Below are 72089 nucleotides of genomic sequence, written 5' to 3'. Positions count from 1 at the left end.
ACCTGCAGCAGCCCAAATTCCTAAGTCTGTACTGCAATGATGCAGCATATGGGGAAACATCAGATTGTAGGGTGTATGCATACTTTATAGTGCTCTACTGTAGGTGCTGACTGTGTAATTGGCTACCTATGATGCATTGCACCTGCCTAGTATATCATTAACATCATTTAATGGCCCTAATTTAAGTTAAACAGGGATCAAAACTAATTAATATGTCACTGGCGTTTAGATACACTCAGCACAGTAGTGCACCATTCAAACGCATGCCCTGTAGGTAAACAAAGATTAGCACTTACTGGTCACCCCCCTCCCAGACTTCCACGCTCAGCATAGTGGTGCACCAAGCAAACACATGGAAACATGCTTCCCTTAGCTAACTAAAGCTTAGAAGTTAGTGCACCCCCCCAAAAGGACATGCTCAGCATGGCAGCACACCATACAAACAGGTGCAGCTAAGCTTAATAACATAAAGAGGTAATCGTGTCTGCATATCCCCTTCATGTAGGCAGAAAACCATGTAGGTGTTTACAGAGGAGGTAGCTGACATCAGGGAGGACATACATGCTTCCTAGCGATACCACATTAGTAGCAGCACCAGTGCATCATTGTAGATACTCCATGCAGGGTCCTGTAATACATTTCTGTCACATCATATTCATTTTGTTTTTTCCAATTTTTTCTTTTTCTTTTTTGTTTTAGAAAGCATGTTTGCACACTGCTGCAAACTGTGCAAACATGCCCAGACACACCCTCCCTGATGTCAGCTACCTCCTCTGTAAACACCTACATGGTTTTCTGCCTACATGAAGGGGATATGCAGACACGATTACCTCTTTATGTTATTAAGTAACTCCACCTCATTTTCACAGGTCCATGCTCACAGCCTGGAAACTACATGCTTCCTAGCGATACCACATTAGTAGCAGCACCAGTGCATCATTGTAGATACTCCATGCAGGGTCCTGTAATACATTTCTGTCACATCATATTCATGTTGTTTTTTCCAATTTTTTCTTTTTTGTTTTAGAAAGCATGTTTGCACACTGCTGCACACTGTGCAAACATGCCCAGACACACCCTCCCTGATGTCAGCTACCTCCTCTGTAAACACCTACATGGTTTTCTGCCTACATGAAGGGGATATGCAGACACGATTACCTCTTTATGTTATTAAGTAACTCCACCTCATTTTCACAGGTCCATGCTCACAGCCTGGAAACTACATGCTTCCTAGCGATACCACATTAGTAGCAGCACCAGTGCATCATTGTAGATACTCCATGCAGGGTCCTGTAATACATTTCTGTCACATCATATTCATGTTGTTTTTCCAATTTTTTCTTTTTGTTTTAGAAAGCATGTTTGCACACTGCTGCACACTGTGCAAACATGCCCAGACACACCCTCCCTGATGTCAGCTACCTCCTCTGTAAACACCTACATGGTTTTCTGCCTACATGAAGGGGATATGCAGACACGATTACCTCTTTATGTTATTAAGTAACTCCACCTCATTTTCACAGGTCCATGCTCACAGCCTGGAAACTACATGCTTCCTAGCGATACCACATTAGTAGCAGCACCAGTGCATCATTGTAGATACTCCATGCAGGGTCCTGTAATACATTTCTGTCGCATCATATTCATGTTGTTTTTTCCAATTTTTTCTTTTTTGTTTTAGAAAGCATGTTTGCACACTGCTGCACACTGTGCAAACATGCCCAGATTATTAAAAAAAATAATAATTAATTTAACTTATTTCCTTTAATTTTACAGACACACAGGAGGATAGTTTCACTCATATCTGTATGTGGTATGCCATTTCTGTCCATATATCCACATTTTTACAGTCCCTTTTGACTGTCTATACCCCTGTACATGGAATTTTTCCATGTACACTACAGACACTGACATGAGGTCTGCAGAGCTGCCTATCTGCTTGCTGGATTGCTCTATCTGCCTCATTTGCATGGGATTCACCTGCTTATGAAGGGATTTCCCTGCCACGAAACTTCCCATGTTGCTGCGTGCATGCATGCATGCTGGTCAGTAGTGTTTACTGAATCTAAAAACCTGCTTACTTTCATGTAAGCAGCATGGCATTATAAACTAAAAAATAATAACCACTGGTGCACGAAGAACTATAACAGATATAAAATAAACGTTAAGCTCTTTAATTAAATGCACTTTTCATTCAGCTGCTATAGCCAAACTTCATCAGACATAAAAGAAGAAAACTGACACAGCTTAAATAGTGTAAATTAACCATGTGATAGAAATTAATTAAAACATCAAACACTCCATATATAGATATTCTAAAAGAATAAATTAAACTAATATGTTTACAATGACTAGAATTAACTTATAAATGAAAACTACATAGTTAAAAACAAAACCAAAGGGTGTCCTGCCACAAGCAGACACCCAATAAATACTAAACTAACAAAGATAAATTCATTGATCTAATGGGTCAGACTCCTCAATTTCAAAACACATGAAGGAGATACCTTATCATTTAAACCCAGAGTTTTATAAGATTGCAGTTTTAACTGCCATATTAACTCCTGACGCTCAAGTAGTAACTGATAAGGACCACCTTTAATATCAGAGATCACCTGACCTAAAACCCTGAAAACAAAAGAGTGTGTGGGAAACTCATTACAATGCCCTGCCAATGCATTCTCAGTTCTGTTTCTCCTAATGTTGTACACATGCTCATATATCCTGTCTTTAAACTTCCTGTCAGTCTTGCCCACATAAAATGCAGGACAAGAGTGGCAGATAGCCAAAATACACACCGGATTTAGACAGGCAATTGTACCTCCCCTTCACCCTAGGTGACCTAATGGTTAAGGTGTTTGCCTTACAAACATAAGGTGCAGGGATTGAATCTCACAAGGGATAATTGGCTAGGCTTAAAATGGCTCGCAAGGTCAGTTAGCCTAGTACTAACCTATGAACCTATGAATAATAGAAAAAGTAGTCCCAGAGGCTATATATTTACAATATTTGCAAGCCTCACATTTAAAAGTCCCTTCCGTTCGATGTGTTACTATCTTATTCGTCTCTAAAATACTCTTTAAGTTGATTCCTCTTTTATAAACAACCTTGGGTCTATCTCCTAACTTATCCGTTAGGTCAATCTCAAACGAAAACAAATTCCAGTTCCTTAGTAAAATAGATTTATTTAAATCAGATTCTAAACTAAAAGGGGTAATAAAACTCATATTAAATTTAGATGTCTCGTTTACAGAATGAGTAAACAGGTCCAAATCAGTACATGTGTGAACCCCTACGTTACTAACAACATCCCCTTCACTAAATGCACTAACTATACTAGACAAGATAGGCTTATATATTCCTGCACTCCTCTTGTACTGAACCTCCTCAATAATGTCACTTAACAAACTTTCAGGGTATCCTCTTCTAAGAAACATACCGCTTAATACCTCACATTCCTCAAAGAACACATCGTCCTTCATAACCATATGGGTGGCTTGAACCAATTGGCCCATAACAACACTTTTTTTCTGTTGCTGAGGGTGGGCACTCGAGTAATGTAACATCGTATTGGAGTACATTTCTTTACGGTGAATCCCAGCTACGTACTGTCTATTAATACAATCATTAGACAATTCCACATCCAAATAAGCTATTTTATCCACAGCCACATTGTGTGTAAATGTTAAAAACTTTGTACTAGTGTTAATCTGTTCTAAAAAATAATCCACCTCCAATATGTCACCATCGAACAAAATGAAGATATCGTCCAGGAATCGAGTGTAAAATTTCACCTTAGTTGAAATTTCAGGGACATTAAAGACATAAAGGTGTTCCCACTGGGCCATTACTAAGTTCAAAAAGCTTGCCCCACATGGGGACCCTATCATCATCTTCTTTCGACTGGTCCCGTTAGGGGTCGCCACAGTGGATCATCTCTTTCCATTTCTTCCTGTCCTCCGCATCATGCTCTTTCACACCAACCGCCTGCATGTCCTCTCTCACCACATCCATAAACCTTATCTTAGGCCTTCCTCTTTTCCTCTTACCTGGCAGCTCCATCCTTAGCATCCTTTTCCCAATATACCCAACATCCCTCTTCAGCACATGTCCAAACCAATGCAATCTCGCCTCTCTTGCTTTGTCTCCAAACTGTCCAACCTGAGCTTACCGTCTAATATACTGATTCCTAATCTTGTCCATCCTAGTCACACCCAGTGCAAATCTTAACATCTTTAACTCTGCCACATCCAGCTCTGACTCCTGCCTTTTTGTCAATGCCAACGTTTCCAATCCGTATAACATAGCTGGTCTCACTACCCTCTTGTAGACCTTCCCTTTCACTCTTACTGGTACCCGTCTGTCACAAATCACTCCTGACACTCTTCTCCACCCATTCCACCCTGCCTGTACTCTCTTCTTCGCCTCTCTTCCACACTCACCGCTACTCTGAACTGTTGACCCCAAGTACTTAAACTCATCCACCTTTACCAACTCTACTCCCTGCATCCTCACCATTCCTCTACCCTCCCTCTCATTTACACACACATATTCTGTTTTAGCCCTGCTGACCTTCATTCCTCTCCTCTCTAAAGCATATCTCCACCTCTCCAGGGTCTCCTCAACCTGGTCCCTACTCTCACTACATATCACAATGTCATCTGCAAGCATCATAGTCCACGGGGCCTCCTGTCTGATCTCATCTGTCAACCTGTCCATCACCACTGCAAATAAGAACGGGCTCAGAGCTGATCCTTGATGTAATCCCACCTCCACCTTAAACGTATCTGTCACTCCCACCGCAGTCCTCACCAAGGTCACACTACCTCGTACATATCCTGTACCACTCTTACATACTTCTCTGCCACTCCCGACTTCCTCATACAATACCACAACTCCTCTCTAGGCACCCTCTCATATGCTTTCTCTAAGTCCACAAAGACACAATGCAACTCCTTCTGACCTTCTCTGTATTTCTCCAACAATACTCTCAGAGCAAACATTGCATGTGTAGTGCTCTTTCCTGGCATGAAACCATACTGCTGATCACTAATCATCACCTCCCTTCTTAACCTAGCTTCCACTACTCTTTCCCATACCTTCAAGCTGTGACTGATCAATTTTATCCCTCAGTAGTTACTGCAGTTCTGCACATCACCCTTATTCTTAAAGATAGGTACCAAAACACTTTTTCTTCACTCCTCAGGCATCCTCTGACTTTTCAAAATTTCATTAAACAATCTGGTTAAAAATTCCACTGCCATTTCTCCTAAGCACCTCCATGCTTCCACTGGTATGTCATCTGTGCCAACAGCCTTTCCATTCTTCATCCTCTTCATAGCTATCCTTACTTCCTCCTTGCTAATCTGTTTCACTTCCTAATTCACTATCCCCACATCATCCAACCTTCTCTCTCTCATTCTCTTCATTCATCAGCCCTTCAAAGTACTCTTTCCATCTACTCAACATACTCTCCTCACTTGTGAGTACATTTCCCTCACTGTCCTTTATCACCCTTACCTGCTGGACATCTTCCCCAGCTCTGTCCCTCTGTCTAGCCAATCGGTACAGGTTATTTTCTCCCTCTTTAGTATCCAATCTCTCATATAACTCTCCATATGCCTTATCCTTAGCCTCCGCCACCTCTCTCTTTGCCATGCACCTCATCTCCTTATACTCATGTCTACTTTCTTCATCTCTTTGGCAATCCCACTTCTTCTTTGCCAGCCTCTTCCTCTGTATACTCTACTGTACTTCCTCATTCCACCACCAGGTCTCCTTGTCCTCCTTCCTCAGTTACCCAGCTATTCGGTAACTATTCACTGCCTCCCAGTGCCTGTCTTAACTCTTCCCTGGACTCCACCTCACAATCACTCTTTTTTAACCCAGCCACTGGGGATGCACAAGCCAGTGCATTTCTTTGTGCTGGTCCCAAGCCCGGATAAATGGGGAGGGTTGCGTCAGGAAGGGCATCTGGCGTAAAACCTCTGCCAAACTACTTATGCGGAGAACATTTCATATTTCCCATTGCCATACCTACCTTTTGTAAAAAGATCTCCTTATCAAACATCACAAAATTATTAGTCAATATGATGTCTAAAAGTTCCTGGACCAGTCTCACTTCGTTACTCTCAGCTCCATGATATAATATTCTTTCAGCCACCCATTGGATACCAATATTGTGAGATATTGAGAAGTATAAGTCAGTGACATCAACAGTTAAAAACTTAATAGTTTTCTGATAAGGAAACTGATTAATGGCAGACAAGAATGTCCACAAGTCCTTATAGATTTGATCTTCCTTATTCACATATTTTTTTAAAATATTGTCAATAAACTTAGTGCTAGTGTAGGTTATAGAGGCTCTCGCGTTGACTAAAGCTCTCATTGGTGGGTTCTCAATACCTTTATGAAGCTTAGGCAAACCAAACAAAGAGGGATTTTTTGGTGACAATACCAGTAAATAGTTCAATGTGCTTAAGTCTATCATTCCTTCCAAAAACAAATCATTCAAAAAACCATTAATATGTCTATAAGCACTATTTAACTCATTAATACTGGATAACACATACGTGTCACCTCCCAACACACTCTTCTTCTTTTCGATATACAGTTTTGAATCCATCAGCACCAAACCACCTCCATGATGCCTGCATGGTAAAAAAACACCATGTAGGTTTATTAAGTTCCCGCCATGATCAGTATTTTATGAATGGTTGTATACTGAATTATCAATGCCACTTGCATTCAGAGTCTTTATAGTAAAAATGCTGTTGGAACATAACCCAGTGCAGCTACAACATTGAACTATATTTATGTATGTATGTATTTATTTATTTTATATTTATTCACCAGGAAGTGTACTGAACTCAATGGATTATTTGCATATAATAGCTATCCTTGCAGGGGAGCAGATGACATAAAAATTGAACTGTTACTGCATCTTCATATGTTGTGGGACTTCTAAATATTTATGTTGACTGGAATAATTCCTTTGTTAAGGCAATGGATTTAAATTTTACCGTTAAAAATGTCAAGTGGTTGTTAGTCTTGAAATTCTACAAGTATTGAATAATGGGGTCTATATCATAATATCGAAGTATTAAAAGTTTGAATCACTAAAGTTCGAAATTTAATGATCACACTTTTAATACTTCGAATGTAAAAAAAAAAAACATTTTAAGCCCAAAACAAAAAAATGCTCTATGCAGGGGGAATGCCCCCCTGCACCCCCACACCCCCGCTACTTAAATATATCAACTCTGCGATCGCACTCCAGTGCAGTATAGGGAAATCTTCCCTTCCCCCACTCTATGGCGATCTCCGTTATATGATTCGAGGTTTTAAAACTTCAGTCATTAAAGGTCGACCTTTAGTGATTCAAAGTTTTAAGCCTTCAAACATATGATCGGAACCTGAATAATGAGGCCATTAAACATAATAGCATCATTAAGGATATAAGTGTTTTTTTTTTTTTTAATAAACTGTAAACTGTCCTTTAAAGATTATATAAATTAAGTTTGCAATAGTGCCTTGATAAACTTTGTCTAATGTTTAAGACCTTGACTTGCAGGATACATTCAATAGTGTTTTTGTGGTTACAGTCCTTCTGAAGTAACCTCTTAGGCAGTTCAAGAAAGGATTGCTAAAATGTTACATTCATGTAAAAATATAGGTCAGATGACCTGGCTCAAGATGCTGGACCTTTACATATTAGCTACTGACTGGTACGAGGAAAGTTAATTTAGGAATATAAGGTTATCCATAATGAATGATTATGAATGCTATTTGATTTCAAAATTTTTACAAACAACTGGTATTATCACATACAAATCTGAAATGTGTTGTTTCTCTTAGTTAAGATGAAAATGGGAAGTAAAGCCATCGCCAACATTCCATCAAGGCTATGGAACAAAGTATACTGGACGGTAAAGCCATCGCCAACATTCCATCAAGGCTATAGAACAAAAGTATCCTGGACGGTAAAGCTTTCACCAACATTCCATCAAGGCTATGGAACAAAGTATCCTGGACGGTAAAGCCATCGCCAACGTTCCATCAATGCTATGGAACAAAGTATCCTGGATGGTAAAGCCATCACCAACATTCCATCAAGGCTATGGAACAAAGCATCCTGGACGGTAAAGCCATCGCCAACATTCCATCAAGGCTATGGAACAAAAGTATCCTGGATGGTAAAGCCATCACCAACATTCCATCAAGGCTATGGAACAAAGTATCCTGGACGGTAAAGCCATCGCCAACATTCCATCAATGCTATGAACAAAGTATACTGGATGGTAAAGCCATCGCCAACATTCCATCAAGGCTATGGAACAAAAGTATCCTGGACGGTAAAGCTTTCACCAACATTCCATCAAGGCTATGGAACAAAGTATCCTGGACGGTAAAGCCATCACCAACATTCCATCAATGCTATGGAACAAAGTATCCTGGACAGTAAAGCCATCACCAACATTCCATCAAGGCTATGGAACAAAGCATCCTGGACGGTAAAGCCATTGCCAACATTCCATCAAGGCTATGGAACAAAAGTATCCTGGACGGTAAAGCCATCACCAACATTCCATCAAGGCTATGGAACAAAGTATCCTGGATGGTAAAGCCATCGCCAACATTCCATCAAGGCTATGGAACAAGGTATCCTGGACGGTAAAGCCATCGCCAACATTTCATCAAGGCTATGGAACAAAGTATCCTGGACGGTAAAGCCATCACCAACATTCCATCAAGGCTATGGAACAAAGTATCCTGGATGGTAAAGCCATCACCAACATTCCATCAAGGCTATGGAACAAAAGTATCCTGGATGGTAAAGCCATTGCCAACATTCCATCAAGGCTATGGAACAAAGTATCCCGGATGGTAAAGCCATCACCAACATTCCATCAAGGCTATGGAACAAAGTATCCTGGACTGTAAAGCCTTTTCCAACATTCCATCAAGGCTATAGAAAAAAGTATCCTGGATGGTAAAGCCATCGCCAACATTCCATCAAGGCTATGGAACAAAGTATCCTGGACGGTAAAGCCATCGCCAACATTCCATCATGGCTATGGAACAAAGTATCCCGGATGTTAAAGCCATCGCCAACATTCCATCAAGGCTATGGAACAAAGTATCCTGGACGGTAAAGTCATCGCCAATATTCCATCAAGGCTATGGAACAAAAGTATCCTGGACAGTAAAGCCATCGCCAACATTCCATCAAGGCTATGGAACAAAGTATCCCGGACGGTAAGGATGTCATTAAATCCCAAATGTAATAAGAAGAAACTTGATTTATGGCTAAATGAACATTGCATTCTGGTGTTTGACATCTTAGTCTCTTTTTGGTCTGAATATGAGAATATTATATCTATACCTTTGCATATAATAGTGTAACCCTCAAATAAAATGTTGTTAAAATCACGTAAACAAATGGAAGTGCCATCTGACCTGTAGAAAAAAGGAAGACATCTGAAGTTGTCTGTCATCAAATAATAATGAAAGACACTGATTTTGAAAGACTCTGAGCCCCCCAAGCCTTTCTGTGTTGGAGGGAAGCCTTCTAGCTTATCAGTGGGAGTGGTAAGCATTAGGTAACCTGTCTACCACATAAGGAGTTGTTCTGGCCCAGAATTTGTAGTTATTGGCCGTTTGGGCAATCTTCCATCTCTCTCAACTTTCTGATTTTAAAGAATGCATTTGCACTTGTTTCTGTCCTGTAACTCATCTAGTGCAGATACAGATTCTTAGTTTTAGCACTTAAATTTGCTTACTCATGCTCAGCACTTGTTCAGAACTTGTAAGCACTAAATAAGCTACTAATTGCTATAGCACTCAATCTTCCTCATTACCTAGAGGAAAACAGTTTTTGTACTTACTTTTCTCACTGGCATTGAGAAAAACAGCTCTTGTACTCACTTTCCTCACTTATCTAGAGGAAAATAATTTTTATTCAGGCATGTTCAAGTGTCAGTTCCCAGTGTTCTCCCGTCTATCTGATAAATCTGGGCATCTTGAGGTAATGTAGAAATTGCCTCATGTACACAGACAACACTCTCCTCCTACCACCCAGCACTACAAGCTGTGAGAGATGCACTTATCTAGCCAAACTGGAGGTAAAACTCTCTCCAACCAAGACTGAACCTGACAGTCATGAGGAGAAGGTAAACATTTGCACCACACCACACTCATCACATAGTCTCACTACGTCTACACCACCAAAATCCACATATAGAAACTCAAAAACATTCACAGAGGCTCTCAGTAATAATCTGCCTAAGCAACAGAGACCTCCAAAGCAGAAACACAAGCAACCTCCATCCCCCAACACAACCCAAATGACACATAGCCCACAGACTCAGTGTGCCACTCAAACACAGCCAATAAGGCAAAACAACATACCCAACACACTAGTCATAGGTGACTCTATAGTCAGGCACACTGATATCCCACTCACCAGGTTAAACAAGGAGAAGGTTACTGTCAGCTGCCTGTCGGGTGCCAGGATCCGCCACATAACCCACGCACTCAGGTCACTCCACAACAAGTACAAATATGACTCTGTCATTGTCCATGTTGGTGTGAATGACCTGAGATGTACCTCCCTGGACTACATGAAAAGAGACATGGAAGAGCTCTCTGATCTTGTAGCCCAGGCAGGTATGACCCTGACCCTGAGTAGCATCCTGCCATTGCCCAGAATGATACCGCAGTACAAGGACAAAATGATTGACTTCAACAATTGGCTAAGCTTCTGGTGTCATTCTAAGGGGATCCAGTATCTGTCTGCTTGGGATGACATGGTCAACAGACCACGATGCTTTGCCACAGATGGCCTGCACCTGTCACCCCTGGGATTCCGGATACTGGTTAAGCTCTTGCTGCCCCTATAGTGCCTTTTTTAGGCAGGGTTCAAGTAACAAATTCACCACCATAAACGAACAAGCAAGCAAAAACTGAGGGTAATGCTACTCAATGCTAGAAGTCTAAATTTCAAAATGCACTCACTCGAGGCACTCCTTAAAATGGAGAGCATCGATATCTGTGCAGTGACTGAGACCTGGTTCAAGGCTCCAGAGAGCACCCCTGCACTACCAGGCTATAACTCATACCACACTTTTCGGCCATGTAACCTGGACCGAAACACCAAAGGTGGGGGTGTGTCCATATTCATTAAGGATATCCACACTTCCAGGCTAGTTGCTCAGCATAATGCATCTGAGGTTATCCAAGTGCAACTAATTCTTGGCAAAACTGCAATTCAAATTGTAGTTTGCTACAGATCCCCACCATGCCCACGGATTCCCACTCCTCTTTTCTTGATGCACTGGAAAATATTAGGGTTCAACCAAACACTCTAATAATGGGCGACTTCAACTACCCCACCATTAACTGGGAAAACTACTCATGTACCAACTCCTTAGGGCAACGCTTTCTGGAATTCATAAAGTCCAATGCTCTAGATCAACTTATCCACACCCCCACCAGGGGCAACAATATCCTAGACCTAGTGTACCAACATGAGTGACTGGTGTTCCACACCTGAAGTCAACTCCTCGTTGGTCCGATCCGACCATAAGCTAATCACCCTTGATATCCACATCCCACCCCCACCCCCCCCTTAAGGAAACCATAGTAAAAAATTTCTCCAAAGCCAACTTCATGCTTCTTAAGACAGAAGTAGTGAACTTCATGACACCCATGCAGATGGACAATACAGTTACAACTGCTGAATCCTACACAAATGCACTCTATAAGCACTTACATGAGTGCATGGATCGTGCTATCCCAAACAGAACCAAGATGCTATCCTCCAAAAAAAGGAAGCCAATCTGGTGGTCCCCTGCCATAAACAAACTGTACAACAGAAGGAAGAAACTGTTGCAAAAGAGAGTAAAATCCCATGAGTGGAGGAGCTCCTTGGTCAGCCTCAGTAAGAAGCTGAGATCCCTTATAAGATCCTCCAAAGCTAGCTACGAAAATAAAATCGCCACTAATTCCAAGGACAACCACAAAGCATTCTATAGCTATGTCAGGAATCTCAGTGGCAACACCCAGATCTGCTCTGAGTTACAGCACAAAGGCACAAAAACTACAGAACCAACTGATATTGCCAACATCCTGGCAGATAGGTTCAGTGCTACCTTTACCCCCCCCCCCTCACCCCCTAAAGGGCCCATATCTATACAGGAAGAATGCAGAGTCCCTGTAATCACAACATCATTGCTAAAAATGTTACTTAAAGGTAACAATAGATTTTGTTTTAATTACTTGATGAATTCTAACACATCTCTCTGCTTTGCTCATATCAAGTGTCAAGAAAATATTCTGAATTACCACTCAGGGGACAAACTATAATATCAGTTCCACTTCCATTCAAACTGCTTTAGTGATTAGATTTGCCACTTTATCCTCCATTTTTTGTAAAGAGTGGTAATAGTTTTATTTATTTTATTTTTTAACATTTTCGATTTTACGACTTGCATCACTATTCATATATCGATAAATATATTAATTCTTAGTATCCCTGTCTTCATTTATTATTTTTAATATATAGCTAGAAAAATTGTATCCCTTTCAAACAACTTGACAGGTTTCATTTTCACAACAGTTAATTTAGTTCTGTTCCATAATGTTTCTGCTTTACGTCACAAAGATAAGAGATCTTCAGCCGTCCATCCATCTACAGAAGTCACTGATGCTTCTTATTAAATGGTTAGTCTGTGTAACCTTTTTGCCCTCTGTTTGGATGCTGTTTGGTTATTTTGCAGGCATCTTAATGTTTATGGGCATAAGGCTTAGTTTTAAAACGTACAGCCAAATAATCCACTTACACTGTACTGATGAGATCACGAAAAGTACAAAACATGGCAGGTCTATACCTAGTGGAGTTTGACTTTATTTGTCTGAATGTACCCATAAAGACTAAAAAAGTAATAATGGGCATTCAGAAGCCATGAAGGTGAAACCTGGTATGTCCTTAAGTTTTATTTGCATATATCCCATGAGCCTCCACCACAGGAAGTTTAAGGTATTACACAATGAAGATTCTGGTTTGACTGAGTCTTTCTTCAGAGAGAAAGAGAGAGAGAGAGAGAGTGTGTGTGTGTGTGTGTGTGTGTGTGTGTGTGTGTGTGTGTGTGTGTGTGTGTATATGCTTGTGTGTGTATACAGATATAGATATAGATATGGAATTACTTAAATTGATTGAATACCATTTAAGCCGACATGCATAATGTTGAAACAAATGAATTGACGTTGTGCATGTCGACATCATACTATGCATGTGCCAGAATTAATCTTGGTGCATGCAAAATTGAAAAAAAAAAACCACAAAGCAACAATTTGCAAGAGGTCAAGCCCCCTTGCACCCCACATTACCTGCTGATTAATATATTATGAATCCAAGATCACACATTGCCCAAGGAAAATTACATATTCACCTACCCAGGGACTGTCAGTCTCTCACGCCTGTCAACCATCTGTTTAATGGACCAAATTGTGTCGATTAAACTTATGTTGATCCAAAAGGACCAAAGCATAGGTGTGCTCTTAAAACTTCATAAACAAAGAAGCACACCAACTGGAAAAGGAGAAATGACCACAGAACAAGTCATGTTATACATAAAGTAAAGCATTTATTGCATTAGAGTATGCATAAAAATCCATTTCAGCATAAATTGTTATAAACGCAGCTTTTTGCCCCCAGTACAAAACTCACTGAGACTTCTTCTGAACTGAAAGAACACCAAATCAAACCCTGTTATCCTTTAAAATCATCACATATGTGACAATTCTCATAAAAGCAATGTTAATGTAAAATGAAATGTAATAAATTCTCAGTTAGAAGGAATGCATTTTTGTGTAAAAAATTAAAACTTTTTAATACTTTTTAATATAAAAGTGAATTAATATAAAAGTAGGAATTGAAACCAGCAGCTCTTTGTTTAAATACTTGAATCAAGGACACACTCCAGGAGGATGCATGCATCTAGTTTAAGCCGCCATACTAATGCTTTGCACTCAGTTGTGTCCTCCCATGAACCACCTCTAGGGTTAGATAAAACTCTTTCTAAAATAATAAACACAAACTGGTTAAAAGAAACACATTTTACTTAGTGTCTGAACAAAGTATTATTTACATTACCCTTGATAATGTCACAGTTGTGTTCATATATACATTTCTTAAAATGAATTCAGTTTTACCCATGTAAAATGCGGGGCACTTTGAACAAATAGCTAAGTATACTACTCCTTTTATATTGCAGTTTCCTCCATCAGGAAAGACAGTAGAATTTAATGTATTGTTAGATGTTAAAGATTCAGTTTCCAAAGTGAATCTACATTGGTTACAAGCCTCACACTTTCTGATACCTTTCATTATAGTCATGTGTGTGTGAACTGTCTGTTTTTTCTACCATGTTTTTAATATTTCTTGCCTTCTTGCATATAAAAACAGGTTTATCACACAGTATGCATCTAAATTTTGATCACCCCCATGAATATTCCAGTTTATGCTGACAATATCTTTGATAACTGGAGCCCCTGAGTTGTATTCTAAAATGAGAGCTTGATTAAACAATGCAGCATCACTTAACCCACCTCTGTCCATAGTAAATGTTGCACCTTCATTACTGAGTGTAGTAGCTGGATTTTGCATGGGGTGCATTTGGTGCTGCTTCTTCACCAAGCCATTACCCAAAAGAGGAGCATCACTAATTTGCTTTGCCAACTCACTGGGATATTCTCTATCCAAAAACATCAAATCTAATTTTTTCCTCTCAACATCAAATACATGCCTGCCAGAAATCTCCTAGCAAGTCTTACAAACTGGCTTTTAACTAAACTCTTTTTCTGGAACAGTGGGTGGTGGCTACAGAATGGATGTGCCTTTAAGGACTTAATTGTGTGATCATGTGATATGTTAGTTTATATAACACTGTTTGATGTGGTGTTCTTTTAATTCTGAAGATGTCCCAGTGAGTTTTGTACAGGGGACTAAAAGCTGTGTTTATACCAATTAACAAGTAGATGCTAAATACTGCCAGCTTCATCAATGGTTGTTTGGCCTGGGAACTAGCAGTCAGATGACAAGAAATTATCTCATTCTGCAAGCTATCCCAGAAGTAGTATTTTAGATATTAATTTGAGAAGTCTCTTAGTGAGACAGAGCATTCTGCATTCTGTCTTGGGCCTGACAACAACTAGAAGATTTATTCACCAGATCTGCCTTGCTCTATCAGTAAGTTCTTAGGTTATAGTAATTCTCTTAGATTCAGTCAGGACAATACCGAAGCTTAGTTTAGATGTTTGTCTTTATTTATTTGAGACTGTCTTCGATGTTGTTTTAAATATTTCCTGTGGTTTTGAACACTGATGTCACTGTGAATATATGTATATATATATATATATATATATATATATATATATATATATATATATATATATATATATATATATATATATATATATAGAGCATTGTCTTGTCCCGTTATTATTTCTTCTTCTTCTTCTTTAAGCTTTTCCCGGTTAGGGGTCGCCACAGCAGATCACCTGTCTGTTCATGATTGGCAGTGGAGTTTTACAGTGTCGAGTTGCCGGCCCGGCGCCCAACCTTCCACAGAAGGCACACACACACACTCACACCTAGGGCCAATTTAGAGTGTCCAATCCACCTGCAGCATGTCTTTGGGATGTGGGAGGAAACTGGAGCACCCGGAGGAAACCTATGCAACCACAGGGAGGACATGCAGACTGTGCACAGAAGGCACCCCGGCCGAGGATCGAACCGGAGAACCTCTTGCTGTGAGGTGACAATGCTAACCACTGCACCACTGTGGCCGCCCATTCCCTTTATTATTTATTATTAAATATATTTAAACCTTTCATTGTGGCTGATCTTTATAGAGATTTTTAAGTTCTGAGAGTATTTGCATGTTTGGTAACATTGTGTAGGTCACTCCTAATAGACTTGTTCTTGGTCAAACCATTTGTGTTAATATTAATATTACACAGTAAGACTGGACACCCTTTGTTAAGGGCCTTAAAGTAGCTGCTAAAGAGTTGACTGGTGGTAGTGGTAACTACCTTATAGTCTGAGCAGAAGGGGGCATTACTAGTAAACCTGTGCCAGCTTTTCCCATGTGTGTGTGTATAAAGTAAACCTCAAGGAGTGTGTGTGCCAGCTACTTGGGCAGGGACACAAGGCACTGGTTGGACAGAGAGAGTGCTGGAGGTCTTGGCTTGGTCACTTGGCTGAAATCTCAACTCTACAGCTGTGCCAGTTGGGAATCTTATCAGAGATCTGGAGGAAGAAGGAGAAACCAGCCCCAGACTGACTGTGGTCTGCATGTGCTCTTAAGGGAAATTGCACTTGATGCAGAGAGCTGCATCTGGAAATACTGTGTGTGTACTTGTCATCCTCTCAGCGAATGTTTCCCCACTGTTTCCAGTGGTGAGGATTGAGGCTTCTTGATTACTGGTCCAGTGGTGGGGCATCACAGGTCTTATTGTTACATTTAGTGAAATCTCAATGGCCATCAGATGGATAGTAAATGTGTAATATGATTGCTTATAGTGCTTTGTTATGTCTCCTATGATTGGTGACACTGTCTTATTTAAATGTTTCACTAAAGTGCAATATTAAATCAGTCTGATGAAGCAACTGTTTATATTGTGAAAGCACTCACCAACTTTTATTTTAATATTCTATTTTTATTAAATAATTTTCACCCCTGGAACATGTATTGGTCTCACGCTCTGTATTTTTTGTTACTTTTGAATTGAGTAAACTATTTACCTTTGGAGTTGTATTTGTTTGTTTGTTTTGTTTTTGCTGATCCATTCATATCAATTCATAATTCATGACAAATTTCTTGTATTCTTACAATTACTATCCAGCATAAGCAATTATTATTTATTTATTTATTTTACATATGTTAACTGGGTTAGTCCAGCTGAGCAGTAGCTCGTTTTCAGTGGAGACTCGAGGAGAAAAGCTACGCAATCTATTATGCCCACAAGTTCTTCAAGTACCAGGCATGACTACATATCATCACAACCAACCAGAGACTTGTCTAGTAAAAATAAATAAATAAATATATGACATCTAATGCCCTTGCTTATTTCAAGATTATGCAGTTCCCCAAATAATTTTCGAAAAGTCTTCAGACCATTGCCAGTATTAGGAATACTCATACTTTCATCTGAATCACAGCTACAGTTTAAAACCATATTCCATTAAAACAGTTACCTAATTGTTACCAAATCAAATGAGATATGTCCTTCCTGGAAAGAGACACTAGGCTTTTGTCCCAAATTCCTAGTCAGGTCCGATCTAGAGTCACAATAAAGGTAGTCATCATCTCAGTGTTGACAAAGCTATATATGTTCATCATACGCTGTTTATAGGTTCATAGGTAAGTACTAGGCTATCTGCCCAAGGGGCATTTATAAGCCTAGCCAGAGTGTGTTGGCTTTTGCCACCCCCTTAGAGTAGTTCCCTCTGACTCTGACCAGCAGAGCCATTAGTTCCCTGCGCCTCTGTCCAGCAGAGCCACTGCAGTGATCCCTAGGGTAAATTTTCTGTTTCCCATCCACCTGTAAAATCAAAAGTTCATAGATTAGTTAAACAGGCTAACTGCCCTTGCAAGCCATTTTAAACCTAGCCAATTATTCCTTGTGAGACTCAAACCCTGCACCTTGTGTTTGTAAAGCAAACACCTTAACCATCAGGCCACCCTCCCAACCACTCTTAACTACTTAAATGGAATCCCTCACATAAGAACAAATGTACTTAACTCACTACTCATAGCTAATCTAGTTACTTCAGTCTTCATTTTTTTAACCAAATTATCCCCCGCACTGATTCTTTTAAACCAGTCCATATCACTTTTACCAAGAGTGATATTTTTTTCAAAACATCTTCAAACAGAAAGTATCCCAGTGAATATATAATATTTTAAGCTTATATAAATTGCAAATAAATATATGTAATAACATACATACAGCCTTAATTGTAGAAATGTAATGTCCTCACTGTTTTAGAAGTGTTTAAGATACACTCATTAACTTCCTATCATTTAGCCTCATATTTTATATACTCCTAGTTGTATGACATTAGAAGGCATAACTTTACAATAATTTTCTAGACATACATAAACATATTCATACATCAATAGTAACACCTAATATAATACTTGTAAAACTGCTAATAGTTATAGTAGCTAATCTTAAAATGGTTTTACAAAGTCTACTACAAGTGCTTGCATGCTATTTACTAGTGACACACTCTAACTCCCACTAACTCAATCTCTTGTAACTACTTAGGTCTCCCAACACCTTATTCTACAAAACTGGATAGCCCTACTAGAACCCTAACTACAACCCTAACATCTCTTTCTTACTGCCTAACCCTAAAATCCCCTTCCCCTTACTAAAAATAAGAGTCTCTAACCCTAAAACTCTCTTCCTGCTCAATAAACCTAAAATCCCCCCTCTTGCTTCCTAAACCTAAAATCCCCCCTCCTACTTCCTAAACTAAAATCCCCCTTACTGCTCCCTAACCTTAAACCCTCACCTACTCTACTCTCCTACCCCCTGCCTCACCACAGCTGCCACACTTACCTGGCCGGAATTCAAGTAATGTGCTTGGAGAAGGTGCAACAACTGTTAGCCTAGACTTGTGTTCAAGTTCAAGCATGAGGCGAGCGGCAGCCTACCTGAGGTTCAAGACCCTCAATCCCTGGCTCCTAGACAGTAGTCTCCAAGTGCTTGTGACTCGAGTGCTTATAGAACAACAGGTATTACCAGTATGTATTTCTTGTATATCTGGTACCAAAACACTTCTTGTAATGATTTTCAGTTAAATTTATTTAGCCAGACAGTAACTTAAAAATCTATTTTCAGACAAGCTTGTTTAGCTGGATATTAACATAACATCTTACAACATTCCAATTCTATGTATGACCAACTGACAAGTGCTTAATATTCTTACAGTTGTCCATAAATTCAGAAAAACAAAGCCCCCTTCTGGCGTTACTTAAAATACTTATAGCAACAGTAGTGCGGCAAAACAGATCCTCACACTAGATTTCTCATTATGCAGCTGGCGAGAGCATGTCCTCACAATTATTTGAACTGCTGAGTGTGCCAAACATGTATAACATAATATGACAACTATCCTAACCTTCTTATTTCTGAGTATTTCTACAGTAAGAAGTACACTGTAGCCTTAGGAGAAATTTTACTTTAACAAGGGATGAAGTCGGCATGAGGAGAGGTTTGGCATATTGGTTACGATGTTTGCCTCACAGGTACAAGGTACAGTGCTTAATTTTCACTTTTTTGCTGTCTGGTTATTGCTAGGAATGACAGAGGGGATTGGTGTAACAGTTAAAATCTTTAACTCAAAGGTACCTCCCAAAATGATATATCCAAACTCCACAGTTGCACCAACTCGAAGAAGGAAGACATTGCCCCAAAAAGGGCACAAGTGCCAACACAGCTCACCAGCAATGATTTCCAGTCGAAGAACTCTGATCATTGGCAGGGTGAGTGTCTGGCAACTGAAGATTGAGAGTTCAGTCTTTGTCCACCCTTAGATTACCCATTATGAATACCCATTAAGATATTTAGAAAAATGGACAGAGCAATTCTAACTGCCAACTGCATTTTGTTTTTTGAGGGGAATAGCAAATTTAACAGCAAATAATCTAGAAAAAAAAGAAGAAACAAAGTGTTAGGTAAGCATCATTAATTATGGAACAGAATAGAAAAGGGAATTAGAAAAACTGTGGAAATGTTAAATAATTTCTGTTAGATAATAAACAAGGAATCAAATGCCTTAAGAAATAATGAAATGGGTTTCTGTAAGAAAGAAATGTACCAAAATGTTTATAAACAAATAGAAATTCAGGTATTCATGAACTGTGGCTTGTAGTATGCCGGAGATATTTCCTAACAAATAAAATGGCTGGTATTCATGACCTAAAGGGTTGTAGTTCGCCAAAGCTGCTTTCTGTCATTCAGGAACCTCATGAGGATTGAGGAAGGAAGGAATTAAGTAAGCAGGGAGGAGCAATTCAGAAGAAGGAGGTCTGGTGGGGTATGTTGAACCAATAGCCCTAAACTGTGCTTATAAATGAAGCTCTTGGGCAGAAGTATGTTACTGGTTACAAGTAAAACTGAAACAGTAATGCACATAAGCACAATAAGAAAGACAGACTTGCTTCCCAAGAGCAGTGACGTCTGCACTAAGTGAAGAAACTCCCTGATATTCAACAGCTGCATTTCTTCTCTTGTTTGGGGCCTGTTGTATTAAACCGAAAGAGTTTCTGAGAATGTACAGAAGCAGAGTTCATTTTAATGTCATTTCAGAACATGACTTCATCTTTTATCCTGACACAACACTAAAGATTGTGAACAAATCTGCAGACCTTTCTTTTCCTGCTCAGTCTTATCATTTCATCTCATTTACTCTCTAGAGAGCAATGAAATTTAAAAATACGTAGCATTTTTTAAATGGAACTATTCCTAATGTGGCCTACCATAAACCGCCTTTATTCTGCTTTCTTTGTAAACAACAAATGCATATCCGGTAATACCTCACCATGACAGTTTTGATTTAGAAATAAAAAACAGACAGACTGTGTAACCAACATGCCAACCACTTGGGAGTTCAAGCCTAAAGACATGTTCTGGGATCCCAGACCACTGCAAGTATTTTATGAACTGGCGAATTTTAAAAAATGTTTTAGTCTTTTATTACCTCCCTTAAGGAATGTTGCTGTACTTTAAAATGAAAAATGTCTAAGCTGTAATTGAGACACTTGATAGGCATTGATGACAGGGCAAGCCCTGAAAGCGGAGAGACGTTTTTTCCCATTTTTTTAAAATAGCATTTTTTGCCTTTTTCATTTTCTCGCAATCCAGAAACATAACAGCGGTTAATTCCTGCGTGCTCACAAATTGTTCATCCTAGCACTACTGAAAATGCTGTTTGCACAGAGGTCTTTGGCATATGTTCAAGTCCTTGGTAATATTATGCCAAACATAAACAAGTGTCTAGAAACAATAAGCACATAGACAAGACACAGTAACAGCTGTGTATCAGAAATATCTGATATAGATACAACGATATACATTTTATTTTATTTTTGATAATAGGTGCTTTGATGGTTATACATACTGAACAGTGACAGATCAGACTGACACTTATGTGGGAGGGGCTACCATTACTTGCCACAGAGGTGAAAATGTAAGACTATATGAGAGAATGCTTCCCTACAGTTCTAGCAAGCCAAAGTCAGGGCATGTACTGAAGGCAGAATAGCTTGTCTAAGCCATGCTGCATTATGGAAAGTAATTTGTTCTGTATTAGGTAGTTGATAACTGCAGGAGAACGCATTTTCCAAATATTATAAACAGAGAGGAGAAGATGGCTATAAGTCTGTAGTTTGCCAACTAGAGAGGTTTGCCACCTTTATGTAAGGGAATAACAAGATTATTTCTAGGGATTTGGGAGTAAGTATAGATGCTAAGTATGCAATGGCAGCTGCAGCAGTTTTGAAGTATTTTGCTGAAAGACTGCCTGCTTCAAAAAAGGTAGGTTTAAGATATACATCCCTTTTCTTCTCTGGGTAGTACAGACTAGTGACATTATGTGTAGTATTGTCACCTCACAACAAAGGGTTCTCTGGTTTAATTCTCAACTGTGCTGTTCTCTGTGTGGAATCTGCATACCCTCCCTATGTTCACATGGGTTTTCTTAAATGTTTAAAATCATGCAGTAGGTGGAATCGATATTCTAACTTGATGCTTTCATACACAAGTAAAGCTTTGGGCTCCTAGACTAGTCAAAGCTATGTTACCTTACTTGGGTTTAGACCTTTCTAATTACCTAAATAACTTTGTTTTGATAATAATTATATGGATTTTAACATTTGATCTTGCAGGAAGTACATACAAATATACATATATTGATATAAATATTGATATAGATATTGATATAGATATATATATATATATATATATATATATATATATATATATATATATATATATATATATATATACACTAACTGCGGATTTCCAAGTGTTGCCTTACTCCAGGACACCCCTCTGGAATTTCTTCAAGTAAATTGATTATTTCTTTCTGTTTTTGAAAACCAACTTAGCAGTTCTGCTAGTCATTCTGTGCTTTCTTGGCATGTATAGTGGGCAGTTACTAATCTTGACAGCAGTGAAAAATACCCTTACATGGACTGCAACAAAGAAAAGAGACAGACCTGCTCAGCACCAAGTCAGACACAGATAAATTATGGTTATCTTCAGTTAGTGGAAGTGATAGAATCAATTTCTTATTAGTGTTTTTCTTATGTAATCTGTCTGTTCTGAAATGTTTTGGTTTATATTTCTTTGAGCAAGAGTAAATTAATTTGTAAATTTAATTTTCAAGCTGTATTGCTTTATTTCTTTGAATAAAGTATTACATTATTCTTTCTCAAAAACTTGTAGCTGGCTCTTTCATGAAATATATAAGGACAACTGCACTATCTTTCATCCCTTGCTGCTCCAATGTGCGTCTGCTTAACATTTGTATCATGTATAGCATTTGCAGTGTTAACCTGGTAGAGAGCAGATGAGCATATTATGATCTCCATAAGCAGGTCTTTCATAAATGATTCATTTACTCTCTATTAATTCATTACAGTCCAGTGACACCTCCAGGTGTTTCTGCAATTGCATCCTACTGACTTATTTAGATATCAAATATCACTTATTCATACTTGCATTGATAATCTCAAAAACATGCTACATACAAAGCATTAGATGGTTTCATCTTAAAACCTACGTGATAGCAAACACAGCTATATCACTATTTGACCTTTAATAAAGATAAAAAGATATTGAGCATTGTCTGCGTGCTATTTGTATTGTGATAATTCTCATATTTCTAAATATCTCAACAATCAATTGGCAGATAGAATTGTTTAGCCTCATATGAAAGCTCACAGCTGTATGAGTGAATACAAAAATTAATATTTACTGTGTTTATTATGGCTTATAAAATCCAGTTTAAGATCTACAACTGCATGAATGGAACCAATGTAAAGATTTCTTTGTACTAAATACTTTTTGCAATTTACAGTTACAGATATAAATATTTGTTTGAACTGTGCGGTGATAACCTCATTTTTAAATGGCTCAGGCCACACCCTTTGGAAGGAAGAGTACAAACTCAAAAGAGCCCCACTAGAAGGAATGAGTTAAGTGCTGTCTAAGTGAATAATTTAGCGTAGTGGTGAAAAGAGTTGCTCTAAGCATTAGAGGTTTTGTACTACTGAGAAAAAACAGAATCCAGCAGTCAGTTCCAACACAAGGGCTCCAAAATTCCACGTTTATTGAAAACGGTTGTAAAACTTGCCAAAAAACAAACAAATTATTCAACATAACACTGAACGGTCGAGCGCTTTCATCTTAATGAATTGCCATCATCAGAGCCATCAGTCAAAGTCATTCAGAGCTGCATGACTTTGACTGGCATAAATTAGCTTTACAGGGTCTGTTATACCTACATTACATTCCTGCTATTTTCATTGAACAATTACGGATACCTGGCAAGGCTTCTTCTATTTCAAATATTAGTAGAGCGTCATTACAGCAAACACACAGTTGTACACTTAACTGCTGTTAAGGGGACATGTGTTTGAATAGTGAACATCTGCCCCTAACAACAGCTGTCCTGGCTCCAATGTATTTTGATTGCAATAGACTTAATGAAAAATACATGACAGTTTGACAGATAGTTAACTGCTGTCCGCCACCTGCATTTGGGCATCTACCTTGGACATTGTCACTGTGGCTGAAAGGAAAAGAGACACCCTGCACCAGAAAAGAAGTCTGAATCAGACGTTGATGACATGGAAAACCTGGTCAATCGGAATCAGACTTTAATGCAGTGGAAAACCCGATCAATCAAAAAAAGATAATCTCCTTTTGGATAAGGCAGACTAATGACATTATGTCTTTAGCCTCTTCAGCAGAGAACATCTCCCTTGAAAAAGCCCACGAGTTGTTGACTGAATATTTTAAATAGAGGTCAAAGAGCTTTTAGACATATAAAACAAATATCTAGAGCATTTTGATATGGAGGACCCCAGATCCACTGTCATTTCAAGGGTAATTAAGGCCTTTGAGGACACTCTTGAGAGCAAGTCTTTAGTCCTGGACTCCATCAACCTCAAAAAACAGATGTCTTTTACAGAGTTCAAGAAAAGTGAAGTACTTGTACAAAACTGTCAGGGTGACCTTGCAGTGGCATCTGTGGATTCAACAAGAGGCTCAAAACTTGGCATCTGGAATTATCACAATCACCAATTCTATGGACTATAATGCACTTGATACTTTTAGCAAAATACATGCATGCTTTATCTGTCTATGAAATCAAGACCATAAGCTGTCAGACCCATACAGTCCACTATCTGGGGGGCATCCTGAGGCAAATAAAAGATATAACCTGTGACTTGGGAGATGAAGCTTTGCAAATCGGCATGCAATACTTTAAAAAGTGAGGAAATATTTTGTTACAATAATATTGATGCCAGCAATTAGGGTGCAGCCACAACAGTCTTAAAGAAATGCATGCCTGGCAGAGGGTTCATGTCCTACCAAAGGAAGATGTCACCTAAGAAGTTGAAAGAGAACATAAAAAGGGCATCACCTGCAAAGTAACTTTCTCTTTCCAGTTTCTAAGTTAAGAAGGAATTATACAGTAGAGCAATAATCCTTTTACCAAAAACAGGCAGTAGTTAAAGTTCAAGCAGTTCAATAGGTCAGCTATGTTTCATAGAGAGATAAAGCCCTGCCTAGTCCTGACTGACCTTGTTTTCAGTTGGTAGCTTGGGCACTGGAGGAGCTGCCTAGTTTCACTGCAAACAGCATGTGGTAGCATGTGAAGGTGCATACGGGATACAACAATTTCAGGTAGAGATCAGGGATCACTGATGGGGACTAGCACAATCATAAATCACAGAGATAAATTGCCTCAGAGACACTTCATTGCAATGGTGGAGCACATTGTATCTCAGAATACCTATTCAGTGTCCCCAAGTTGCAACATTCGTAGCACATACAATGGATATCAGTGCTCCTACTTCAAAGCACATGATAAGACAACTTCATCTGATGGACCCTATCACAGCTAGTCCTCGTCCAGCTATTTTTAGCCAGTCACTTTCCTGTTGTTGACTTGCATTGTTTCCCTTTGCACCTGCTCCCATTGTTTCCATTTGCACCTGCTCCCATTGTTTCCCTTTGCACCTGCTCCCATTGTTTCCCTTTGCACCTGCTCCCATTGTTTCCCTTTGCATCTGCTCCCATTGTTTCCCGTTGCACCTGCTCCCATTGTTTCCCTTTGCATCTGCTCCCATTGTTTCCCTTTGCACCTGCTCCCATTGTTTCCCGTTGCACCTGCTCCCATTGTTTCCCTTTGCACCTGCTCCCATTGTTTCCCGTTGCACCTGCTCCCATTGTTTCCCGTTGCATCTGCTCCCATTGTTTCCCTTTGCACCTGCTCCCATTGTTTCCCATTGCACCTGCTCCCATTGTTTCCCGTTGCACCTGCTCCCATTGTTTCCCTTTGCACCTGCTCCCATTGTTTCCCGTTGCACCTGCTCCCATTGTTTCCCTTTGCACCTGCTCCCATTGTTTCCCGTTGCACCTGCTCCCATTGTTTCCCTTTGCACCTGCTCCCATTGTTTCCCTTTGCACCTGCTCCCATTGTTTCCCTTTGCATCTGCTCTTGTGTCCCTCATTTATCATCCCATCCTTCTATACGGTGCAGTTGATTTTCTTTAAGAGCAGTTTTTAGCTCCTTGGAACCTAGTTGTGTGCCTGTGAAACCATGTCTCTTGTTTCTCTGAAGCAATTAATCTTCAAATATTATAACCTGTCTTTTCAGGACTTTCATACAGCTCTTATATGATCATTGCTGTTATTGTTTTTGATCTGAAACTTTTCTCTTTTATACTCATTTGCACATGAAATCACCAGAACTGTATGCTGTCCTGTAGAAGTTACTTCTCAGTTGTACTGTGGGTTGTAATAACAACCCTTCCTTTCCTGTAATAATGCCTTTGTCTCTGCACCCTTAGATATGAGCTATATTCCCACTCATGTTCATGTTACTATAGAATGTTTGCAGGACTACATTTTAATACTAAGCTCTCTGAATTGTATGTTTTTATATGCTGTGTTGTGCTGTTGTGTGTCATTTAACTGGGACAGAAGGATAAAACCTTCACTATGGTCCAGATGACCTGAGCTTGATCCATGCCTTGGACACCTGTTGGAACTAGCCAATAAGGAAGAGGAAAGAGGAGGCTATGTCTACTCATCTCTTCCAGGAAAAGGGTGAGAGATCACTGAAGAATACTCGGACAATGCACTGCCATTGGAAGTGATACTAAAGTAATGCTGAGGTGCTGGTGCTGCAGTGTAGAGTGTTAGGTACCAGAAGAACATTTCACCTCTTAGCCAGGGGGGTGTTTTTCTTCATGGTGCAATTGCATGCCCCTCCTCATGTCATCATCCTTGCACATTCATGGGAGGTGGGGCTTAAGTAGGAATGTTTACTGCAGACCACATTCTGATAACTCCTTACTTAGCTTACTTTCACTTGGGGGTACATGGTGGATAGATACCCTAGAAGTTACACATCAGTTTGGAAATTCCTTGTGTGGAACTGTCCCACAGAAAGGAAGACCTTCCTTGTCTTAGGTCACTGCAGGCACTGCCTTATCATGGGAATGTCAGAGAACAGTAATACTGGAGAGTTCGCTATAGACAACCACGAACATAGCACCAGCGGCAGTAAGAAAAATATGCGTATACAGCACTACTAGAAAGAAATGATGCTCTTTTAAAGACATGTACAGGTAGATACTGTGTAATACTTTGAAACAAATTCAATGAACTTAAAATGTGTTGACAAAATACTGTTGAGAGCTGTGCAAATGAATCACATGCAGTGTGATATGCTACAATTCACTGATGATGTCATATGTCCCCCTTTGTGAGTGAATATTGAAAATTACAGTTAATATTAACAATTATGAAACCAGAAAGGATTTAACTGTGAATAGATGAAATATATACCAATTATGAGATTGTGGTATTTCAGGTTATCCTCCCCACTCTAAGGGCAACTAAATGAGAATAAGAGATATATAACTTAAAGAGAGCTGTGGGGTAGTGCAGATACTATGTCAGATGGTATGGTAGTGCAGATACTATGTCAGAGGATACAGTAGTGCAGATACTATGTCACAGACTATGGTAATGTAGATACTATGTTACAGGGTATGTATTGCAGATACTATGTCGCAGGGTATAGTACTGCAGATACTATGTCACAGTGTGCAGTAATGCAGATACTGTGTTGCAGGGGCAGATACTAGGTTGGAGGGCACGTAGTGCAGAAAATGTGTTGCAAGGTATGGTAGTGCAGCTACTATGTCACAGGATAGAGTAGTGCAGAAACTATGTCGTAGGGTATGGTTGTGCAGATACAATGTCACAGTATAAGGCAGTGCAGATACTATGTTGCAGGGTACAGCAGTGCAGATACTATAGTACAGGGCACAGTAGTGCAGATACTATGTCAGAGGGTAGTGTAGTGTAGATGCTATGTTTGAGGGTGTGGTAGTGCAGATACTAATGTCAGAGAGTAAGGCAGTGCAGATACTATGTTGGAGGGTATGGTAATGAAGATACTATGCCAGAGGGTACTGTAGTGCAGATACTATGTCAGAGGGCATGGTAGTGCAGATACTATGTTGCATGGTACAGTAGTGCAGATACTATGTCAGAGGGTACAGTAGTACAGATACTAGGTTGCAGGGTACGGTAGTACAGATACTATGTCAGAGGGCATGGTAGTGCAGATACTATGTTGCATGGTACAGTAGTGCAGATACTATGTCAGAGGGTACAGTAGTACAGATACTAGGTTGCAGGGTACGGTAGCACAGATACTATGTCAGAGGGCATGGTAGTGCAGATACTATGTGCAGGGTACCGTAGTGCAGATACTATGTCAGAGGGTACAGTAGTACAGATACTAGGTTGCAGGGTACGGTAGTACAGATACTATGTTAGAGGGTATGGTAGTGCAGATACTATGTGCAGGGTACCGTAGTGCAGATACTATGTCAGAGGGTACCGTAGTGCAGATACTATGTCAGAGGGTACAGTAGTACAGATACTATGTTAGAGGGTATGGTAGTGCAGATACTATGTGCAGGGTACCGTAGTGCAGATACTATGTCAGAGGGTACCGTAGTGCAGATACTATGTCAGAGGGTACCGTAGTGCAGATACTATGTTAGAGGGTATGGTAGTGCAGATACTATGTGCAGGGTACCGTAGTGCAGATACTATGTCAGAGGGTACAGTAGTACAGCTACTATGTTAGAGGGTATGGTAGTGCAGATACTATGTGCAGGGTACCGTAGTGCAGATACTATGTCAGAGGGTACAGTAGTACAGCTACTATGTTGCAGGGTACGGTAGTACAGATACTACAGTCGATATAAAAAGTGCACACACCCCTGTTAAAATGCCAGGTTTTTGTGATATAAAAAACTGAGACCACAATAAATCATTTCAAAACTTTTCCCACCTTTAATGCGACCTATAACCTGTACAATTCAATTGAAAAACAAACAAATCTGATATGGGAAAAATATAAAAAATAAAAAACGTACAATATGCTGGTTGCATAAGTTGTATAAGACACTTAGTTTTTGAATTTGCATATTTTTACCAGTATTTTAGTTAAATTTTCAAAGTTTAGGGAAAAGTACTACTGAGTCATCCACTTTTGAGAGGGATCACTGAACCTCTCAAATTTTATCTGCAGAGTTATGCACAAAGCAAAAATAGTTATACAAAATACACTCATATTAGGGGCACTTTGAATGCTGATACTGTTAGCTTACATCTTCTCAAAACAATTTTCAATTTTAAAAGGGATGAGGAATGGAGCAAAAGTCTGAGAACAAGTTAGGAGTGTCCACCTGAAATGTAGACAGATGTGAGGTACAGAGATCCGTGTTTTGTGTGACATGCTCTTTGGATTAGAAATGAGTATAGATGAGTGCCATGGCAGATCGGTTGCACAGATGTCATGATTTAAAAGTATATTTTTTGGGGCAGCTACAGTAAAGCATAGATTGTTTATAGGACTGTGATGCTCACATATGCCTTACTCTGACTTAGCATACTGCAAGGACAGTAAATCATGTGCAAAAAATGTGTTGAGTAAACTGCAATAATAATAAGTCAAGTACAAAATCTTACAAGTTGAATTTTGAGATGAAACGAAGTTGAATTACTTTATTCACTGCAATATAAATACAGAAGTAAATAAACTGTGAAACAGAAAAGCTGTGCAAGTTTCCCTGATAAATTGTATATTCATTCAAGACAATACTCAGTATAGAACAGATTAGATAAAAGTGAATTTTTTATGACAATATAAGCTATATGTGCTATGCATAGACAATGTCACAAAGTTCAAAGTGGGTAATTAATACTCATGAAGTTATTTTTTTCTGTATTTCCATCAATATTTTTTTGTTTTTCTAATGGTATATTGCTTGATGCTGTGTAGGACATGTGAAATAGTACGTAAAATTCATTCAACAGTGTAAATATTATTGTGCACCACTCTGGGGTAAATATTGTAATGTCACATAATATAAAAAATGCTTGATGGCTGCGGTGAACAGAGGAGGCTTGTGATATAGCAAGTCTTTAACTGCCTGCCAGTTTATATAATCCAGATAACATCCAATCCCGTTTGGATTCAGCCAGAGATTCTGGGAGTAAAGATCCATCACAGTACATTTATATGAACAAGTAAATTTCAGAGATATTTTAATGGATGGTATTTGAATATGGTTGATTTTAGCTTTGTATATGTGTCTGATGAATTGATTATATCATGAAAGCACTTGCACCAATAAACTGTTGTGTTGGAAATTTATTGGCGACATTTGGATTATTACAACGCTTTATTTACTGCTGCATCCTAGTGCTGTATTTTGCCTCTGCCAGATTCTGGTTTTGTTATATTTGAAAACTATAACATGTTGTGTGAAGGCTGATTCTGGGACTGCTTCAAGAGAGCATGGTCAATGTGATTTGAGACTGTAGAAGATGGTCCTCCTGGCAAAATTCGAAGGTCCCAAGGTCTTCAGTGTGTACGTTAGGAATGCAAGTGGCAGTATGCATTTTTTGCTTGATTGGTAACCATTTTCCTTTTTCTAGTACAAAGCAATGATGCTTTATTTGATGGGTCTGGATGTTAAATGTGTGTATATATATATATATATATATATATATTTATTTATTTATTTATATATGCTGTTAACTGTTGTTTGTAGCAAGGTTAAAGTTTTTTTTTTGGGGGGGGCAGTATTTGTTACAATAGGAATTCCACACACAACCTGGGCAACTATCCCTTTACCTATGACCGCCCTTCTTTCTGATGATAGGAAGGGCAATATATTTTGCCCCAAAAGAGTTGCTTGCTAATTTAGTTTCTTTGTTATCATATTGGAAGTTAAGGGACAGGCCAAGCTATATCCCAAGATTTTAATGTGTAGGGAATAATATAAAGGCTTTTTGTTGTTGATTAGTACAGCCCAGAGCTGATGGATTAAAGAAATATTCTGTCTGGTGCAATAAATCATGGACTCTATTTTCTTTGTGTTTTAGTTTCTTCTGCATCAGCTGTTTGCTAAGGAGGTTGTGATCTTTCTCTAGTCACGTTTCGATGGTAGTCTGGGAAACACTGGTCTTATAAATGACCATAACATTAGCATAGAGGATAATATCGGTTTGTGGTAGGTCAGCATAAAGTTTGCCATTCAACAATGATGGGAGCAGGGCTATTTAAAATGATCCTTTTGTGTTAACTTTTGGAAGATGAAAGGGAAGTAGTACCTATAAATAATCTGTCAATGAGGAGGTTTTGTCTCAAGACAAGACATTTCAACTTACTCTTGCTCTGATTAACAACATCATTAATAACTGATAGTCTAATGGGGTGAAGGATTTGGTCAGAGGAATGAAAAGTGAGGCTGTTATGATACCTTTACCCACACTGACTGTTATGTTATATTATATTATATTATATTATATTATATTATATTATATTATATTAGGAGGGATGTGGTGATACATGTTAACCAGAATCTATGTTGGTGTGGAAATAGAATACTGTTTTTTATATAATCACGAATGATGACAAGACTCATTGCCCAGTGACTTCTACAGAGATGGATGCATTGATATTAGTCTAAAGCCCCTTGTGCTTTCATGGTTTGGAAATCCTGGAAACAGTTGGAATATGGTTTACTTGCATTCAGCTAGCATTGTATTTTTGGAAAGGCATAGGCTGTACTGGCAGAGGACAGTGAGAATAATATACTCTTTTGCATAATATAATAAACCAGTGGGCATCTGCTTCTGACAAGAGGCATCAGAGGAAATTTGATCTATTATACCTGTGGTGGTGGTGCTGCGGTAGCGTTGTCACCTCACAGTAAGACGTTGTCCTGTTCGATTCTCAGCTAAAGCGTCTTCTGTGTGGAGACATGCGTGAATGGGTGTACCTTCATTGAAGGTTGTGTGTCAGGGCTGGCAACTCGGCACGTAAAAATCTACTGCCAATCATTAGCGGACCAGAGTTCTGCTGTAGTGACCCCTAACCAGGAAAAGCCGAAAGACACAACAACATTTTGTTTATGTCTACAGCAGCACCCTTTTTGAAGTAGAATGGTAGAGAGTAATGAGGTGGTTCTGTTAATCAGATTGTTTTTTGGTTGATGGGGATGTGGAAAGTGTACTGAAGTCTACTAGGAAGCCTGTAAGGGAATGTGGTGTCTAACGCCATTTTTCAAGGATGTTTATATATGAGAGGACACTAAGACTCACTTAACAAGCTTCCATAATTGTCTTTGTTTGGTATAATAGAGTTTTGATTAACTTTGAAGGAAGCTGGTTTGGTTCCTTCTGACTGCTTTTTATTACCAAATTCCTTAGGAGAATGAATGTATCTCTATTTTCTGAATTGGGTAGCTACTCCCATTGATAATGGGCCACAGGTTAGACTTTGTAGACAGTCACGAGTTCTTTGGTTGGCCTTTTTATTTAATTTTACGTAGTTTGATAACTTTGAAGAAGTGTTTGTGTTGGATATGCTTTAGCAGGGTCATTAATAGTAAGAATTATGGGTAACTGGTTTGTTTGGAGAGCTCTTCCTTACCAGCACAAGTATATGTTTTTTTGAGTTTTAGAGTGGCAGGTTATTACAACAGGGGAGCATTTATAATTATAATGTACTAAAGTAAATGGTATGGGGCAATGGATACTAATGGTCGGTGGGAGGACTTGGGTCCCAGAGATTTTGCATGGAATGTTTGTCATTGGCACATCTAAAAAGAATTGCTGTCCTGATGTAAAATTACATCTTGTGAGTTCTTTTATCATCTGTACAAGTTTCAAGTCAGATAGACTATCTAGCATAGCCATGTTGGAGGATCTGAGAAGGTTGAACTTAATGCCCTGTATAGTTATAATGTCATCGCTATATCTCGAATGTTGCAAGATTTGATTAAGTAATAGCTTAAAGTTGGACAGACTCACATGCAGGGGTAGGTAGGCAACTACAAAAGTTAGAGAATTAGTGTCTTTACCATGCAAATTAAGAGATAAACAAGGTCATGATCACTTATAAGTATGTTTTGACCTTGTATGGATGGTTTCACTGTATTTTTGTTTAACACCAGAGTTCCTCCCTTTCCTCTAATACCTGGTCAGACATTGAAGCTGTGTAATGCAGACCAAAGATGGACATGTCTTTTTTAACTTAAGATTCAGTTATGACAATTATGTCTTGACTGTTGGAGGATAGGAATGAATGTAGTTGTTGTAATTTGTTTAGCAAGTTTCCTGCAATGAGAAATGTCATATATATCTGGCTGATGTTATGTGGAACTATGTTGTACTGGTTAGGGTCATAGGTGATGTGGGACCTAGATTAGGTTTGGTATAGCTATATAGTAACAGAATGTATATAAAAGCTATCTTGTGGTAAAATTGAAAATTGTATAGTTTTGAGTTGTTGCTTCCCTGTTGATGGGAGCAAGAGAAGAAATAAAAGTGGAAGTGGGGATGAGCATTTGGCTGACGGATGTTGAAAACTTGTTAGGTAAATTATAAGATGGATTAGGTGGCTGGTTGTGGCTATCTGCTAATGATGGTTTGGATGGTTGTCAAGGGTTACTTTGAATTTTGGGAAGAGATGGTTGTAGAAGAATACATAGAGGAATAGGTGAAATGGTCCAACTTGCATTTATTTGGGTGATGAATGAGTTAACTTACCAGCATAAAAATTAGTTGAGGATACAAAGTCTGGTTATGGAGTGTTTTTGAGTGTACTTGTTTTGGAAGATAAGAAAACAACTGCAAAAGAAATGTTCTTTATAGCTTTGTTTGAAGTAAGTATTATGGTGCTATACATTCATTTGGAGAGGCTGCTGCATGTTTAATTAAGAGTGAGCATCTGATACTTAATGTTTGGCTAAATTTTTCTTCAGATAGTGCTGTCCAAATCATTACATGACACATGCAATACATTATATCTATATTTTTTACAATATGTATTTGGAGATTGAATGATCACGGTTGGACTTTCAAAATTCCAAAGAAGACAATTAATCAAAAGGGAGAACCTGGTGAAAAGTTAAGTATGAATTCTATGTACTAAGACTGAAATCTTTTACTGGAGCTACCCCAATTCCATTTTCCTCAGTAATGGACATTTTTAAAAAGGCACAGTGAGTGAGTAGTTAAAATAAAATATCATAATAAATATAACAATTGCAAGTAATTTCAACAGCAGTTATAAAAACCTGCCATTTCCTTTCCCCTCACTAAACATGGATGTTAAAAAGCATCAGTTAGTCGAGTAGAAAAAATGGGTAGAAAAAAAACCTAATGCCAGTAACTATAGCAGCTATAGTTTCAAGACCATATTGTGTGTGTGCAATAAGCTAAGATACAGTGTAGTGGTTATTATAAGATCACTCATTTAATTACAATCAAACATCTCAACTACATATAATCAACAACATGAATGTGTTTGTGTGTGTGTGTGTGTGTGTGTGTGTGTGTGTGTGTGTGTGTGTGTGTGTGTGTGTGTGTGTGTGTGTGTGTGTCTGATTAGGGAAATTGTAATGTTTTCCACTGTATGTATCTGATGGCAATGACCTAAAAAATTACTGTTAGTATTATTTATGTATTTCTTCATCTGATCAGAACAAAACACCTAAAGTGTGCTAGTTGCCGGTTTCATTTGCATGTTTACGTGAGTGTGTGTATGTGCATGCATGTATATGTGCAGTCACTCATGAGTGTGTGTTTTTGTAGACATTATTAAATACTTACATGATTTATATTCTTCTTCTTCTTCTTCTTCTTCTTCTTCTTCTTTCGGCTTTTTCCCGGTTAGGGGTTGCCACAGCGGATCACTGTCTGATCATGATTGGCAGTAGAGTTTTTTTTATGGTGCCGAGTTGCCAGCCCGGCGCCCAACCTTCCACAGAAGGCACACACATGCACACACTCACGCCTAGGGCCAATTTAGTGTGTCCAATCCACCTACAGCATATTATGGATGCAAAATACTTCCTCCAAGAGAATTAAATATCCTACTTCAGCTCTGAAAATTTAGGCAGAAGAACTATTTCACATGAAAAGTATAGAAAAACAATATACAAACAACAATGCAAAACAAACTGACTTGTCAGATAGCCAATTTTAAGCATAATAATGTCTTCTCAGGTGGGTGATAATTGAGATAATGGTGTTCCAGGGATGGGGGCCCACAGCACCCCCAGTTGGTGCGCTGTTTTCCTCTTAGTCTCTCCATGTCAAACATTATTGCTTACTTAAAACCTTTGTCATTCCTTATATCTTTTTCAGGATTTCAGATGATCAGACTCGGTTTTCAGATTTTTTATCCATATTTTTTTTCAAAAAAGCTGCATTTGCAAATTAACTTGCTTTTTGAGAGGCTGGTTAAGGTTTGTGTATCGCATTTTACAGTGTTTCCTAGGTGTACCAAGAGAACATTCCTGTAAGGCATATATAATTTTTTGTCTGTTTTGTCTAAACATTTACTGACAAGTTAGTTTTTGGTCAGCATAAAGGAATGATTGTTCCATAGAAAGAAGACAGTAGGCCTGGTCCTGTCCGGCTCCTACCACAAACAAACAAAAAGTAAAGCATATAAGGGATGTTATATGTATCTTTCTGAGCATGGTACTGGACATGTAGCACTAATATAGTTTGCAGCACATCTCCTTGTACCTAAACATGATGCAAAATCTGCTCCTCATACCCTCATACACATCAGATATGAGAGTCACGCTTTCTATTCACAAGTAATCTTATGTACAACAGTAGTCGCTTCTATAAAAGCCATTGGTTTTGATACCTAGCTTAGTCGACATAACAAACTATCAACCACAATTGCAAACTTTCAAACTCTAGTATTAGTTTACTGAATCACTTATGCCTTTGTAAAATTCTCTTCTCTTCCTGAGTTTGTAAAGCATCCTGAATTTGCTTCGTATTTTTTGCCCCAAGCCTCCATTAATTCTCCATTGATTTTCTGGTAAATCACCTAGGATTTGTTTCTACTTGAGCGGTTGCCTCCTTCCCCTGTAACTGAAGTAAATTGACTCTTACATTAAGAGCTGTAATGCTTACCTTATAGCTTTAGGACACCTTAGGAAACCTTGTAAACTGCAATAGCCCCGCTACGTTCGCCCTCACTATGCTCGGGCTCTCTTTGCTCCCCTCCCTGCCCCCAATTCCCTCCTGCCCCCAGTACCTCTAAATTTATAGTACTATAGCCACTCCCCCTCTTTCTAGATCCTATCTGCTTTCATCTGGGATAATTCCATCCACCCCCATTCTACTACCTACATTTTAATAGCACCTATTAGCTTTCATCTGGCATTCTCCCATCCCCCTTCCAGTACCTTTACCTCACCACTCTATCTTCTGGTGTTGCATCACCAGGTAAAACAGTTCCTTAACTCACAAGCTGAATCACAGATAATGATATACTCCTCTTTACTACCCCTCTTGTTCACACCATACCTCCTTACCTTGTATGAAAACCAGTTTCTCACGGGATTTCAGATCCCAAAAGGCCATACTATCACCCCAGCTGTAAATCCTTCCACCTTCAACCATACTTACAGTACCAGATCCTATCCAACATCTTGTTCAGTCTATCAACATCTCAACCCCAGGCACATTAGCTCTAGATCCAAACACTACCACAAACTAATAAACAAATTCCTGAAGTTCATCACCAAGTATAGACTCAACCTAATACTTAGTGGTGATATTCACCCCAACCCTGGCCCACTCACTTCAGATACACATACCCCCTCTACTTGCAATCTAAGCTACAAACCTACAATTAATAGGCCAACTAACTCTCTCCTAGCCTGTCATCTCAATATTAGAAGCATTAATAACAAGGTACATGAATTGCATGCACTTCTGGATGTCCACTCCCCTGATATTCTCTGTTTATCTGAAAACTGGTTAAAACCTAACACTAAAGACAATGAAGTGTTACCACCTGAGTACAACATACACAGGCTGGATTGTGCTTCGAGGAAGGGGGTGGGGTAGCTGTACTCTATAAATCTGAGTTGAATGTCACCATAGATGTAATACAACCTCCTCAGATTAATAACTCAGAGATTCTTGCCACCAAATTGCAACTTAATAAAAATAAATGCATTAATATCATCTGTATGTACATTCCCCCAGGTAACAATATATCTACATTTGAAGATATCCTACACTGGCTATCATGTCACTACCTCCAAGAAACCCTACTACTTGGAGACTTTAACATAGTCTGGGGCACCTGTTCCTCAGAATCCCCAACCACCCATATTAACCTGCATGCATTTAAACAAATCATATCCACCCCTACCAGTATAGGTAAACCCAACCAAAAAGAAAGTATACTTGACTGGGTACTCATAAACAGTCACCCCCAAATGTATACCTCTGGTACCCTCCTAAATGGCCTAAGCGATCACCTTCTCACATATGTAATTAAGCACAAAACCATTAATTCCCAACAACCCTTACTCAGAAAGGTTAGAAACAATAAAAACTTTGACCCTGCCAAATTCCAACAAGAACTAAACTCATGTGATTGGTCTATTCTAAAACACCTCCCCCTTAGAGGAAGCAGTAGCATACTTTAACAACAAATTCCTTGAGATCCTTGATTTGCATGCACCTGTTCATTCAAAGAGAACCAAGGCAAAAACTGCACCATGGCTTTCTATAGAGTCTAAACTCAAAATTACCCATAGAAACAAAGCATGCGCTTTATGGCATTCTTCTAAAGACCCTCAAGATCACATTAAATACAGGCAATCCAGGAACGAAACCAAAAAATCAATTTTACAAGACAAAAAACAAAACTACTGTAATTTACAGACAGTAAATCAAAATAACCCTCAGAAGTTTTGGGCAGGTTTAAATAATCTACTACATCCTGGACAAACTTCAACTCCAATCCCTGCTGCTACTATTGATAAAACCCCTAAAGATGTTTCTGATAGTTTTAACCAATTCTTTACTGAGACAATTCAAGCCCTAGCTAGCCAACTACCTCCTAGCTCCCCTGGTCCTGAAAGTAGCACCCCTAGAAACCTACTCGAGTTCAGCTTCCAACCAGTCACCACTTCACTTATCCGTACCTTGATCAAAAAATTAAAATCCACTACACATTCTGCTGATCAACTCCCTGCCGAGTACCTACAAAAATCAGCTGATGCTATTGCTTACCCTGTCTCAATACTAATCAATCAAACCATAGTAGAATCTAAAATACCCACCATCTGGAAAATATCCTATGCAATCCCACTTCACAAAGGAGGCAGCTCTACTGAATTCTCCAATTATAGGCCAATAGCTATACTCTCTCCACTTGCAAAGATTATGGAAAAATGTATTCATAGACAACTCATGCACCACCTAATCCAAAATTGCCTTATGGCAGACACTCAGCATGGCTTCCGTCCTCATCACAGCACTACTTCAGCCCTCCTAGCCTTTACTAACACCATAAACCATAATCGCAACAATAATTATATATCCTCAGCCCTCTTTTTGGATCTTTCCAAGGCATTCAATATGGTTGATCACCAACTTTTAATCCACACCCTGCAAACATTCTGTCTAGATACTGGAGCCCTCCAATGGTTTCAATCCTACCTGAATGGTCGACAGCAGGCTGTCCTTTGGCAGAACAAACTCTCTAACCTTCTACCTAATACCCTTGGAGTACCACAAGGCTCTATACTAGGGCCCTTGCTGTTCTCCATCTTCATTAATGACCTTTATACTGTCATCCCAAAAGTCAGCTGTATCCTATATGCTGATGACTCTACTCTGATTTGTTCAGCCACATCTCCAGTAGAGTTATGGTCAACTACCCAGACCACCTTTAATACAATAGAAAACTGGCTTTCTGAACATCGTCTGATCCTAAATCCCAAAAAAACTAAAATGCTGTTATTTTCACCAACACGTAGGTCTACCGCTTTCACCTTTACCATAAAATCAAATGATGGCACAATAATCTCCCCTGACCCATCTACAAAACTATTAGGTGTCATCACAGACAATAATCTAAAATTTGACCTACATGTTAACCAAACTATCAAAACCATCAATAGAAAACTAGGGTCACTTTACAGAATAAAAGCCTTCCTAACCCCTCCAGCTAAAATTGCCATAGCTCGCTCTCACCTTCTTTCAACCCTTCTGTATGCATCCCCTCTACTCTCGAATTTAAACAAGACTGTCCTTAACAAACTCTCTATTTGCTACAACCACATTGCCAGGTTTGCCACTGGGCTGTCTTTTAGGACACATCATTGCATCAATCTAAATCAGCTTGGGTGGCTTGAACTACCCAGCCTAATCCAGTATAACCAACTGATTATGGCCTATAAAATCCTCTATAATCCGGACAATACTCCTGCACTTAAAAATATTATTACCCCCTATAACAATCCTAGACCGCTTCGATCCTCTAACAAACTACTAATTCAGACTAGCAAAATTAATAACACAGCCGGTGATTCTCTCTTTGCAAACTCTGTAAGTCGATCCTGGAACTCTCTTCCAGCTGATATTACCTTACTTTCCACCTTAGGTCAATTTAAAACTAGACTCAAACAACATTTGTCACTTAACTGGCTATGTCAATGTATCAAGCCTGGCTAACTCTCTCTAGAATGTGTAAAAATCTGTTAACCAGTTTACTGTGTAATTTAATTGAATCCTGACTTGTGCTCAGGATTAACTGTAACCTGTGGAACTTGTTTAACTTGCTTACTTATGTAATCTCTGTAAATAGTCTGTTTGTAATATGTAATGCTGGTATTATGTAATGCTGTATCTGCTTACCCTTGGAGCTTTTCTCCCCGGGCCTCCGCTGAAAATGGACATGCATCCAGTCGGACTATCCCGGTCAACCAATGTAAAATAAAATAAAAAAAAATTACAACTAATCAATAATACCAGTAAGACGTTCATACTTCTTATAGTTCAGAAAATGCAGTTTTAATTGAATTAGTGTAATATTTAAAACTTGTTCCTGACTTTGTGACTTTGCTCCCCCAAGTATATTTGGCTTTGTCTAGAATTCTTGATATACAAAGTTAAGAGGTAATCTTGAAAACATTCCTTCTGCTTCAATATTATTCAATTATTTATCTTGTAAATACATTTTATCTACAATTTTTTCATTTTTTTATCATCTGTAAATATTGTCAGAATAATATTCAATATTGTCAGGACACCAATAAATAACAAAAAGCAATGAAGCTTGTAACACTGCTCCGTACATTACTTTTGTTAGACTTCCTCATGTATTTCAGCTCACTGCTGTTTTAAAATTGTGTCTGTCAGGGTCATAGCGGAAAAGGATAGCTGGAAAAACCCAGCCACCTATTTGAAAAAAGTAATAAATAATAAATAAAATAAATCATTGCAGGCTTATACCCTGCACATAGGCTCATCATGCTATCCTAGCAATCTACAGGTGATATGTTACTTTGAAAACACCTGCAAGTATTATTTCCTTCACCTGCAGTGCACTCATGCTAAACACGTGTACATGTATAAGCATACATGACACACACACACACACACACACACACACACACACACACAGATATGTATGTTTGTATGCACATCAACATATATCCACAGTGAAGTCCAAAAAGACTGTAAGTCTGTGATACATTCTGGCCATACTGACAGCATTTTGCCTGACATTAAGACTTTTTTAAAAAATATATTACATAAATAGCCTTTGTGCTAATCACAGTATTAACTGCAATAGTTCATTTTCAGATGATTCCTTTATTTTCTGCTTGAAATGAGCATCACTGCGTCCTTAAAGTGCCTGCCCACATAATTCCAAAAATGCTAAATTGATTTTAAAAACTGCATCAGTGAATGTCACAAGAGTATGTGATTTAACTACCAAACCAAGCTGAATTTCTCATACTGGCAGCTGCATATCTTCTGAATGGAGTACTATGTTTACCTTCCCTTTGGCACTTCATCTTGACCTCATCCCTTGTGACTGAATTGCTTAGAGTTCTGCAGTACTCAAGATTATTTTCATTTTTATTATACATCAAATGTTATCAGACTTCCTTTTTATCTCACTCCACTTCTGTAAACCTATTCTAACAAATTCTTTTGATGTAGCTTTTTGTGAATTATGTCTGTGCTGTCAGATGTAAAGCATATAAAATATTATGCTCAAAGTATCTTTTGGCTTAGATAACCACCTTGCTTTGTTTAGTTGAGTTGTTTATTTATTTATTGTCTTTACAGTGGTCAAAGCTATGTTTTGCAATTAATTGTCTATCCAATATAACTTGCTTGGTGTGTCTGTATGTGTGCCATTCATATTTATACTGCAGTTTATGTTTATGTCTGTTAACACGTTTATCACTACACACTCGTATTTATACTGCAGTTTATGTTTTATGCCTGTTGTTACATGTTTAAAACTACACATTCGTATTTATACTGCAGTTTATGTTTACATCTGTGTTACACATTTAACACTACACATTCGTATTTATATTACAGTTTATGTTTGTTACATGTTTAACACTACATATTTTTATACTGCAGTTTATGTTTATGTCTGTGTTACACGCTTAACACTACACATTCGTATTTATATTACAGTTTATGTTTGTTGTTACACGTTTAACACTACATATTCATATTTATACTGCAGTTTATGTTTACGTCTGTTGTTACACATTTAACACTACATATTCGTATTTATACTTGAGTTTATGTTTTATGTCTGTTGTTACACATTTCACACTACACATTCGTATTCATATTGCAGTTTATGTTTTATGTCTGTTCTTACACGTTTAACACTACAAATTCGTATTTATACTGCAGTTTATGTTTGTCTGTTAACACGTTTAGCACCACACACTTGTATTTATATTGCAATTTATGTTTTATGTCTGTTGTTATACATTTAACACTACACATTCATATTTATACTGCAGTTTATATTTTCTGTCTGTTGTTACATTTTTAACACTACACATTCATATTTATACTGCAGTTTATGTTTATGTCTGTTGTCACACGTTTAACACTACACATTCATATTTATACTGCAGTTTATGTTTATGTCTGTTGTTAGCATGCTTAACACTACACATTCGTATTTATACTGCAGTTTATGTTTATGCCTGTTGTTACACGTTTAAAACTACACATTCATATTTATACTGAAGTTTATGTTTATGTCTGTTGTTACACGTTTAGCACTACACATTCGTATTCATACTGCAGTTTATGTTTATGTCTGTTGTTACACATTTAAAACTACACATTCGTATTTATACTACAGTTTATGTTTATGTCTGTTATTATACATTTAACACTACACATTCGTATTTATACTACAGTTTATGTTTATGTCTGTTGTTATACATTTAACACTACACATTCGTATTTATACTGCAGTTTATGTTTATGTCTGTTGTTACACATTTAACACTACACATTTGTATTTATACTGCAGTTTATGTTTATGTCTGTTTTTAACATGTTTAACACTACACATTCATATTTATACTGTAGTTTATGTTTATGTCTGTTGTTACATGTTTAACACTACACATTCATATTTATACTGCAGTTTACTGTTTATGTCTGTTGTTACACATTTAACACTACACATTTGTATTTATACTGCAGTTTATGTTTATGTCTGTTGTTACACGTTTAACACTACACATTCATATTTATACTGCAGTTTACGTTTATGTCGGTTGTTACACATTTAACACTAAATATTCATATTTATATTGCAGTTTATGCTCATGTCTGTTAACACGTCTAGCAGTACACATTTGTATTTATACTGCAGTTTATGTTTATGTCTGTTGTTACACGTTTAACACTACACATTCATATTTATACTGCAGTTTACGTTTATGTCGGTTGTTACACGTTTAACACTAAATATTCATATTTATATTGCAGTTTATGCTTATGTCTGTTAACACGTCTAGCAGTACACATTTGTATTTATACTGCAGTTTATGTTTATGTCTGTTGTTACACATTTAACACTATACATTCATATTTGTACTGCAGTTTATGTTTTATGTCTGTTGTTACACATTTAAAACTACAAATTCGTATTTATACTGCAGTTTATGTTTATGTCTGTTAACACGTTTAGCACTACACACTCGTATTTATATTGCAATTTATGTTTTATGTCTGTTATTACACATTTAACGCTACACATTCATATTTATACTGCAGTTTATGTTTATGTCTGTTACATTTTTAACACTATACATTCATATTTATACTGCAGTTTATGTTTTATGTCTGTTGTTAAACATTTAACACTACAAATTCGTATTTATATTGCAGTTTATGTTTATGTCAGTTAACATGTTTAGCACTACACACTCGTATTTATATTGCAATTTATGTTTTATGTCTGTTGTTACACATTTAACACTATACATTCATATTTATACTGCAGTTTATGTTTTATGTCTGTTGTTACACGTTTAACACTACAAATTCGTATTTATACTGCAGTTTATGTTTATGTCTGTTAACACGTTTAGCACTACACACTCGTATTTATATTGCAATTTATGTTTTATGTCTGTTGTTATACATTTAACACTACACATTCATATTTATTCTGCAGTTTATGCTTATGTCTGTTTTTACACTTTTAACACTACACATTCATATTTATACTGCAGTTTATGTTTATGTCTGTTGTTACACGTTTAACACTACACATTCGTATTTATACTGCAGTTTATGTTTTATGTCTGTTGTTACACATTTAACACTACACATTCGTATTTATACTGCAGTTTATGTTTATGTCTGTTGTTACACTTTTAACACTACACATTTGTATTTATACTGCAGTTTATGTTTATGTCTGTTGTTACACTTTTAACACTACACATTTGTATTCATACTGCAGTTTATGTTTATGTCTGTTATTACACATTTAACACTACACATTCATATTTATACTGCAGTTTATGTTTATGTCTGTTGTTACACATTTAACACTACACATGATTCTTTGCATGTTTCCATGAAAGCATTTTTTTATTTTTAATTGCACTGTAAAAAGCATTTTCCCTTATTTATTTATTTACTTATTTACATTTGTTGACCGGGAGTGTCCGACTGGACATAGGTCCATTTTCAGTGGATGCCCGGGGAGAAAAGCTCCACAGTTAAAAATAAGCAGACAGTATGTATCCATATGTATCCAGGATCTGAAAAATGACCTCTAATCTCATTCATTCTTTTTAATGGACAAGTTATCTAATCAAAGCTCTTATGAGTGAGTAATTTGCACGCTTCTGATATATGTTCATTATGATTCTCAAAAATGAGGAAACTGTTGTACCTCAGATTGGAGTTTCTCAGCTTTTTTCTTCTTCCTGTATATATAATGGTGATGCGTCATTTGCACTGCAGTGATACATCAGGACCACCCATCTGTGGTCTGCATCTCTTCTTTTCATTCTGAGTGATACGCTGATGTTTTTTGATAGCTATAATATGAAAATGTGTCACGATATATAATGCATGTAACTCTTGGATTTGGTTACTGGGCTACTTCTTCCTAGTGCAGCAGAATCTTTTGTGTTTTTTCAGTGTTTTTCTTGTCTGTTTCAGTGAGGTAAACAGCTGAAACTTAAAGTGCTTTGAGATACAGATAATTAAACTTTTAAAAAGCAAAAACTAGCATCCATTTTGTCTCAGGATTTAGTGTATATGTATAATATATATATATATATATATATATATATATATATATATATATATATATATATAAATCCTTAAAAATGTAGAGAAAAACTAATCACACAGCATAAAGGTGACAATTGAGTATATTAATATACATAGGGGAGATGGAGTCTGCCTGAATTGTTTCATTCTGGAAACAAATTTATAGATATGTATCGCTTTTACATAAGATTGCTTCAGCACAAACATTCTGGCATGAAAGACATGTGATCTAACAATCAAGACCAATGAATTTGGGACAACATGTGTACACAACAGATTTATTGTAGGAGTAAATCATATCCCACCACCCAATGTTAACAGCCAGTGGCTCAACATGTAATTCCCTTCCTTTTGGTGCTGGAAGATTAGAAGGTGCTAGGTTCTATTCCCTTCTTCAATAATTAGATTTATTTTCCTCTGCTGACACTACAGTGCATCATTAATGGGGTTACACTTTGGAATGTGCAGTCCTTCAGATGGGGCATTAAACTGAGATCCCATGTGCCTCGGTTGGTGGTAGCTGTGATGGACGTAAAAGATCCCATGGCATTTATTGAAAAAAAGTAGGGGTCCTTTATTTAAAAAAACAAACATAGGTATAAAAAGAATATACATATTCACAATATATACATTATTTACATATCTTTCTAAAATAACATCTTTTTATTTACATCATTAATAAAGGAAAGTAATTTTCAGTAATGGGACCCCTACTATGGTTTACATAATGAACATCTTATTTTTTAACATCATAGCTAAATTCCATTTTCATTAAACAAAATCTCCTTCACTCTTTCATTCCAAATCAGCCATATTATACAAAATATGTTTTCATCATTTTTTTTGTTATACAGCTTCTAATTTTCTTTGCATAATATCCATACTCAATCATACCAATGGTTAATTCATTTACATTTGAAATTCCTTCCAAATACCTCATATCAACAATCTTTTTCCATAATGTTTTAATTCTTCTATATACTAAAAACACATGTTCACTAGTCTCAAATTCCTAACAATAATGACATATTCTATCTTTCTTTCTCTTATACAGCATATTTGCTTTTACTGGAAGTTATTGTATAGTAGGCTTCCATAAAAAAATCTTGACATTCTACCATATTCTTACATCTTTCCATTCTATCTTGTATTGCTGCAATTTTTTCTTATTATTGCTTAATACTGCTTCCTTTAAAGGCTAGCCTGCATTTAGCTCACAGGTCTGCCTCTACGACATAAACACTTCAACTTTTTCACTCGACATGTCATATTTGTTTTCCACCAACCAGGATTCATTATTTTAAGTGAAACCAACTCATCGCAACTCCTGATGCACTCAATCTCTTCACCCTGCTTCTCTGAGCCACCTCCATGTTCAGCCCAGAAACAGGAAGTGTCACCATGAAATGCATCCCTACATGAAAAAAGTAGGGGAAGTTCCCCAGTGCTCTGGCCACATTTCCTTTAGGCGGTCCCCTGAAAAGAAGTCACTTGTTGGCTGAATGTGTCTTGTTATGTTTTGAGAACTAAAGAACAGAGCTGTAAACACAAATATTTTCTTACTGCTGGCAGTAAAAAAAGAGAATTTATCATAGATGCAATTGTATTGTCCTCTAATATTTATTGATGTAAAAGTGAAGAATGATTTTTTATCTGCTTGCCAACCAGATAAAGCCTGCTAGACAAGGTGTCTCTTTTCACATGCAGTCAAGCAGCGCTGATTAAGTGACATGTTCAGGGTCACACAGTAGACAAATGTAAGTGAAAAGACTCGATCCCTGTACACTTGACAACAAGAAACTCATACGATGCTTATTTCACTTCCCTAACTGCATTACAGAAACTGAAAGAAAGCAGCACTACATCACCATTACTAATACATAAAACACTGTGGACTTCTGAAAGGAAAATATAAAGGTTTCCTCCCACATTCCAAAGACATGCATCTGGAGCATTTCTGCCTGGGCCTCCGCTGAAAACAGGCTCTGTGGAACTAGTCGGACTTTCCCGGTCAACAAATGTTAAATTAAATAAAATAAATAAATAAATAAAATTAAATTAAATTAAATTAAAATTAAATTAAATTAAATTAAAACTGACATTATATTGCATAGTCTCCAAGGACAAACAGTTATCCTTTATTCTGACTAAGCTATGCAAAGCAAGTTTACCATTGTAGGTTGCTACTAATAATTAATATTTTAAGCTCTGTTAATAATTTCATAGTTACAAAAATCAAGAGCTGAAGTTATCCTTTACATCATTACTTATGACTTTTCCACATGATTCACCTCAATTGCTACTGTAAGACAGTCATTCTGAAGCTATGTAATGATCCCATCAAGTGCCTGCTTCTTCTAGAAATGCTATCAGAGTTGCTTCCTACCTCTGTCAGTATTGCAGAAATATATTTTTGAAGTCAGATATGGACTGTCTTCCTTTTTTTTTTCAGGCATAACATGTTTCACTTGACAAATTATTTTAGGTCACATAAATGCAATTAAATTAGTTAGCTTATGCTTGTTAAGAGTAGATTGCACTCCTTATAATATTTTCACCTCCCATTATTTTCAAACCATAATCTTGATAGATTTTTGTCCATTTACCATGTGACATTCCCACTCTGGGCCAGTAATCAAGGAGCCTGAATCCTCACCACTGGCACTGTAGAGAGATGTTCACTTGGAAGAAAAATGGATACACCCAGTATTTCCAGATTCAGCTCTCTGCATCAAGCACAATTTCCCTTAAAAGCACACAGGGAACACTCAGTCCAGGGTCTGGATTTCTCTATCTGTCTCCCTCCATGTCCCCAATAAGACTTCACACTGGCACAACTATAGAGATGAGACCTCAGCTGAGTGTTCTAGCCAATCTCTCCAGCACCCTCTCTGTTAAATCAGTGCTTCGTGTCATTGCTCCAAACAGCTGACACACACACACACACACTCTTTGAGATTTGATTTTTACACACACACACACACACATACACACACACACACACACACACACACACACACACACACACACACACACACACACACACACACACATGGGAAAGGCTGGCACAGATTTACTAGCTATGCCCCTTTCTGCCCAGACTGTAAGTTAGCTACACCACCACCAGACACTCCAAAGCCAGATACACTAAGGATCTTGCAAAGATACCCAATTATACTTAGTGAAATTAATATTAATACAAATGGTAATGTTGACTAAACAGCAAGGCTTTCAGGAGTGGCTGCAGTGTCACCGAATAAATATAACTAATAATAATAAGTACTCTCAAAGGTTAAAATATTCTCTAAAGGACCAGCCACAATGAAAAGTTTAAATATATTTAATAATAAATAATAAAGGAACTTGCACATGCTAAATATCTATTTAAAATAAACACAGTCAAATAGATTCATACAGATACAGAAAGACAGTACTTAACTAGTCTTACTATAGTTTCCTCACTGATTTAAGAATTACTATTCCCTGGTCACTTACTAGACCAAAACAAGATGAAGTAGGTGAGGGTTCCTTCTCTGTCAGGTTCCAAAAACAGACTGCTATGAGACTTTAGTCTCACCTACTATTAAAATATAATTTTTAGTGATGTATTACAGAATGAATCACATACAGTTGGTCACCTGAATTCTGCTTCCCACACTGACCCTCTTGGCTAGAAGCTCTTCTGCAGTGGACAATTGTAAGTGTACTGTGTGGCACACACAAATGTCTGTGAATAGCGCACAAACACACATACACACACACACACACACACACACACACACACACACACACACACACACACATACACACATACAGAGCCTTGCTAAGATCTGCTGCAGCTCTTGGAAGTCATAAAAGAATTTCAAAGCTCCATCCTTCTGGAATAATAATTATCTCACTCCAAAGTCAATACAGAATGCTTCCTAGTACAGATTGTTTTCCTCTGGCTGCACTGAGACCTGTAAGAAACAATCCCTATGGCCTAAGCCAGGTAATTTAATTTCAAACTATTTTCTTCCAGTATCCTCTGTTAAAACATATACATTTAAACAGTTACAATAATACATGTATATTTCTTTTTCTGTCCAGCAGGGTACACTGTTGGTGCATTTTTAACACAAGCAATTTTACAAATACATTTTTAACACAAACATCTGTACAAATCAGTTTGATATACACATGACATATAATTCTTAACAAACTTACAGCTAGATGTGCTGCCATATATTACACATCTACTGCCCTATTTCTCCTGGCATAGCAGACAATACCTCACATCATCACATGCCAGTACACCATTAGACCAGTTTAAGATAAGTTCAAGAAATTGTCATATTCCACATTCCACAAAGACCACACAACATGTTGTTCTGGTGATACCACGCTTATGAAATGACATAAACTTAGTGGAATGGAAATATACAAAGACAGAAACAAGTCAATAAATAGTGAAGCATTTAATGAAGTCTGAAAGTCAGAAATCTCTGTCCATTTCTAAGTCTGATTCTTTTGTAGCAACTCAAATTGTGAGTCTATTTATTTAACTTTCTAACATTTGATCATTTTTATGTTGCTTTTCTTTGTGTACACCGCACCATGCCTGCACTTTGCTTGCATGTAACATTTCCACCTAGACCTGGTGTTTTTGGAACTCCTTGATAACAATAACCTTTAATATTCTTTAAACATCAGAACTCAGTTATGTTTATGAAGTCTGAAAGGTTACAGACTTGTTTTTTAATAGAAACATTATGGAATAAAATTAAAACTTGAATAACTTTTTCAGCAGTCACTAGTTCTCACTTATCAAGTAGAGGCAATTTGAAAATCCCAAAGCATGCCTTAAATGTGGTAGCTATTAACTTTACTACTGACTGTAGGGGATATCATCAGAAAGGGCTTATTCCCTTAAAGAAACTCATGTCATGTCATGTTGTATGCCTTAGACTGGGCTCTGCAGTAAGAATCCTGAAGTCAATATCTATCTTCCCTCATGCATCATTATTATGCCATTCTTTAATACTTCATAAAGAGATTCATATCTGTATAATAACAAAAGGGAAGTCTGTGGTGCCAAAAATGCATTTTGGGTTACTGTAGCTACAATAAACTGCAGGAGATGAATTCTCTCTTGTGAGGTATGACAATAGTAGGAAATTCAAGAAGCTACCATCTTGTTCACATTTTGAATTTCACTAATTATATTCCACTGTTAAAATATTACATTTCTTGTCATGTGTTTGCAAAACTACGCTACTATTGTTATGTCTTTGTATTACCACCAGCCTGGGCTTTCAATAGAAAGACTGAATCCACTACAACCACCAGCATTTTTAACGCTACAAGGTAACTTGTTAGAAACCCAGACATTTTTAATCTATAAGGTTAAGCTATAATTCCATGTGAGTAGACTTGTACAAAAGGAATTAAAAGTTTATTGTGCTTTACAACTGCATTACTGTATGAAACAGGAGATGAAGCCTCAAACAATAGGAAAGAGTAAAATAGCAGTTGGAAGACAGATACTTTAAGCAAATTCTGCCATTTTCCCAGACATTTATATTTCACAAGAAACCAAGGAACACAGAAGAATGTATGATAATTAAGTGGGCGAGTTAAAGAGCAACATAAAACATCACTATGTCATCAGCTTCAGAATCGTTTCCCCTTTTCTCCAGTAATGTATTGCATAACTTGTTAGACAGAAAATGACACGCACTTTTCTATACACTTTGATTGCACTCATTTCAATTATAGTACCATTTACCTCATGTGTATGGTGTCTTTCCTTCTGTATTGCTCTGATATCTACTTTCTGTCCAATGCATCTTCTCATGTCACCAGGCTTCTTGGGCTTTGGGGAAATAAACATGATGAACCCAATGTGCTGGCCTTAATAACTTGCCCTATATTTCTAATTTTTTTTTCAAATTCCTCTTAACTTTCATTCATGAATAGAAAGGAATTATTTTATGTAGCTATTCTATAAGGGTTATTTTACGGTCAATGTACAACTTTGCATGATGGTTTCTTAGCCTTCCAATTCCTTAAAAGAAAACTATACTCATTATTATACAATAACCCCCCATTAATATTCCAAAACATGCATGCTGACTGGCCAGCGTGCCTGTTGTAAATCCCACAATATACCAATGGAAAAAGTCCGGTCTCCCGGACTTTTTTCCATTGGTATAAAGTGCTGAAAAACATCTTTTGTTAAATAAAAGAAAAATAAAGAAAAAAACGGAGCAATGGAGACTTTCTTTTATCTGTTTCTTCCGTTTCAAAGCATTGGTGTACTAGCTATGCATGGGATGCAAATTCCATATTCATGCTCAGTACATCAATACAAGGAAGCAGTGTACCACAACCAGGGGAAAAACAGTAATGTGCCGTTATACAAAGACATTATTTAAGAAATGTAAGTATTTTTTCTTAAATAATGTCATTGTATAATAGCAATAACCGACTCAGTGGTTGTAGTATATTGCAATTTACCCACGGTTGGCTTTATTCAATCATTTGGGCTTCGCCCTCATGATTAAACCACACCAACCATGGGTACATTTTCAATATACCACACCACGTTACCATTTATTGCTTTAATAATACATGTCTGTTCCCCCTTCCCTTTGCCTTTCTCTCTGTTAAATGTTTCACTATATATCTCTGTCTCTCTATCTATATCAGTCCTATTGATTTGGCTGTGGTATAACTCAAGAAGCTTGGACTTTTCCATATCATCTTTTATTCTGACTCCTGTCTCAAAGCAACCTTTAACTGGGGGTAAACTCTCTTAATTGTATGCATAGACACTACAACCGGCTTCCTGCAACTTAGATTATGGCTGTAGATTTCTTTGAATGTCATTAATATTACAGCAACTCATGAGTTTACCACACCTTAATCTCTTGGTTTAAAAATTCTACATCTAACTCCAACTTCATTACATTATTAATTTAATTTTTAATGTTACAGAATCTCATGAGTTTAACAAAAAACAAAAAGTGGAAAGGATACTCCACAACGAACTTCTACACACTTCAACAAATTTTAATGTATTTCAACAAATGTTAATGTTATAAAACCACAGAAGGAGCACTTTCATCTTACAAACATGAAGACTTCATCAAAGTTACAGTCTGCCATTAAAAAACATTTAAATGCAAACAATGCATCCCATCAACTTTGAATTAGAAGAGTCATTTATGATGTTACTCAACTATCAAGTGCAATTTCTTAAAGAGCCAGGCCTAAAACATCTAGTTGTGTTACACAGACTAAATAATGAAATACAGGTAAATCAATCGCATGCACAATTGTATACTGAAAAATGTGTTAAAACTGAAGTAAAAAAATCACACTAAAGCTGCTTTCGTCTTTAAAATGCTAGAAAGAGAAACTGCATCAATAATGCCTGGAGCGGCAGCTGCATTATGTCTGATTTGTCAAGTTAGTTTTTTGAACGCAAATTGTGTGTCTACGTCACAACTAAAGTTTGTCACAATTTTCCTGTCTACAATGAAGAACAGGAACTTTTTGTATTTTGGGCAATCCAAAGTATGTCTAAATAAGGCATTGCTGGTTTTCCTTTTCTTTATGTCATACATATGTTCACAGATTCTGTCCTTAGGTTTGCTGATAGTCTTCCCTATGTAAAAGGTGTTGCAAGGGCTGCAAGCAGCCAATTATACTATGTGTGTAGTGTTGCAGTTGCATCTCCCTGGACATGGGATAGTTCTGTTAAAATTTTTAATTGCAACGTGTGGACCCACATGTATATATCTGCTCATTTTGCAGGACCCACATTTATACAAGGAACCATTACTCATCATAGATTGATTTTATACCACTAGTAGGTAATTCTAAGATTGTCTTAATGTTCTTTCCTTTGGAATACACTATCACTGGGGCAGTTCCTAGAATCTTTTTACCTCCTCAAAAAAAAAAACAATGTCCCAGTTCAACCTCACTATGTCAATGTAACAAAAGCATCTTTGCAGAACAGTACAGAAAAAATAGGGGTGAATGAATTAAACATGGCCTTACTCAGCCTGCCTACGGTAGTCTGCCCACATTATTTGTAATGCTTAATTTAATCCTTAAAATCGGTTCAAATCTACCATAATGATGACATACCACATCAGCTCAAATGTTTCTGAGTAAATAGGTGGGGTAGCTATGTTCAATGGACATTGCGAACAACTGCTGTATAATTTTTTCGAAAGTACTGTCATCAGGCATTAAACAGGAAAGTCTCACCGTTTGTCCTTTTACTACTGACTTCTTTTGATGAAAAGTGTGGCATCCATTGCTTTGGTGACCTTCTCAAAGAAGTCCATCTGGCTGAATAGGTATGACCTGAGCTTGACGAAATCAAATTGGGTTGGGCACAGTATATGGAGGTTTCCTATGCCATTACTGATCATTTCCATGATAATTCTTTCCATGGCTTTGCATATGAAACTAGTGAGACTTATGGGCCTGTAGTTTCCAGAGTCCATAGATGGCCCACCTTTGTGCAGAAGGATAACTATTGCTGTTCTCCATTCATGAGGCACAAAGCCTGTTTGGAGGCTACAGTTAAATAGCAATTCCAGAGGGCCTGATAGAGGCCATGTTTCATGCTATTTAGAAAGGATCCTGGGATACTGTCTGGGCCCATTGATGCAGTGTGCTTGGCCTTAGAGAGAACATTAAGCACTTGTTTCCTAGTGATAGCAGGAAGAGTTATATTTGATGGCATTTCCAGAAGGAAGGTTGAGGGGTAGAGAGGGGTAAATTTGGAGCTGAATTTCTCAGCCACTAGGTTTGGTATATCTTCTGGCTTTGTATAGGTGGCTCCATTTACAATGAGCTCTGCACATAATTATATATATAGCCTTTGAGGTTGCAGACATACTGTAGCTAAAGAATGCCTTGTATTTGTCCTTGGTCTGGAATGCCAAATTGACCTCCAATTTGGCTACGGTAGACCTCATTTGTCCTCCAAGTTGCTTGTTTAGTTTGATGAGAGTGCATTTATGCTGCTGGGTACTGCACATCCTAATGTTTGCCACGATGCCTGCTAGAAGGAAAAATAGAAGATGTGAGACAAACCTTGGAATGCAAGGAAGTACAGATCTGTTTTTATTCATGTCGGTACAAATAATCGCATCAATAAGAACTGTCTGACTGTTACAGCCCTTGTTGGTAGTATAGGTTGAACTGATGTTAGGACATATTTTTCACAAGTCACATATAGAAAGGATAGTCAGATCACCATGAATGAAAAGATTTTTTTGGATAGATACCTACATGGAATAAATGTCCCATTTTAAAAAAAGGAAATGTTTAGAGCAGCTAAGCCTAGTTTTGGGCACACATGTTAAGACAGGATAGCATACATTTGTCAAAATCTGGGAAAACATGCATCTGGAGCATTTCTCCCTGAAATTCCACTGAAAATTGGCTTTGTTCCAAATTGGACTTTCCCGGTAAACAAATGTTAAATAAATAAAAACAAAATCACAATAGTAAAACACATAAAAGCAAATGTTGTTGTTGTTGTTGTGTCTTTCGGCTTTTCCCGGTTAGGGGTCGCCACAGCAGAACTCCGGTCCGCTAATGATTGGTAGTTGATTTTTACGCTCCGAGTTACCAGCCCTGATGCACAACCTTCAACAAAAGTATGCCCATTCATGCATGTCTCCACACAGAAGACGCTCTAGCTGAGAATCAAACCAGACAGCGTCTTACTGTGAGGTGACAACGCTACCGCAGCACCACCACCGAGGTACTTAAAAATGGCACAGGATACCTTCTACTTGAAAAGAACCAGATACCAGGCAGGGTAAGGTTATAAGCGCTTTTGTTCACATTATTCACACTCAGTACAAATGGAACTTCATCAGATACAAAACCTTACACACTTCCCCCCTTTTTTATATACAATTCAATTAATTAATCACAGTCAATTAACTTAAATTAATTAATTAATTAGTTGTCTCAAGTTAAAAACACATTATGTTCTTTCTTTAAAAATATATAGCTATGTATAACACATGAATAGTTCTATAAAAACATATATTTAATAAACATTTAATCTAAGAAAATATATTTATAAATAACAATACATATATTAGATACTAACTTAATTGCTTCTATATTCAACCACTTATACCATTTTTATCTAATCTCATCTGCCTTTAAATGAAGCAAGCTCCTTAGAGAAATCCTGCCATTGATACCAGGAAAAAATGTGGCATTCAACAAAACCTGCCAGTGTGTTTCCCTATATTCTAAAAAACAGGGCCAATTACCACCCCCCTCATGTCTACCTACATTTTCCAATACACAGAAGAGGATTTTTTTTAAATCCTTACAGTTTATGCTGTGTCTAAATAAGGCATTTGTTTTGTCTTGTCTCTTAATTGCATAAATGTGTTGATAAATTCACTTTTTAAACTTGTTTTCCGTTTTTCCTATATAATACGCACAGCATGACTGGCACAAGGCCACGCAAACAACTCCTTTCATATTACAGTCACAATTCCCTGTCACTGGAATTATTCTGCTGTGACCCTCTATCACTATATTCCTGCATTCATATATGTACCTACATTCCCTGCATACATTGCACTTCCTCATATTACCTAAAGGAATCCTATCTTTGTCTTTCTTCCTTTCAAATAGGTTCTTAATGTTGGGTCCTCTTCTGAAAACTATTTTTGGATTATTACCCAGTTTTTCAGTTAATTCATATGCCCCAAAAACACAATTCCAGTTCTTTTCCACCATTTTACGGACCTCTACACTATCCTCATTATATGTTAGCACACAGGAAGTAGTTACCTCTTCTGTCTTCTTAACATTCAACAAACTATCAGGTTTTTTTCAATAATGCGGGATAAAAATCTCCTCTCCTGCTTGTTACATAACTCTCCTGTCCCTCTAGGACACTAGTTGGGTAACCCCTTATTCCCAGCGTAGTCTTTAAATCTACCATTTGTTCTTTAAACCTATTGTCATCTGTTGTTAGTCTTGATATTCTAATCATTTGGCCCTTTACCAAATTTCTTTTTTGCCAAAAGGGGTGGTCACTCTCAAAGTGCAGATAACTGTTCGAATGGGTGGGCTTCCTATATATACATGATTCATAACATCCATCCCTTCTATTTTTGTACAGGTGGATGTCCAGATAATTAACTACTTCTTTCTCAATTTTACTGGTAAAGCTCAAAAAATCAGTAGTGGCATTGATATAATTCAAAAAATCATCTGCCTCATCAAGCCCCCCCCCTTCCCATAATATTAGAATATCGTCCAAAAATCTATAATATCTAAAGATATTTTTCCTGAACATTGAATTTAACACAAATTTGGTTTCCCAGTACCAAACAATGATATTAGCAAATATTGGGGCTACTGCTGCACCCACTGCTACCCCTCGGATTTGCTTGAAGTGTTCCCCCTGAAACCATACAAAATTACTTTTCAGAACCAATTCCATGAGAATAACTAAGACATACACCGTATCCCTTGAAAATCTAGTTCCTTCCCTTAGTGCTTCCTGAAAATATTCCATTCCTTCTTCATGTGGGATACAAAGAAAAAGGACCTTAATATCAATAATCAATAAAACAGCTTCTTCCTTGAACTCATTCTTTGCCATGCACTGTAATAAATACCAAGAACCCTTCAAGACATGTTTTTTATCCTCAAAAAATCCTTTTAAATGTAAATCTAACATTTTTGCTAAAGGTTCTGTTTTACTCCCACCTCCTGCCACTATGGGTCTTATCGGTGGATCACCTAATGATTTATGAATTTTGGGGATCCCAAAGAAGGCTGGCATTACAGGATTGTTCGCCTTTAAGTATCTCACCTCGTCTTCACTGAAGGTATATTCCTGGAAGAGTTCTTCCAAAATCATGTCTAATCTAGCATTAAAGATATTAACCTCATTCAGTGATGCTGCACTAAAATAGGAACTGTCATTCAAATTTATTTATTTATTTTGTTGTTTTTATTTTACATTTGTTGACCAGAATAGCCCAACTGGATATATGTCCATTTTCAGCGGAGGCCCGGGGAGAAAAACTCCAAAACATTACAACAATTGCATAGCAATTAAATCATAACATTTTACAAATACACTTATTGTCAGACATAGGTAAAAACATTTTATAAACAGATCCAGTTGTAGAGTACAGTGACAGAACATAAATAGGAAATGATTAGTGTTTCCAATAAAGAGATACTGCAGAGTATAATATATATATATATATATATATATATATATATATATATATATATATATATATATTTTAACATATATTGGTTCTGTAGGAAGAGTGCTTCTTCAGTAGAACACATAGCAAAAACAATGCAACAGGAGGTAGGTATAATAGACATTAAAGGAGGTCAGGCAAGAGGAGATAGTATCAGTCTGGAGTGGTGCAAGGGCATAGCCATTGTGATTTTAGGAAGATTCTTATTTGCTTCTTGAAAACTGGGGTGGATGAAAGGGATGTTAGTTCACTTGGAAGTTTGTTCCAAGTGTTACCAACAGAGTTAGTAAACAGGCAATCCCCAGATTTGTTGTTGGATTTTAAGGTGGATACTAGTACCCTACTGGCTGATCGTTTTATATGGGCTGATAAGGTTACAGAGTATGGGAGTATTTGTGGGATGATGCATGATCTTATGAATGATAGGGTCTATATTAAATCACCGAGCACTTAAAAAAGCAAATGGTGATTAATCAACCCTATGTAAGTGAAATCCTAAAATATCGAAGCAACAGGAACCCGAATTTCTTCCTAGGGAAAGAATGTGGTTGTCCATTTCTGTTGCTTTGGTATTTTCAGTGCTGTGGTGGAAAGTTATGGGTAGGGTTCAGGTAAGTGTGCGATTGTGTGGATGTGAGTGTTAGGGCAGGTTAGTTGAGTTAGGGTTAGGGTGTGGGTTAGGTATGTGTGCGATTGTGTGGATGTGAGGGTTAGGGCGGGTTAGGTGAGTTAGGGTTAGGGAGCAGATGAGGTGAGTGTGCAATAGTGACGGACCTTAGGGTTAGGGTTTGGGTTAAGGTAAGTGGATAGTTAGAGGTGTGTGTATAGTTTAGTGTAGGGTTAGGTGTCAGATTTTAGGTGTATGTGTGTGGATTGCTGTTTGTTTGGTGTGCTTGTGTTGTGTGTATGTGTTCTGGAACAGCATTTTTTTCCCTAGGAAAAAGAAAATCACTGTTCTGACAGTTCGAGATTGTAAGCTTTCGCTTACATAGGGTCGATTAATCACCATTCACTTTTTTAAGTGTTCAAAGATCTAATATAGACCCGAATGATAGGAAGTTGCTGGAATAGAAGCTGACTTTGCAATTCCAGCCATTTTAGTAGTTTGAGATTTTGACAGTGATGGGGTCTAAATGGGGCTCCAGTGGAAATATGGCTATGTTATTATAAGATGTTGCCAATTTATTGATATTGCTTTTGGAGAGGTTTGTAAAAATTGGGGAGACATAGAGAAGGATGGAGATTAAGTAAGTTTGGGCAATAGTAGTCTTAGCTGAGGCTGTGAGAAAGGGTTTAAGTCTATAAAGGAAACCAAGTTTTCTATTAACTGATTTAATAGATTGGTTAATATGTGTGTCAAAGGTAAGATTATGGTCAATTGTTACACCTAAAAGTTTGGTGGTCATGTCAGGAGCTATTTCAGTACCATTATTAGATATAACTGTGAAGTTAATAGCAGGGGACGTTTGAGTGGGAGTGAACAATAGTAGTTTGGTTTTTTGGGGTTAAGGAGGAGACAGTGTTTATGGAACCAGTTTTCAACTAAGGTAAGTATTTTTTGGACATTGGTTTGAAGTTCTGAAGGCGAGGAGGCACTAGATAGTAATGTTGAGTCATCGGCATATTGTATACAGGTGGTTTGTGGAAGGGAGGTTTTCAGATCATTAATAAAAATAGTGAAGAGTAGAGGTCCCAAAATAGAGCCTTGTGGGACTATAAGAGTGATAGAGAGCTGAGTGGATAATTCATTGTCCAAGAGGACTGCTTGTTGTCTATTTCCTAGGTAGGACTTAAACCACTTGACTGTCTGGGTGTCTAATGACAGAGATTTAAATATATCTGACAATAGTTGATGATTCACCATGTCAAATGCTTTGGATAGGTCAATAAAGAGGGCTGAGGACAGCAAGTTGTTGTTACAGTTTTTATTAATGCAGTCTGAAAAGGACAGGAGTGCAGTTGTAGTACTATGGAATGGCCTAAAGCCATGCTGGCAGTCCACTAGTATATGATTTTGGAGGAGATGATCAAGTAGTTGACGATGAATGCATCTCTCCATAATTTTTGCTAATGGGGAAAGTAGGGCTATGGGGCGGAAATTTGAGAGTTCATTTGAGTTACCTCCCTTATGGAGTGGGATAATATGTGAGACTTTCCATAGATGTGGGATGGAACATTCTGTAATGGTTCTCTTAATTAAGATGGAAATCGGGTAGGCAAGTACTCCAGCTGCCATTTGCAGATATTCATTTGGTAGGAGGTCAGCTGATGGAGTGCAAGGTTTAAGTTTAAGAAGTAGGATGCATATGAAAGATGTTGAAACAGGCTGTAGATGTAATATGTGGGGTAAATTGGTTGGCAAGGGTGACTCAGTGGTGGTAACAGGTGGTATGGATGGTAAGGTATTAGCTAAAGATTGGACAGTTTCAGAGAAAAATTTGTTGAAAGTATCAGCAATTTGGCTGGGAGAATTTTGAGTCAAATTAGAGGGGGTAGGTGTTTTGGAGTGTCCAGGATGGAGCAATTTATTTATTCCTGACCAGAATTTTTGTGGGTTCTGATGTTGGTTTTGTTGGAATTTAAGGTCATAGTTTTTTTTATAAAGGAATATTGATTTTTTGTGGCATTTCTAAGCTGTCTAAAGTTTAAATGATCAGTAGGGTTTTTAGTATTTCTCCATTTGGTCCAGGTTTTATTTCTCAGTCGCATTTTTAGCCTTGTCTCATCTGAGAGCCAAGGAGCAGGTTTGTTCCTAATTCTAACATTGCAAGACGAGGCATGGTGTTCCAGAATTTGTAAGAATTTATTGTTAAAGTATGAGACTGCTTCATCAAGAGGTAGGTATTTTAGGGGTGACCAATTGCAGGCTTTAAGCTCTGCTTGAAAATTAACTGGGTTTAGATTTTTCTTGTTCCGGGTAGTTCTGAAGTTAATTTGATTGGGAATTGAGGTCTTTTGTCTAGTTATAAAGGTAAGAGAATGGTCACTAATATCATCAGGAGTAAGCCCATTTTATATAATTGGGGATTACTGTTAACTAGTATCCAGTATAAGGTGGTTTGTTTGTTGGTAGGTTTATGGGTTTTGGTAGGGTAGGTGATGGTTTGATAAAAGCCATAAAGGTTTATGTGAGTAGTTGGATTGTCAGAAGTACAACATTTCCAGTCAATATTAAAATCAACAAGGAGTATGGTTAATTGCGGAAGGATGTGGAGAGTCAACTAAGGGTGTTTTCAAAAGTATTAATGCTATTACCTGGGGGATGTAAGAGCAAATAATGTAAATGGATGTCTTAGAATTAAGTTGGAGTTTAGACACTAAGATCTTGGTATTATTAGGTGAGGGTGGTTGAATATCTAGTGAGGTGACCTGCAATTCAGATTTAAACAATATCGCCACCCCACCACCCTTTTTATTTAGACGGTCTAGTCTCAGGATGTTATAACCTGGTAGGATTATATCATTGTCCTTAGTAACTGGTTTGAGCCAGGTTTCTGTTAGATATTTCATCATTCTTGTGATGTAGTGATAATTTTCCATTACAACTACCCCTTCCCTTTATTGGGCATCATGATTCTTACTTCTTGGTTCCTCAGTAACTCTGTTAATGCCTGTTGTTCCTCTTTTGTTAAATTATGGTTAATCCATCTAGTCTTATTCCCTATTAAATTCCTGTATTCTATTTCGTTCAATCTTTCGAAAAGGGCCACTGGTGGTAATGGGGAGGTTATAAGTACTTTTCTTTTTAAGGTTACGCTAGTTGCATCACTCTCCTTCCCATTCTGCATTACCAACTTTAAATGTATGGCCCTTGCAAACATTTTCAAATCTTAAATGGTATTAACCATATAATTCTGTTTCTTAGTGATAAAACTAAACCCTTTTACAAATAGTTCTGCATGGATGTTATTTAATATGATTCCACTGTAGTTATAAATCTTAAGGTCCTTATACTGCAGAATACAAACATTTCCATTTTCATTATTGTAATTACTGGTCCCTGTATTATTACTGTTGTCATTATACATAGCTTCAATAGAGACATTATTAAACTCAAAATCATGCTGAACAAAATATATCATTTCCTTTATTGGTTATGCTCAATACATCTAGATTTTGTTTGTTCCCCAAAGATTCATCACAGTATTTCTCATGTGTAATTTCAACACAATGCTTTTCCATGTTTGCATCAAAATCATTCTACAGTCCCTTAAGACATGCTTCATTAGATATATCATTACATTCTACAGCATATTGTAACAATGAGGCATTATTATTAAAACTTTCATTTATAGTATTCAGTCCATTTCCAATGTCCCAGGTATCAGCAACAGGCTCTTGAAGCAGCATAGTACAAGGAAAGTCAGTATAACACCCAGTGCTGTCACTTCCACCAAACACAGGTAACCTAGTCAGTATAACACTCAGTGCTGTCACTTCCACCAAACACAGGTAACCTAGTCAGTATAACACTCAGTGCTGTCACTTCCACCAAACACAGGTAACCTAGTCAGTATAACACTCAGTGCTGTCACTTCCACCAAACACAGGTAACCTAGTCAGTATAACACCCAGTGCTGTCACTTCCACCAAACACAGGTAACCTAGTCAGTATAACACCCAGTGCTGTCACTTCCACCAAACACAGGTAACCTAGTCAGTATAACACTCAGTGCTGTCACTTCCACCAAACACAGGTAACCTAGTCAGTATAACACTCAGTGCTGTCACTTCCACCAATCACATGTGACCTTTCATTTGTTTTATTCTGGATTCTTATATAATCAGTCTTCCTCATAAATTTATCACCAACAGTCTTATGCATCACCTCAGTACTAGAACAGGTAGAAAAAAATAACATAAATAAATAAATAAATGTTGCAGCAGATATTTTGTAATATTTGACAACACTAGGCAGGATTTTTACCAGGTCAAAAATTTAACAGTTCACAGATAGCAACATTTGATGCATCTCTGATGATTGTTAATGCTTGGAGCATTAATAATAAAAAAAAATATTGGAAAATTGGCTACATTTTCAGAAGATTGATGCTGTCCTAGTGACAGCAAGGTAACTGTAGAAACTGGAATCAAATTAGATTATATCAAAAAAAGAACTGCACAAACTGGATCCACACAAAGCACAGGGAGGAGATGGAATTAGTAATAATGACCTGAGAACACTTCAGCAACAACGTACACTACCATTATATCTATTATTTACTAGGTCATACAAATATGTGGAAATTCCTCAAGATTGGAGGCATGCACTTATTAAGGGAAAGGTGTATAGGACAAACCCAGATTCATATAAACCCATAAGTCTACTTTCATGTTGTGGAAAAATAATGGAGAAGTTATTACCAGAATTGGATAGCTTGGGACTTGAAACCGTATATCAGCATGCATATGTTGAAAACAGATCTATTACCATCTGTAACATGATGTTCTATAACAATATAATAACAGATATGAAAGAAAAATTGTGCTGTGATGTAATTTATATAAATTTAATTTCAGCACTTGACAGGGTCATACACAAAAAAAATGATCAATAAATTAGAACAACTAGGTATAAATGTAGAAAGTAGGGCTATGGGGCGGAAATTTGAGAGTTCATTTGAGTTACCTCCCTTATGGAGTGGGATAATATGTGAGACTTTCCATAGATGTGGGATGGAACATTCTGTAATGGTTCTCTTAATTAAGATGGAAATCGGGTAGGCAAGTACTCCAGCTGCCATTTGCAGATATTCAGTTGGTAGGAGGTCAGCTGATGGAGTGCAAGGTTTAAGTTTAAGAAGTAGGATGCATATGAAAGATGTTGAAACAGGCTGTAGATGTAATATGTGGGGTAAATTGGTTGGCAAGGGTGACTCAGTGGTGGTAACAGGTGGTATGGATGGTAAGGTATTAGCTAAAGATTGGACAGTTTCAGAGAAAAATTTGTTGAAAGTATCAGCAATTTGGCTGGGAGAATTTTGAGTCAAATTAGAGGGGGTAGGTGTTTTGGAGTGTCCAGGATGGAGCAATTTATTTATTCCTGACCAGAATTTTTGTGGGTTCTGATGTTGGTTTTGTTGGAATTTAAGGTCATAGTTTTTTTTATAAAGGAATATTGATTTTTTGTGGCATTTCTAAGCTGTCTAAAGTTTAAATGATCAGTAGGGTTTTTAGTATTTCTCCATTTGGTCCAGGTTTTATTTCTCAGTCGCATTTTTAGCCTTGTCTCATCTGAGAGCCAAGGAGCAGGTTTGTTCCTAATTCTAACATTGCAAGACGAGGCATGGTGTTCCAGAATTTGTAAGAATTTATTGTTAAAGTATGAGACTGCTTCATCAAGAGGTAGGTATTTTAGGGGTGACCAATTGCAGGCTTTAAGCTCTGCTTGAAAATTAACTGGGTTTAGATTTTTCTTGTTCCGGGTAGTTCTGAAGTTAATTTGATTGGGAATTGAGGTCTTTTGTCTAGTTATAAAGGTAAGAGAATGGTCACTAATATCATCAGGGAGTAAGCCCATTTTATATAATTGGGGATTACTGTTAACTAGTATCCAGTATAAGGTGGTTTGTTTGTTGGTAGGTTTATGGGTTTTGGTAGGGTAGGTGATGGTTTGATAAAAGCCATAAAGGTTTATGTGAGTAGTTGGATTGTCAGAAGTACAACATTTCCAGTCAATATTAAAATCAACAAGGAGTATGGTTAATTGCGGGAAGGATGTGGAGAGTCAACTAAGGGTGTTTTCAAAAGTATTAATGCTATTACCTGGGGGATGTAAGAGCAAATAATGTAAATGGATGTCTTAGAATTAAGTTGGAGTTTAGACACTAAGATCTTGGTATTATTAGGTGAGGGTGGTTGAATATCTAGTGAGGTGACCTGCAATTCAGATTTAAACAATATCGCCACCCCACCACCCTTTTTATTTAGACGGTCTAGTCTCAGGATGTTATAACCTGGTAGGATTATATCATTGTCCTTAGTAACTGGTTTGAGCCAGGTTTCTGTTAGATATTTCATCATTCTTGTGATGTAGTGATAATTTTCCATTACAACTACCCCTTCCCCTTTATTGGGCATCATGATTCTTACTTCTTGGTTCCTCAGTAACTCTGTTAATGCCTGTTGTTCCTCTTTTGTTAAATTATGGTTAATCCATCTAGTCTTATTCCCTATTAAATTCCTGTATTCTATTTCGTTCAATCTTTCGAAAAGGGCCACTGGTGGTAATGGGGAGGTTATAAGTACTTTTTCTTTTTAAGGTTACGCTAGTTGCATCACTCTCCTTCCCATTCTGCATTACCAACTTTAAATGTATGGCCCTTGCAAACATTTTCAAATCTTAAATGGTATTAACCATATAATTCTGTTTCTTAGTGATAAAACTAAACCCTTTTACAAATAGTTCTGCATGGATGTTATTTAATATGATTCCACTGTAGTTATAAATCTTAAGGTCCTTATACTGCAGAATACAAACATTTCCATTTTCATTATTGTAATTACTGGTCCCTGTATTATTACTGTTGTCATTATACATAGCTTCAATAGAGACATTATTAAACTCAAAATCATGCTGAACAAAATATATCATTTCCTTTATTGGTTATGCTCAATACATCTAGATTTTGTTTGTTCCCCAAAGATTCATCACAGTATTTCTCATGTGTAATTTCAACACAATGCTTTTCCATGTTTGCATCAAAATCATTCTACAGTCCCTTAAGACATGCTTCATTAGATATATCATTACATTCTACAGCATATTGTAACAATGAGGCATTATTATTAAAACTTTCATTTATAGTATTCAGTCCATTTCCAATGTCCCAGGTATCAGCAACAGGCTCTTGAAGCAGCATAGTACAAGGAAAGTCAGTATAACACCCAGTGCTGTCACTTCCACCAAACACAGGTAACCTAGTCAGTATAACACTCAGTGCTGTCACTTCCACCAAACACAGGTAACCTAGTCAGTATAACACTCAGTGCTGTCACTTCCACCAAACACAGGTAACCTAGTCAGTATAACACTCAGTGCTGTCACTTCCACCAAACACAGGTAACCTAGTCAGTATAACACCCAGTGCTGTCACTTCCACCAAACACAGGTAACCTAGTCAGTATAACACCCAGTGCTGTCACTTCCACCAAACACAGGTAACCTAGTCAGTATAACACTCAGTGCTGTCACTTCCACCAAACACAGGTAACCTAGTCAGTATAACACTCAGTGCTGTCACTTCCACCAATCACATGTGACCTTTCATTTGTTTTATTCTGGATTCTTATATAATCAGTCTTCCTCATAAATTTATCACCAACAGTCTTATGCATCACCTCAGTACTAGAACAGGTAGAAAAAAATAACATAAATAAATAAATAAATGTTGCAGCAGATATTTTGTAATATTTGACAACACTAGGCAGGATTTTTACCAGGTCAAAAATTTAACAGTTCACAGATAGCAACATTTGATGCATCTCTGATGATTGTTAATGCTTGGAGCATTAATAATAAAAAAAAATATTGGAAAATTGGCTACATTTTCAGAAGATTGATGCTGTCCTAGTGACAGCAAGGTAACTGTAGAAACTGGAATCAAATTAGATTATATCAAAAAAAGAACTGCACAAACTGGATCCACACAAAGCACAGGGAGGAGATGGAATTAGTAATAATGACCTGAGAACACTTCAGCAACAACGTACACTACCATTATATCTATTATTTACTAGGTCATACAAATATGTGGAAATTCCTCAAGATTGGAGGCATGCACTTATTAAGGGAAAGGTGTATAGGACAAACCCAGATTCATATAAACCCATAAGTCTACTTTCATGTTGTGGAAAAATAATGGAGAAGTTATTACCAGAATTGGATAGCTTGGGACTTGAAACCGTATATCAGCATGCATATGTTGAAAACAGATCTATTACCATCTGTAACATGATGTTCTATAACAATATAATAACAGATATGAAAGAAAAATTGTGCTGTGATGTAATTTATATAAATTTAATTTCAGCACTTGACAGGGTCATACACAAAAAAAATGATCAATAAATTAGAACAACTAGGTATAAATGTACTTGTGATAAGATGGATAGCTGCACAGCTTACAAATAGGACATGGCAAGTATCATACAGCAACTGGACACAATTCTTGGTTATAGTCAGGGTTTCCTACTGGACTCTGTCCTAGGCCTTTACTTGTATCTTTCAGACCTAACTTTTTCATCTGAGGTGTTCTACATTCTATATGCAAATGACCTGAAACTGGGTAGACTGATTACACGTGTTACAGATAAGGCATGTCTGCAAAATAATTTGACTAAATTGACCATTTGAGCACAAGAGAATAATATGCTGGTACATACATCAAAATCTAAGCACGTGAGATTTGGGAAACATAAACTGAAAGGTGAATATTTAATACAGCACACAGTGATTGAAACTGTAGATTAATTTAAGGACCTGGGTAAATGGGTTAGCTTTTAGTTTTTCTAATCATATCAACCAACTGGTTAATGATAGTTATAGAACTATAGGTTGTATAAAAAGACTTATAAAGTCTAAGAAATCAGAAATGATGAAGTCATTGTTTGTTAGTTACATTAGACCCAAACCTGAGTATCGAATAACAATATGGAGACCTTATAAGAAACCAAACATGAGTAAACTAGAAAGAGGGTAGTAGAAATATACCAATATACATGGACGTGAAAATTTAAGTTTTTATGAAAGACTAAAATATCTGAACTTGTTTAGTGTTTCTTATAAATATCTAAGAGGAGATCTTATTCAGGTATATAGGGCATTTAGAGACAACTATCTCTGGGAATGCTTAGGTTTATCAAAAAGTACTAGAGAGTCATCAGACAACCTATGAAGAAGATTCTATAGGAATGAGAAGTGTACTAATTGGTTCTCTGACAGAGTAGCTGATACATGGAATAAACTAACAAATTACATTAAAGCAAGTACTAGTTTAGATATTTTTTAAGACAGCCTAGACACTTATTATGGGAACAAGTGTTTTGGTATATTGGCAAGCTAGAAGGGCATTAATGCCTAGGCTTGAAATATTTGTATGTATGTATGTATGATGTTTTTCCATCTGTTATACAGCCTATTGATTTTGCAATGCCACCATGGTGGCTTACTTTTTGAGTTAGTTCTGTACTTCTTCCTGCTGGGTACAGCTGTCTCTGTGCAGGTATTAACATGCTTGTATAGGGTTTCTGTGAACAGTTTTGCATAGGCAGCAGTGTGCTTAGGGTTTATGGGGAAATACAATTTTCCCAGGTTATCACTTAATAGCAGGAAATTAGCCTTAGAGTAGTTTCGGAATATTCCAAGGTTAGCTGTTGTTCTAGGTTTTATTTTTACTTCAAAGGAGCCCATTTTTGTGGTCTGACCTTACCATGGAAGACATTACACTAGGGGATGGGCAGCACTCTCCCATGTTAGGGAGGACCAGATCCAGTCTGGGTTGCACCCCTGGTTTATGTATTGACAAGCTGCTCCAGGGAATGTGTATTCAAAAAATCCAGGAGTCTCTGTGCCTGTACGTTTGGTGCCATTAATTAAAGTTACACATAAATATGGTATTGGGTTGGATGGTGAGTGTTTCCAATAAGTTTAAATACATGGTATGGCTTTCTTGGCTCATAGAGGTGGACCTATAGCTTGAAAGGAAGTGGTACTGGATTTTTGTCTATGGTGATTTGAACATGGAGAAGCTCAAGTGCATTGTCCTGTTTGACCAGCCTTAGGGCATATTTATTTTTGATGTAAACCGAGACACTTTGACCTTTAGTCTCTGTCTATATATTAGCTGATCTGAATTTATGGAAGGCATTATAATCCTGCACTGTTGGTGTGCTCTCTATGGATTAGTGGACTGGTGGACTGCAATAAAGATAAGTGAGAAAACAAGCTATGAAAATGAGTCAGGGATTTGGTTCCCAGGGCTATGAGCTAAGGTCCGAGAAAGAGGAAAAAGGAAAAAAAGGGGAGAAGGCCAATTTGTCTCAAAAGAAAGGTGTGACTAAAGACTGAGAAAATGATGGGGCAAGCAGGAGGTGGTAGCAATTAGGTAGCTAGAAGATACACTACAAAGAGGCAAGCAGAAAGGCAAAAATGTAAGTAAAGAACAGCAAATGAACCAGCTGAAAGTGTGTCACTAGAAGGAGTAAATAGGAAGAACTAAAGATTCTGTAGCCCTAGAGAAATTAGAAGGAAGGGAATACAGGTCTGGTCAGGCTGAGCAAACATGGGATGGAGATACTGGAAAACTGAGAAAAGACTTTGATCAAATATTTTGCTTTATCTTTTGTAAAAGAAATGGTGGAGTGCCATGCTGAAAAGAGGAAGAACACTAGTATAGAAAGAAAGAAGGATTTCGAGAGGGGAATTGCCTTCCTTACGAAAATATAACATACATATTCCATATTGGTTGTTTCCTGTAGCCCTCTGAAATCTTGCCAGCGTATTAACAGATCTCTTAATACAGGAGCTCAGTAGATCACTGGGCACTGTTGAAATTTCTGAGGACTGAAAAATAGCAAGTGTAAAACCAATGCAAGGAGTGGTGGCAGGAAAAATGCATAGAAATACAGTTATTCTAAAAAAGTCTAAAAGTAGCAGCTGGGAAAGTCATGGAGAAAATACAGCAAGAAATTAGTTTTCTTAAGTAAAACCATATCCAGGACAACAGTCATCATAGTTGTATGGCTAGAAGCTGCTCTTACTTAAAGCTGATTCAATATTGTGACTGGATCAAAGGAGAATTTGATAGGGAAGTACAGGTGTAGTCCACCTGGATTTCACGAAGGCCTTTGAATGAAACCTCTAGAGGGAGCTCCTGATAAAACTGGAAGTGTTGGTATATGAAGAAGAGTTTGGAATTTAAAGAGCTGCATGGTTGAATGGCAGGACATAGACCTGTTTTGGTAAAGGGACAGTGTCCAGACTGAGGAAAGTGAAGAGAGAGGCACAAGAAAGGCTCAACTGGAGGTCAGTGCTCTTGAACGTGATCCTGTCAGACCCATCAAACAGGATGGAGAACACAACTGTTCTCTTTACCAATAAGTTAATTTTAGGAGAAGCACTGAAGGATGGGGAGAAGAGTCTATGCATGGATTCTGAATAATTGTTTAATTGACTTGCAAGATAGTAGTCTAGGCTCATTACAGACAAATGTAAATACTGTATCTCCATAGCAACCCTGATTTGAAGAACCTGTTATGGAGATATAACTGATGGCAACAGAATAAGAAGGAACAGACCTGTTGGTGTAGATTACATTTAAATCAAGCCACCAATAGCAGAAGGAGAGGCCAGTTGCAACGTCCAACAAGATACTGGGATGACCCTTGCTGGAATAAACTCCAAAAACAAAAATGTAATGGTCCTCCTCCAACAGACCCTGATCTGGCCACACACTGAGTACTGAATGCACTTTGGTAAGTCATGTAAAGGAAGGAACATCACACTGCTAGGAGGAGACCAGAAGAAAGACAATTGAAGGGGTACATTTGATGGAGGGGAAAACATGTGGCAATTGTCTGGAGGAACTTGGAGTGTTTTTGCTAGAGACCAGAAGACATGGGAGGATCATGATATGAGCACACAAGACTTCTCCATGAGAGGTGAAGGATTGTTCTGAACAGGAAGCAAAGAAGAGGAAGAAAAAGGTCACAGGTAGCAGAATGGAGAGACTAAATATTTCCTGAGTCTAAGAAAGTACATATTCACAAAAAAAATGGAATGAGAGGTGGAAAAGTAATTCAATGAGAACTCAAGAGGGCATGGAAGAGGTGAGAAAGTATTTGAAGTGGACAAAAGCATGGCTTGGACATCATGTGCAATGGGCAGATCCCCAAACTGGCTTCCTCCTAGGTTCAAATTTGAGTAGCAACTCAAACTTTAAGACCAAAGTATCCTGTGAAACTCTTCAGGGGAGATGTGAGGTAGTACTTATATTACTAGGGGATTTGGCCAGGGCATCTGGGAAGTTCCTCTACTCTTTTCAATTGATGCTGTGGGATTTTTTACATCCAGCTGAGTTTCCACCAACTCCAAGGAAAATAGAGCCTACTGATATAACAAGCTGCTTCTGTGGTTAAAGTAGCATATAGTAACCCCAAATGTATTACTGGTGTCTATTTATGAACTGGCACTGCACTCCCAAACTACTGGCACCTTGCATTCAAGGCAGCTAACCTTGCCACCCCATCCTAGTTAGGGCTCTGGAGGTGGAATATTATTATAACATAGAAGTACACTGTTGAATGCAATTAAAAGAAGTGCATCGCATTCTTCTGTCATCAAGCAAATATTTGCAGTGTAGGTTTCCAAATCACCTTTTAGTAAAGAAGTTGATTTACTTCCTTTTACCAAGTCAGTTACATGTATAACTCATATATATTTATTTTTTCATAACTTAGTTATAAGTTATAAACTTACTGTTTAACTGGCTTGAAAGATAGTAGTTTAGATCTTCATATAAATATTCATATGTGTATAAAGTATGTATCATAACATAGCCCCATACAAGGACTTGTACTACTTTAGAATAACTCACTTGTGCATTCACTTTATAGGTTCATAGGTTCATAAGTGTGTATTAGGCTAATGGCCCTGGAGCCTTTACAAGCCTAGCCCCCCAAATATTCCCTGACACAGTGCCACCCAATGTTAGTTCACAGTGCCTCTATCCAGTAGGGCATCTAGAGTGATCCCTGGGGTGAACTTTCTGTTACCCATCCACTCATCGAGATTTCTCTTGACGAGGGCCAGCAAGGTGCTCTGCTTGACATGAATGGTAAGCTTATTCCAGAGTATGGGCAGTCTTTGGGAGATGAACTTGTCCCTCCAGCATGTTCTGTTGATTGTGGTAGTGAGGTTGTGGTCTCTGGAGCATGTGGCACGGGGGGATTTGGATTTCTTTAGGTGTAGCATTTCAAGTAGGGCTGGGTTGGACATGGCTTTGTAAGTCAAGCAGAGCTCACCTCTGAGTAGATGATATGAGACTGAGAACAGCTAAAGTTACTTGAGTCTGTCCATGTAGGACATGTGTTTAAGGCCTAGGATTCTTTTTGTGTGGTACTTTTGTGGTATCTCCAGCTGTTGTAGGTGTCTGGTCAGGTACATGCCAAACGGTGCATTATATTCAATGAATGGTCTAATGAGGGATGTGTAGAGAGGGATGATGACTTCTATATTTCTGGATGTAAACCCTTTGGTTATAGGATGTGCCACATAGAAGGATTTTCTGACCACAGTGACAACATGGGGGTCGAAGATGAGGTGACTGTTGACCTAGGTGCCCAGATCTCTTATGGTCCCTTCAGTGTTTAGTGGGCTCCCATTGATGTGGTAATTCATGGGAGCTGAATTTTTTCCAAAGGGAATGATAACATATTTTTTGGCTTTAAGCTTAAGGCATTAGTTCCAACACTGGTCATTGGTCTCAGAGAGGACCTTTTGTAGGATGTCTGCATCACTTGGGGAGTTGACAATGACTCCTTGCTTGCAGTCATCAGTGAACTTGGTCAGCCAAAGTCCCTCTGTGTTGGCCTGGACTTCTGAGAAGTAGATGCCAAATAGGAGAGGGCCCAGGACAGAGCCCTGTGGGGCTCCACTTGTGACTGGTCAACAGTCTGACTTGGAGTCTGCAACTTTCACTCTGTGTGTCCTGTCTGTGAACCAGTTTGCAGCTCAGCTAATGATATAAGGATTAATGCCTAGTTTGGTGAGTTTATCAATGATACCCAAGTGGGGAATGGTATCAAAGACCTTGGCCAGGTCGAGGTAGGCTGCATGCACTGCCATACCCTCATCCACAGCCTTGGTGACTGCCTCAAAGAAGTCAACCAAGTTCAGCAGGTAGGATCTTCCTTCGATGAAGCCAAACTGTGTGGGGTCAAGAGTTTGGAGATTGCGTATATCTTTGCTGAGCAGGTCCATGATGATGTGCCCCATAACTTTACATAGCAGACTCATCAGGCTAATGGGGTGGTAGTTCCCAGAGTCTGTAGTTGCTCCCCCTTTGTGGAGAGGGATGACTGTAGAAGTGCACCATTCATTAGGGACAAAGCCTGAGGTAAGGTTGTGATTGAACAGGGCACACAGGTGTGGTGCCAGTTCATTTTGTATTTCATGTAGGATGCAGCCAAGGATATTATCAGGTCCCTTGCCTGCTGTATTCTTGGCTTTGGACAATGCAGCTTTTAACTGTGCCACAGAAATGGTGGGTATCA

The sequence above is a fragment of the Protopterus annectens genome, chromosome 16.part0, assembly GCF_019279795.1.
Source record: "Protopterus annectens isolate FY-2018-M chromosome 16.part0, PAN1.0, whole genome shotgun sequence".
NCBI lineage: Eukaryota > Metazoa > Chordata > Ceratodontiformes > Protopteridae > Protopterus > Protopterus annectens.
Note: the sequence above shows the minus strand (reverse complement) of the source record.